The sequence below is a fragment of the Azolla caroliniana genome, unplaced genomic scaffold (assembly GCF_043228905.1).
Source record: "Azolla caroliniana isolate FFs.n. ecotype wild unplaced genomic scaffold, voAzoCaro1.0.p SCAF_4, whole genome shotgun sequence".
NCBI classification, from domain to species: Eukaryota; Viridiplantae; Streptophyta; class Polypodiopsida; order Salviniales; family Salviniaceae; genus Azolla; species Azolla caroliniana.
The window spans coordinates 25,319,990-25,389,579 of record NW_028230439.1 but is presented as its reverse complement, the minus strand read 5'-3'; the positions used below and the strand labels follow the sequence as shown (position 1 = coordinate 25,389,579).

Here is a 69,590-nt window from a genome sequence, read left to right as displayed (position 1 = left end):
ACATGACAAATCACATATGTACATATATGTCTCCTATTACCCAAACATAACATGTTGTGAAGATGGCAGCAATCCTTGGTGTTTTGAAGAATTTAGAGAGCGAGAGAGAGATTTGCAGGTTTCATCCGAATCAGAGATCTGATTCCTTAAGCAAACCCTAATTCGCCCATCTGCTGAGAAACCCTTACGCACACATCTGCTGGATAGCTGTAAATATCTAACATATAAAAGAAAACCTTTAACGCACAGAGAAGAGAGAGACAGTGATGAGCTCAGGAGCAGGTGGCCATTCTCTGGCCTTCAGAGTGATGCGTCTCTGCCGCCCCGCCTTCCAGGTGGACTTACCAACGCGAGTTGATCCCATCGATCTCATGATAGGTGAAGATTTTCTCGATGACCCAAATTCTTCCCAACACTTGAATACCATACTCTCTTCCCATTCCTCTCTGGTCCAACCTGGCAGAGAAGAAGGATTCAGTAAAAGATTCGAGATTGAACAACCCTCCGATGCTATGGGCCTCTCAGGCCTCCTTGTCCTTCCGCAAGCATTTGGGTATGTGATGTTGGGTTTTTATATAATATATCGCCTTTTAGAATCAATCCACAGAAAATTAGGTCAAATTGTTTTGATTTAGGATAATACCATTCATTCAGGAAATTTGTTTTTATTTGGGGTGATGATTTTTTTGAGTCCTGTAGAAGAATATTGGTTATGTATTTGTTAAAAAGTTTATTTTATGCATTTTTTAGTCATCAATATAATTGGGTATGTATTGCGTGATGATTTTGTTTTATTTATGATGAGACAATTTTGAATTTTCCACAAGCATTTGGGGTAAAACTTGTTTGATGGGAACTTATGCCATTTGAATTGTTCACAATGCATTTGAATTGTTGAACTTATTTGATTTAGAATAATTCTTTTCGGAACCATGCACAATTGTATTTGCTCAACAATTTTGTTAGATTAAGATATTTGAATCAAAGATATGTGTGTGTGAGAGATCTTTTTCCAATGCTTTTCAGATCTATATACCTAGGAGAGACATTTTGCAGCTATATCAGCGTTGCAAATCAGACTCGCGGCAATGTTAGAGATGTTGTTATCAAGGCAAGAACAATCATAACCAGTATGTTGTGTTAAAACTTGGTTTCTTGTTGTAATCTCTTCATTAGAGTGAAAGCTTTATTCAGCGATTTGGATATCTAATGTCGTGCCCATTTAATTCTTGAATCCACAAAATATGCCTTTACAAAATCACTTTCCGTAGCCAAAGGGTTTGTTGACAATCAAGTGCAACTCATGTAAACACGTGCTTATGGAGAAAAGCACGATGTGTGAAAAAGAGCGTGAGCTCACTTTATTGTTGTTTGTATGAACTATCTAGTTACATGAAGAACTAGATTGTGACATCTAGTTAGTTGTCAAATGTAAATGTGGTCAAAGAATATTAGCTATTCTTATGATAGAAGCTTACTCAAGCGGATGTTTTATGACTATACTCCACCTACCACATTCAATGTGGTTGTCCCTTAAGGACTTGTATATAAAGCCCACTTGGCCCATTGTGTTCCGTTGATAATTTTTTGTCGATCAATATAGTTTTCTTTTAAGTGGATTAGCTGTTGTCCACCCTCTTGTGTATTTTCTCATTTCTGGTTATTTCTATGATTCCTAATCTTGCTCAAACACCGCTTCCGCACACCCTGAATCTACTACAGTTAGCATTGTTTACATGGTAAAAGAGTGTGAAGGTTGAAGATCCTTCATCAAGCTCTACTATCAAAGTTGGAGATGCCGTTTTGAACCGGCTAACGTTGTTGAGTGCTACTGCATGACAGCAGGTGTAAGTCGTGGAGAGGAGCTTACAAATCAAGCTAAATCCTTAGCTTCCTAGTTGGGCTGCTTAGCCAGTCCATGCAAACCCCATGCAACACTCACATGGATTGTGCTAAGATAGTGTTACGATATGTAAGTGGAACACTTGATCGCAATATCTTCTAGAGGCACGGAGTACCTCTTCGATTTGAAGAGTTCATGGATGCTGATTGGGCAGGCGACACATCTGACAGTAGATCCACATTGGGATTTATGTTTTTGCTCGGCAATCGAGCAATCTCTTGGAGCAGCAAGAAACGACCAACAGTGGCTCTATTGAGCACTGTGGCGGAGTATAGGGGTGCAACTGCAGCTGCATGCGAAGCTGTATCGCATAAAAGACTGCTGACAGACTTCAACAAATCGGTTATTGAGCCAATGCCGATCCATTGCGACAATTTCACCATCATCCAACTCGCAAAGAATCCGGTCTTTCATGCCCAAACTAAGCACATTGAGCTATACTATCATTATATCTGTGAGTGGATATTGGCTGGAGACATCAACCTCCATTACATCGACGCCAATGAGTTGGTGGCCAATATTTTCACAAAGGCACTAGGTCTTGATAATTCTTGGTGGATCTAGGCCTTAGACCACTCTATATGCTAAGCTTGAGGGGGAATACAGGTACAAGGACAAGTACCAAGAAAGACCAAGGAGCACATGAAGAACTAGAACCCAATATAATCAAAAGGTGGAAGAGGGAGACCAGCATTGATAGAGTAAGCCTGACACACCTGTTCTGACTCAACTCAGCAAATTGGATGAAGATTTTTCGAAGCCTGGAATTTTATAGTCCGAGATAAGCCTGATTGTGAATCGGCCCGTGAAGAGATAAGAGGACAAGGGAGATGGGGCAATATCAGCATAGGCTCGGAACCCTGGAACAAAACCCCAGTCGGATGAGCCCAGTGAAAAACTTTGACACCTTGGAATTTTTTATCAACAAATTTTGGATCAACGAGATTGACCTTGCATGATCGAGATCGAGTACATAGGAGCAATGTGAAGGCCATGGCCCAGCAGTTCAAGCAACTTCGGCCGAGTTTTCCAATGAGACAACCAAGCTTAACATGACACACAATTGACCTTGAGGGGGTGTGTTGAGAATGAACCCAAGTCATGTGAACATGTGCTCATGGAGAAAAACACGATGTGTGAAAAAGTGTGAGCACACTTTATTGTAATCCATGTGAACTATCTAGTTACACGAAGAACTAGATTGTGACATCTAGTTAGTTAAGGATATTAGATACTCTTATGACAGAATCGTACTCGAGTGCATGTCTATGACTAGATTCCACCAACCACATTTAATGTGGTTGTCTCTTGAGGACTTGTATAATAAGCCCACTTGGCCTATTTTGTTATGTTGATAAATTTTAGTTGATTAATATAGTTTTCTCCTCGGCATAAGCTGTCAACCCCTCTCCCGTGTGTTTTTCATTTCTGGTTGTTCTATCTGATTCTTTTCCTTGCTAACACACCCACTCTCAGACTCTATGAGAGTTAACATTCTTTAGAAGGTAAAAAATGATGGAATGCCTCGTAAAAGTCTGTGCAAATAAGATACTTTCCGTCACAGACCACATTTCTTGGATACCTAAGGTGTGCTGATGTCAAAAATTATTTCATTCAAATAAATTTTCCATGATGAATCATGATCATTGATCAACTTTATATATTCTTTTAACTCTTTGGGTTTGTATCCGAAAATTGTTTCATTGAACTTCTATTTGCAATTCAGGCAGAAATTCAGACAGAAAGACAAAGGATCATGCTAGTAGACAATTCCAAAGCTCCGATGGATTTCATAAAAGGAAGTGGACGCTATGATTTTATAATTGAGCATGACATCAAAGAACTTGGACCCCACACGTAAAAAACTATTCAGTTTTCACTATTGCTTTGTATGCATATGGGAGCATCTGTATTTATTCTGCCTTTCATATCTGAGGAGGCATGTTTATGACATATTTGAAATAGGATTTGTAATAGAAATGAGGAAGAGTCTTCTCATTCCAATGTTAAGCTATTAAAGGGGAAATGCACATTCATCATCCTAGTCATAGTCGTTTTTGGCAAGAATACAGGCATATTGAAAACAATACTATTTGCATTCCCTCCCCTTCCTCAAAAAGCATTTGCATTTTTGCTCAAAAAGGATTATTTACATTCCCTCCCTTCCTCAAGGCAGTATATCATATTTCTCAACTTACAACTTAGTCTCATTGAGGATGAATAGTTACTTCACATTCTACTTAATATATGATGGTAGACCATAGTTTACTGCTAAATGGAGACAGTCGAAATAAACTAAAAGCCTTTCATCTTGATATGTTCCTGCTATCCCTGTAGTATGCATGCATGACAGGAACATAAGAACAAAGAAATACACGCTATCTGCAATCGAGAAATGACATTCCAGTTTTTTCCTTCATGTGATGGGAGATTCCTTCCTGACATAAAGAATAAGATTTGGAATCATTAAGGATTTGTAAGGTGTATTAAAGATTCATAACATTATGACTACAGATAGAGCATTTTGGTTGAACATATAATTTATCTTTTGAATGAAAAAATGTCATTCATTTACAATTAACCGTTTGTTCCGTTACCCCACGCTAGTATGGAATCCTTAAAGCATGTTACTCTTGATTGCTACTAATACCAGATTAATGTGTATGGCTGTATACACTGACCATGAAGGAGAACGCAAATATCTTCCGCAGTATTTTAAATTTGTAGCAGCAAACCCCCTCTCTGTACGCACGAAGGTAATGTTGATTCTCTACAAAGCTTTTGGATTCTGTTTTGGACATGACAGTTTATTATCTCAAAGGGTTTTATGTCATTTGTGTGGTTTCCAGGTGCGCACGGTCAAGGTAATAAATTTTGTTAATTTTGTTTATAATTTTCATTTTTCATTTTTCATTTTTGTAGCTTTTTATGATTTCTCAATCCCCCTGTTGCTCCCTTCTCCAATAGGACAACACATTTCTTGAAGCTTGCATAGAAAACCACACTAAAGCACATCTATTTATGGATGAAGTACGTTTTGAGCCAGCGGCACCATGGACAGTGACAGTTATTCAAGCTGAACATGACAATCAATCAATTAATTCCTTGGAAAAGTAAGTTCTGTTTCTGTTTCAGCATTTCCCCATTTCAAGTTTGTTCGATACACAATGCTTTCTCCATTTAAATTGAAATGCTTCTTGAGATTTGTAGTTACATGGGTTGGAATGAAGGTTTGAGTGAATTTGACGTGAAAAATAATGATCTCACTGTGATGTTGTGATTAGTTTTAATTTTCTGTGGCTCTTCCTCCAAGCTTCTTTTGGATCTGCAATAACAATTGTTCAAATAATTCCTAATAAATTTTGAGTATTGATGCATCTCTCGTGCTACCCACTACATTCATCAAATGCTTAGAATCATCGATAGGGTAGCTTTCTTACACTGGCTTTAGAGTAGTGGATATCATGAAGGACCATCATTAGGGAGGTTGATGGCGAGCTTATGGATAGAGAAAGGCATATAATAATTTGAAAGTATTTCTAAAAAATAGCACAATAGTAGATTAGTAATTTGCTCAATACTTTATTCTTTAGTGTATTTTTGAAGCAATCACAAGTAATAAGAGCAAATGGTGGGGTCCGCAACTATTTGTACCAGTTGAAGCAACATGTCCATGAACCTGGTTCAATGCGATTTGAGAACAGCAATACATTGGGCAAGCTTGATATTACTTGGCGAACAACACTTGGTGAACCTGGTCGGCTGCAAACTCAACAAATCTTAGGAAGTGTAAGTTTTGGCAAAACTTGACGGTAGGCATTATTTTCAGAAAATTCAAGTTTTCCATCATAGCTAAGAGAAGAAGAATTCATTGGGTAAAAAAAAGAGTGGAAAAAACAAATTAGGAGTAGCAAAACTAAGCAGGGGGGAAAGAAAAATATTTATGACCACAAATCAATTATTTTGTGATTTCTTTGCAGGGTATACCTCAGAAAGAGGTTGATGTTCGAGTAGTCAAAATACCATCCCATGTGGTTATTGAGAGACCTTTCCTGGTAAATTTCAAGTTTTACTCTTGTGTTGTGAACATATCATCATTCCTATTGAGAGACCTTTCTTGGTAAATTTCAAGTTTTACTGTTGTGTTGTGAACATATCATCATTCCTATTTGTTCCTTTTACTGCTGTGTTGCGGAGATGAGGCACTGCATAGTTCCTTAATATTGTCACCACCTAGAGCTCCATCTCTCGTAGCATCATGAAAGCAAAAAACCACGAGCATTATTGAAAAACAATAATTTAAATGTGAAGTTCCTTAAAAATCAGGATATAGAAAGAAAAGTGGGTTAAAATAGAAAGATCTTTTTTTAAAACCTGGAAAAGGAGAGAAATTTTGATGGTTGTGTGCTCTTAAAATCCTCTGAATCTGCATGAAAATCTGTGTTGTGGAAATGTAGAAGCTTCAGAAGAAAAAATATGCCAGATTTTATAACTATATGAAAATGTGTCAAGATAACTATATTTAAAAAAGTTTGAACATAAAAATCTATCAAAATGTACTAGGCTGTGTCTTGTACTCAATGCGTTATGTTCTGATTATATTGGTTCAGCTACATCTAAGTGTGAACAACCGTACCGATCGATATTTAGGGCCGTTGCAAATATCTATAATCCAAGACGAAGTTGAGGGTAAAGGAGGCATTATGATTAATGGTCTTTGGGAAATGGTTAGTGTTTCTCATCTTGTCTTCTCTTATTGTAGTGCAAGTCCTTTTTTTCTTAGAATATATCATGGTAGCGTAACCAGCATTATTATACTGTTCCAGAGTAACTGTGAAAATATATGTGCCCTTTCAGGTTGTTCCGTCGTTGGAACCTTTTATGACGACTGATCTGAATCTTGTAAGTTTAAAGTTTATAGCTTTGGTAAAATGCTGTTGGGTTGATATTACAATCTGCTGATATAAATATTGCTTGGGTGGACTTTTCTAGTCTCTTGTTGCCACAGCCGTGGGTGTCCAAAAGATAGCTGGAATACGAATTACTGATGGGCGTGATGGAAAACCATATGATACATCGTTTGCCACAGAGGTTAGTTATATCATTTTTGCATTTTCCTTGGTTTATGAAAAAGAAATGAAAGCCCCATCATATATCAAAGGAGAAACTATTGCATGTTCTTGCTTCCAAAATAATGCATTACTAGGTTGCAATCCATGACCTCAATAAAGGGGTGGTGAAAAACTTGTGAAGATGTATTTCATTCAAATAATGGACTCATTAGGTTTGAACTCACGATCTCAATTGAGACTAAAAAGTGTGGAGAAAAACTTGTGCAAACATGTGAAAATATGTCCCAACCAAATAATGGTGCTTACAATATGCGAACCTATGATCTCAATCAAGGCTTTAAACACTCTGTCGTTTACCACTTTACGACAGATACTGATTATATTGTTATCATTTCACCTCAAATTTGAGGTTTCCCACTGAAAGTATGACGTATCACAAAAACAAAGAGTGTTTGTATATATGTGAGTCTCTATGTATTTATGTTGTACACATGTTTATATATGTGTATCTATGAGTATGTATGCGTGGATATTTGTATTTATGTACATTGTATACATTTGTGTATTAGTTCAGTGTGAAAATTTCATGTGCTATGCTGCGACAATGTGCCTCAGCATATAATGTCTTTTTACATTCACATCTTGGCATTCATCATTTCACCCACTGATTTTTGGTTTTATTCTTGTGTTAGGTGTTTGTTGAGCCACATTAATTTGCTGCAAAGCTATAGCCAAAGAATACACATTGTTTATGATTGTATGTTTACAAAAACATTCGGAATACATCCTTGATTCTCGTTGTCATCAACATCATCCCAGATAAATATTTTATGCGATCGATTTTTATTCAAGTTGATATGGAGGTCCCATGTCACCCCTCTTGCAGCATTTATTTAGTAGGAAACTGTTCCTTTTATTCAATTCTTTGAATCACACAAGCTCATGTGTGAATTTATATTAACTTGTAATGGTAGCTGGGGGATGGTTGTTGATGTTCAATTGTTTCATTTATTCCTTTCATCAGCAAGTGTATGCTATGCTACCCTAGTTGTGTCAGGGTTCTGAAAGTGTCCCTTGGGCCGTATTTGATATGCGAAGGCTTTTGTTAGGAGACATGAAGTTTGAAGTAAAAATGTGGGTAAAACCCTATTTGTGAACAATCGATACATATTGCTGTAGCAACATCAATCTCCGGTGTTTCAAATGGACTTTTGAAAAATTTAACCAAATCAATTAGGTCATGCCACATTTGCACTTTTCATGAACTTTTTAAACACACGTAATCATTGTTAGGAATTTAAAAGTGTATCAACTTCCTAACAACCCATCCCATTGAGTGATTTTGGTGGAATAATGGTGTAAGAATTGAATGCTTCGTGCAAGAGACAAAACATAGAAATTGGTGTTTGATGACATATCGGCATTTTCTCTCATCCTAGGAACTTCTTCATTGAACCAATGCTTATTTGATGAAATCAAGAGCTATTTGGCCACATTTCTAGAATTTCATTGCACAAGAAGAATGAGGTGAAATTTGGCAAGCTGGGTTAATAGGTATTTTTCTTAGATAACAACTTGGGGACGTGTTTGATGTGAAAGATTGCCATGTTATTTGCTCCTTAGTTAGTAGGTGTCTACATGTAACTCACCAATTCTTAAACAACCATTGTTAGATATTGATGTGACACATAAGGAATACTTGTAGTGACAAATTGCTGAATTGGCACACATCACTCCTAACATACCACATGCACATTTGGCATCCCATTGCTTGTCAATCAATGAGCGCCATTTCGTTGATACCAATGTGCTCAGATACGGAGCGCACCAATCTCGACGAGTGTCCCTATAACACTGTGACCCTAATATATGTCGCGGTGCCTTGTCAAATGGTGATTTGTTGCGGATTATTATGCTATTTTCCGGATGCTTGTCAAACACATAGGCGAAGCGGAGTGGATAAGTTCAACTTGCGAGCGATTCAAATGTTTCTTCTCTAAGCAAATTCCGATGCCGGAAGGATGGAGAAGGGAATAATTGTAGTCTGTAGAGCAGTAAGTGAGAGAACATGTGTAAAAATCACGCGGATGTGCGCGCTACTCATCGATGATGGCTACCACAGGAGCCGCTGTCGTTCCTCTGACAGGTATGTGTCGTGCTCCATCATCATCATCATCATCATCATCATCATCATCATCATCATCCTCATTTTCGATCATAACTCTGCAACTTTCGTCTTCAACGTCATAGCCATCTTCATCTTCACATCCATTCGCCTTATCATACGCAAGACATATGTTCATATTCGGTTTCCTACCACTGCTCATAACCTAGGATTTACTTAGAGTCATATTGTCTCCTTATTATGAAGTGCATGTGTGGAAACATGAATCAGATCGAGAAATCTATGGTGGTATTCGAGTGAAACGTAGTGAAGAAAAAGAGGAGCATGAAAGAGGTAAACTGAAAAGCAGGAGGAAGGGAAAGTATGAAATTCAAGCGTAGAATAGTTCATAATGGTAATGGAGCGTATCAGGTGTTTGCATATGTCTGAGATGCAAGGAGTGCCAACGTTTCATGATGGTAGAGAAGTATGATCAAGATTTAATAAACATAAGCTCCAGAAAGAGGAGCTCTCATGTTAAAGGTCCCAGGGTCTTATGTGAGTGAAGTGTGGTATTGCGTTGATAAACTAAAGAAAGGAAACTGTATTAATCTCTCTAAGAACAGAATGAACTATGAGACTTAACAAGAAATCACTATTGAAACTATTTCCTTGCTTACAAGAGCCATGAGAGAATGAAAGTGTGTGTAATGTGAAGACAAAAAGTAAAAGTGACAATGTACATCGGGAGTTAATGCAAACAGGTCCAAAGGAGTAGCTAATCTTATGCTATCACTTCCATGATCTTATATGAATGAAGCATGCTATTGCATTGCTGAAGTGGAGGGAAAGACAGCGTTACCTTGAAGACACGAAAGTAGCGAAATAGGTTCATACTGGAATGAGATATATGATCAAGAGCGAGTACAGACAGGTTAGAGGAAATCTTTCCTAATGCAACATGTTATCCATCCTATCATACTATGTCAGTGAAACGGGTCTTGTATGCAAGGATTACAGCGACAGAATGAGCCTAATGTATAGGCAAAATAACAGAGTGACACGATGAATATATTTTTAGTTTATTTAGAATTTCTGTCAGAATTAGGCCATGCAGTGAAATGGAAAGGAAGTGAGTGAATAAGAAGATTGAGTAAGAATACAAAATTATTTCTTATGTTGATGGTATATACCTCTAAGAGCTTTCCTCATGCAATCAATCCCATAATTCTCTTGATCCTTTGGTAATCAGGCTGAAATGTTTGCTATATATTTGTAGAGTATACTATTGAGATGCAAACTCAGGGGATTGTTTATTTTGCAGGTCCTTCCTTTTTAAGAACTCCTCAGTTGGGGTTTACCTGCTGTTTTAATTCAAACCTAAATACACACCTGCACAAACGTGTTATTATGGCATTAGCAGCAGAGGAAGGAAAGAAGTCTGTGTGGATGTGGACAAAAAGCAAAGATGTCATGACAGCTTCCATAGAAAGAGGATGGGATACTTTTATATTCACTCCAGAGACTCGACATCTTTGTGAAGAATGGAAATGTAAGTTAATCTACCAACTTCATCCTTCCCCATTTATACTCTTGGAGAGTAAAGTAGTTTTAGCTGCCAAAACATGTGTAATAGTTGTTTTAGAGGCACAATTTCTTTCTATTGATTGGAATGTAACGCCAATATCACCATTTCCTCTTATGTACCCAAAGACGAAATTAGTTACATATGAACCCTCATGTGTACTTATCAAGAGCGTATGAGCATGTTAGAAACAAAATTTGCATACAAGGATGTTATAACACTCTGGCTGAGAATCCATTGACCGTTTCGTGGGCAGTCTAGCTGTGACTGTCTTTCTCAGGGAGAAGCATTATCCTATGAATGTGATGCTAAAACATACACAGGATCTGTCATGAAACCCAATCTTTCTAAAATGTTAATTGATGATTTGGTTCAAAAAACTTCACTTTTCTAACACATGTCTAATACTATAGAGATGATAATGAAGACATCATTGCTTGCAGCAAACAGATGTTAAAATATGGTCCGTGATGTTGGGAATAACATTCATCCAAAGTGTTGACAAAGCATCCAATCTTGAGACTTCAAAAAATATTTATTTCCAAATAGAAATTGTTGTTGTCAATGCATACATGTATGACATGTCATACCACTTATCTTCATGAGGAGCCATTTCTCCTTTCATCAAAAGTACTTCCAAAGAAGAAACAAGAGGCAAAGAAAAAATAATGCTTGTACATAGTGGGTCAATCTAAAGATGCATCTAAACAAGTAATTTACAATGGGACAAATAAAACAAACTACATATGTTTGATAACATAGTTTGAAATTCAGCTATATATTTTGGGACAAAAAAACAATATACTCCTTAATCTCTTTCCAAGAGATGAGAAAGCCTATGAGGTGCTTTAATATATTCCATAAGAGCTCATGTGTATCTACTTAAAACAACATGACAATACAAAAACCCTTGGTTGACGAGCATCTTATCATAGTAGTAAGGATTGGTATGGCAATGTTATTTTAAGATTAGCTGACATGAGGGTAGCTCTCATTGACACTTAAGGTCACACGAAATACCAAATCAGAAATAACGATCATTCTTCTCTTCGCTAAACCCTACATTATGTGATTAATGAGTATGAGTAGCGTTTCTTAACCAGCATATACTTCCGATTTATGTATCATATATTCATATTTTGGTCATTTTCCATTATGATGAAAGAATCCACATTATCCTTTAATAAAGGACATCAAATTTCAATCATTTATCCAATCAGAAGTCATGCATTCTATAAAGACCCATTCAACCTGCGAAAGAGAGAACAAACTTTTTCTTTTCCTTTATCTACCACAAGCCCCACCATGTTCTCCATAGGGGCGACACTATTGAAACAAAACATTACATTTGGAAGAAATACTAATCCTCACTTGATTCATACAAAGGATGCAACCTTAACAAGTGAGGGGGTGTCAAATGCCACAGTGCCAAAAGACCCAGCATTTGGGTTCCTCTTTCAACATTTGAAACCCATTCATGTAAAAGGAAGCAACAACATGAAGAGACCTTTTTCTTTTTGTAAAAGAATTCACCCAATCAACAAGGCTTTGAGGTTTAGATTAGAGCCTCATGGCTTTCTAAGCCACATCCCAAGTTCAAGTTCCATCTTACCGCCCCATTAAAAGCGGAAAAGAGAAACAAATTTTCATCACAAAAGAATTTGTTTACTTATTTGTTTTTACTCAACTTTTTTCTCATCATTGTCATGGAATTGAAGGGACCCATCTTTCATTAGCTTGATACTGAGACTAGTAAACCTCCCTCGTGAATAGTGCCGAGACGCCTTCCTCCAATCTGTGCCCGTTCGCATCATGCTTGCAAATTCTTCGTAGCTGATTTGTCCATCCTGTCATGTCACAATGGAAATATAAATGCAAATTCATGCATCATCACTAGAGAAAAAGATACCCAAAGAAAAATTAATTAAACTTATTCTAAATTTTAAAACACTCATTCATGTGCACCATCACTAATGTCTTTGGCCCAAATAAACATAACATGTACCACAAACACAAAATTGGATGTGAATTAATAAAAATTGACGGAAATTTACCAAAGACCCTCACCTTATCAGTGTCTACTTCATTCATTATATCTTTGATGAGTTCAGTGTCATCCATTTCATCGACTAAAGCTTGTTTCAATTCATCGTAGTCTATGAATCCATTACCATCAATGTCAAAATGTGAGAAGGCCTTTTGTAAATGCTCATCATTGTCCATCCTTTGAAGGTGCACTGTGAGGGCAGCAAATTTTCCGTAATCGAGAGTTCCATCCTTGCCCACATCCACCTAGCACAATATGATGAATCATAAGAAACACAATGAGCTAATTATCATTTATCACAAATAAACAAAAAAAAGAATTCATTAAATAAATTATTGATTGGGATTTTTTAATATGTATCAGTCATTTTCATGAGAAAAATTTCATAAAAATAGTGTTATTTTGTAGAGAGCATATATAATAATAAATACAAATGAAACCATTTTTTCAAACCAATCGAAAAAACCTAATAATCTTGAACTTTGGGACTGTTTTTAAACATGAATCATCTTTTTGTGTGTATGAAGTTCACAAAAATACTTTTTGTAAAGAAATATACAATATTTTTACAAGGGCAAAGTTTCTAAAATGCCAGCTTTTTACATTTTCAGTTGGGTAAAAGGACACATATGAAATCTGTAGCCAATATGAGCTGGGGTTAGGATCTATCATCTTTTGGCTTATGTCGAAGTTTATGCAAACAAAAGATTTAGCCATCTTAACAAAAAAATTCTACAACCCCATCATGGAAATAAATATATGAAAGTTAACCATAAGATTCCTTGGAGAAGCTAAATATGGTGCGTATATCAACAACATATATTTATCATGTTCTTATAGATCAATTGAAACACCAGAACAGATCTTTGAGGTATGATTTCAACAATAGTAATAATCTACTTTTTCACACCAGAACAGATACTTAGAGTATGACCTCAACAGTAAAAATAACTTGCTTTTCCACACAAGAGACAAGTTAAAATAGAAGTCGATGGTGAGTCCAAAACAATACTTGTACCTTTTTCCATGAAGATCAGAAACTGCACGGTAAGGATTTTGAAGTGAGAAATGTACTTACAGCTTCCATTAACTGTTGCACTTCATTTTCAGCTAGTTGAGATCCAAGCTTGTGTAGACCTGTCTTGAGCTCTTCGTAACTGATTGACCCTTTATTCTGAACATCCATTGCATTGAAAATGTTCTTCAGCCCGTCTACCTCCTCACCAGATAAAAGCTCTGCAATTACCTGAAATTGTTTCACAGTTTAAACAAGTATTAATCGTGATAAATGTACAAGTAACTTTCAAAGTAAAAAGGTAGTTCAGAAAACCTGCAAATTTCATAACACACCCGTAAAGCCTTCTTCTTCAGTTTATTCATTGCAGAGAATTGTTTTAGCCTTGATCGAACAGCATCACCAAGGGGAACATCAGGAGCATGCTTGGCATTTTGCAACCATGGATGATCTACAGTATTTTTCCATTTAGGGTTAAACACGTCAAGTTGTATCAATCCATGTGTAATGAAAATAACCTAAAGAGAAGGCAGGATAACAATGAATCTATGCATTCAGGAAAGTGTTCAAGCCACTATGGTACTAGTAGGGACAGCTATGCTAGATAGGGTTCAAACCCATTATCGTATTGTTAGGAACACTTATGCTCATATGGTGTCTTTATGTGAAAGTTTAAAACCTTCATGTGATACTAAAACAATGAGTGGGTTCTAATCTCACTTGTTACCAAGTCTCAATGGCAAGTTATTCACAAATATGCTCAATGTTTATCAGAAACTTCTACAAATCTGTTGCCAGACAATTGGTGGAAGAACAATCTCATGTAAAGCATGATTATTGGTCAATTCTCTTGGTAAAAAAGAAATCCAAATTAAATTGGGTGAGAATGCATTACCCAGGACTTGCTGAGCTGTGAATCGATGCTTTGGATCGGGTTCTAACATTTGCTGTACGAGAGACTTGGCCTTCTCTGAGACCCTTGGCCATGGATCCCTACTGAAATCTATGACACCCCGAAGAATTGCTTGTGCTACTCCTTGCTCAGTCTCTGCAATATGTATGCATCTTCAGTGAAAATTTAGGCACTTAATGAATAACGTAAAAATAGCATTAATAGGATTTAAACAAATAAAAAGACGATACTAAATAGCACAAAAGAGTACACAAATTGACAGTCACCTGCCCAAAAAGGAGGCACTCCACATAATAATATGTATAATATCACTCCAGCGCTCCACACATCGACCTCTGGTCCATAGTTTCTCTTTAGCACTTCTGGAGCCATGTAATAGGGACTCCCCACTATCTCGGTAAATCTCTCTCCTGTAAGGGCATAAACAGATTTCTTAACAAAGTATTGACATGAATGGCAAAGCATGTTTATGAAGTTTTTCTAATACCACAGCATCAAAACAAAATATGCACATGACCACATTTAGTAACAAACTATCAGTATGAATGGCAAGGCAAGTTATGACGAATTTCTTATCCAGCATCATTAAGAGTACCAGGTTTGAAGAAAACCGAAAGCCCAAAATCGATTGCCTTTAAAGATGAATTCTCCCGCTTATTTGCAAACAGAAAATTCTCTGGTTTTAAGTCCCTATGCATAACTCCATTCTTGTGGCAAGCCTACATAACAGAAAACATAAAACAAAAACCTCTTCATATTGATCCAAGCCTTCAAACACTAGGCCTCAACCAGACTGTGATGATGATATCCTAAACAAGATAACATCCCCTTAAGATATGTTATACGAAGTTCTCTTAAGTACTAAGATTAACTTGTTTTCTACATTCGGAAACACTGGTGAATCGATGGTTATAGTTGAGTAGGTAATAAAATTTCAACATGGTTATTGTCGACGTAATGAAGCAAAATCTTGGTATATTATCTACAAAATAGCTAATAAGATACTAGCTATAAAAATACGGCTTCCACATGCCACGGTAATGACGTGATTACCCTGTAATATTTGACTTTGTTGTGAAAAACCTTAGACCGGATTTTCCATATTTGGTATACAAATTAGTGCCAAAATAACCATAGCAGGAAGGGCAAGAATAGCCAACTTTGCTAAACATGTGGAAAAAGACACACTAAGGGGAAATTCAAGATGATCATCACCATGTATGGCTTTGTTTTTACCTAAAAGATCAATTGAATATACAATGGATCATCTCAGTCATTTTCTCGGGACAATGGAATTACTTACCAACTGAGTCTAGATCATTTACCAATTTATTGTCAATGCAAGTTGATACATTACCTGGACAACTTCGACAATAGTTCGAGTCACATTGGCAGCCGCCCGTTCATGATAATGTCCACGTGCAACAATACGATCAAAAAGCTCACCACCTTCGCAAAGCTCCATCACAATGTGAACTGCATTCTCATCTTCATACACACTCTTCAAACCCACAACATTTGGATGTGGAGGCAAATGGTGCATAATCACAACCTCTCTTCTCACATCTTCTATGTCAACAAGTGTCCTTAGCTTACACTTAGAGATAGACTTACACGCTAACTTATCATTTGTTTCTCTATCAGTGCAAAGGTACGTTATGCCAAATTCTCCTCGACCTAATTCATTACCTAAAATATACTTCTCAGTGATATCTTCTCCTTCGCGAACATAAATGCTTCCTGGTAAGTTCTGTAATACATTTCCCTTAGTAGACACCAATACATTGTGAAAATCATTGCTCGACTGTGGATTGGATGACTTGTTTTCTTTCGTGGAAAACTGTGAAGAAGAACAGCAATTTCCCATGTTGGTCTGATTGCATCCACACTGACCTTTCTATATCCTAAGAGATGGAATAGGTAAAACAAGATCTAATGATGATGATCTTCTTTTTCTTCTTCTTCTTTAACTGTATTTACCCATCATGTGTGCTGAAAGGGAAGGATGGAGCTCCAAAATAATAATAAAATGTGGCTGAACTTTAGAGGCGAAAGTTGCTAAAAAAATAAAAACAGAGGAAAATACGAGCACTGAAACCCACTTTCTGCCTTCAGCAAATGTCTTGGAAACGATCAGAATGAAAGAATGTCTACTGCATTTGCCTCCAGTTTTTGGGCAGAGGAGCTGAAAAACAGCAGTAAAACGAAATCGCCCAGGGGGCAAAGCATTGATTTTAAAAATCTGAGGCGATGGATGGAAAGCGTGGGTCTGCGAAAGAAGAGAGAAGGAGAGGCAGATGCACAGTGAAGGAAGCTTGGCTCTGTGTGTGTGTGTGTGTGTGTGTGTGTGTGTGTGTGTCTAGGATTTAAAAGCCATGGCCCAAGAGTAATGGGTTTCTTCTATCCATCCGACTGACTGAGAGAGAAATGGTTCAAATTCAAAGGAGGAGGAGAAGGAGAGGGAGAGCACCGTTGAGCCAAAATACGAACTCCTTTTCTCTGTCCTTTCTCCTTCGGTTCCACCCACCATTAAACCACCCACGCCCATCGCTCTCTCTCTCTCTCTCTCTCTCCCCCCTGTTCTCTCTCTCCTCTGTTCTCTCTCTATCTCTATCTCTATCTCCCTCTCCCCTGTTCTCTCTCTCTCTATCTCTATCTCTATCTCCCTCTCCCCTGTTCTCTCTCTACCCCTGCACCTCCCTCAAACCCTAAATCTCTGCCCCTGCCCCTGCCTCCCTCAAACCCTAAAAACCTCCTTTGCCCACTCTCCTCACACCCTCCTCCTCCACTATTTACCACACAACCCACATTCCTCTCGCGTGCATACGCGCGCACACACACCACCACGCATACGCCTGGTACATACATATACGATTCACATACATACACACACACACACACGTACGGGATAACGCAATACGTGAGTGAGCGAACGTGATGGGCCATATGATATGAGAGCGTCCATCATATGCCTCCTCCCGCCTCTTGTCTCTGCATTCGTGTATCTGCCTTTTACATGTGTTTGTGTTGATATCCGTATTGTCCGCCCCTTTTTTGTGTTTGTGGGAATGCGCTCGTATGCTTTTCTGAGTATGTATGCAAATGTGTATTCGTATGTGTGACTAACCTCTTCTTCATATGTATGTATGTCTTTGCATATGTGTCTCTCCGTGTGTGTTTGTTTGTGCTCGTGTTTATGTGTTTGTTTTCTTCCCCATTTGTATGTGTTTGTTTCTTTGTCTGTCTATGTAGTGTTGTAGGTGTTATTCCTAGGAGTTCTCTCTCCATGTAGGGATTGTTAGAAGAGGTTTGGTCGGCATCTATCCTAATGAATGGCGATGCGAATAAGTACCAGTGTCAAACCCCCCATAAGCTTCTTGGCATTATGTGAAGAGTTACGTGCGGAAGCTCTTAGACACAATTGGCTCAGCTGGATAGCAATAGAAATAGAACAAAGGTTGAATGGAAAGCGAGAGAGAGAGAGAGAGAGAGATTAACGTCTTCTAAGGCCAAAATTAGCCCATGAGATAAATGGTTTACAATAAAAACGGCGTATTTACCCATTCATCAAAAGCAAAAATAATAGTCAACACTCTGTACATCGAATCTGCTCGAAGATCACTTTTATACAAGACCTTAAAAGGATACAGAAGTACTAACAAAGTACTTCAATGCTCGTACTAAGCTATTGACACTAACTCCTAGGAACATAACTCCATAGTAGACTAGGAGCGTAGGCCTCCAACGACCTACCAGTTCGCACATGGGTTCGGTTCCCGAATCCGGCTCACTGATCCGGCTTCTCCGTTCCAGCCCTCGGCTTGTTCAACTGATCCAGCCCACGTTGAGCTTGTTGGCTCAACACATTAGAACTAATCTCTTAAGCAGAGCTTCGTTAAAACAATCTTGCAGTCGCAAATCATCAATACATGTTAAACTTACTTAAACATGCATATTAAATAAAGTTTAAACAAACTAGCAAAGCAACGTCCTCGATTATTACCAACGTGAACAACTTTATAGAAGATATCCAGGTCCTTAATAATAGAGGACTTGGGACTTTGACATTTGGTTTGGGAGGATTGGGCTCAAGGACGAGGATAAGAGATTAAGCTATGGTCCTTATTTTAACACCATACTCGTAACAACTTGTCACGGATCTAGTTGTAGTTCTCAACTCACATGCACATAATGGACACCTTTGCAAACGTGCAATTCCTTGTCAGATATTGTGCCAACCTCCCCAAAGCCTTAGTGAAGAAGAATGTCCCAATATGCTTTTTAATAGTTGAACTTCTCTTTGTGCCCCTTGTTTATTATCAAAGACAAAGGTCATTCTACAACGCCCATTATGTCTTGCTCTCTTATATCTTATGGAATTCAAACACAAGCCCAAAATGTCAAGAAGGCATTCCTCACACCAATGAGCAAAAACCCATTGGAAAGGGAATTTAACTCTCTCATTAAAGAAGCCCACGGTAGACATAAATTTCCAAAAATATCTTATCGCGAAACCGACATTGACGAAGTTCCTTTGAAACTGTGCAAAAGAATAACATTAGAGAAGCAACACTCCTTCGTTACTCATAATATGTTCAACATAACCCTCCAAATAAACATTGAGCATTGAAAGGAAAATGATATTTGAGAGATTAAGAGAGAACAAGGAGAAGTGAGAACATTCTTCCAAGTTGCCAATTGGACATCATTTACATTTTAGTCTCTTTGCCCTTTGACCATTTTCACACAAAGGAACTAGTACAAAGTGTTATTGTTTCCTAACTACTACTAACACCTTGGACATAAGGGAACCAATGTCATTGTTTGGAAGTATGGTTAGCATGCCCCCAAACTAATGGGTGCATGGCTACAAAGAGTTGGATTTTTTTGGGTCAAAATGGAAGTTCTCTGAGGAGAGGATAGAGACGAGTATGTTGGCAAGGGAGGATGGGTTGGAGGGGAGTCAAATGAGTGTTGAGTTTTTAGGGTGGTTGGAATGTGATGGATACGAGGGAACACATACAATTGGCATAGATAGGGATTAGAGTGACAAGGGTGTGGGATAAGGGAGTCGGTGTAGTTAGAGTGCGAGAAGGTGGAAGGATTGGTTGTTGGAGTTGGGAACGAAAGTTTTGTTAGGCAAGGAAAGTTGATGGATGTTTGCACATGGCGCGCGGGGACATGGTTGGGTGACACATCGAAGATGTTTAGAGGAGGCAAGGGGATGCATCTCATGAATTTGGTCCATCTTAAAGTTTTCGCGAGGAAAATGTTGGCAATGCTAAAGTGTGGAGTGTTTGGGAAAATTTGACACATGGTTTTATTTGAATTTGGTTTAGGCTAGGACAAATGTTGTATCAATCATTGTCTCGAAATCTTTGTTATGAACAACCCCCAACAAATGACAACGTTATTTATTTGTATATTGGAAACTGATGCATTCATTGTTGCAACCGATCCATAAATTCCTTAGATTGTGCAAAAAATTGATAAACTTTGTTCAACTAGTACAAAAATATAGTTTTGAAATCAATCAGCCTAACTGCATGAAGTAATCGACGAGTGACAATGTTTTTTTTCCATAAAAAATATGCTCCATTGGTGTTAAAATTAAAAATGCTAGAGGCAGCACACAAATAGTACATAATATTTTCCATCTCCACAAGCTTATATCATCAAAGGAAGGACCAAATATAAGCGATGGTATAAGCAACGAGCGACAATGTTCTTTGCTATTTTGATGGATTTCGAATTGTATGTGATGACACCAATACAAGGTTGTTATTGTTGTAGGGAGGTTAAGAATCTAAAGTTGTTGTAGTAAACCACCAATACAAATCCCTTGTCTCACTTGGGAGTGTGAAAGTAGCCAATTCAATTGTTTGGACTTACCCATTTAAGGTCACTAAATGTGTAATGTTGATTGTATCCATTGAAGTGTCAATATGACCTATTATTCATTCATGATAGAGTAAGTGCTTCTGATCACACATTTCCCTAGCAACAAATAGAAGTGCAAACATTGCATGCACATGACTAATGGAATGTGGTTCATGCGTAATTAACGAAGGGTAATGTTAAATACAACGGAATTCTCTCGTGACTTAAGGGAATAACGCATAAGTCAATTTGTAAAAAGGACCTTGAATTTTGAAGTAGAAATACATGAGTCGTGGATGTATGAATAAATGTTAAAATATTAAAATCACACTCACAAAAACAACAAATGTCACTACAATGAAGGTGGAAAGGTTAATGGAGAGAGAGAGAGAGAGAGAGAGAGAGAGAGATAAAAAGAGAGAGCCGAGATGGATGTAGCTTAATTGGTAAGGTTGCCCAACGGAGACCAAGAGGTCATGGGTTCAACCCCTACATTCCATAGTGACATATTCTAGTGAATTAAAAGAGACATGTATGAAGTATGTAATAGTGAGATGAGATAATTGGGTTTCGAACCATAGTGCTTGTAGTGTAACAACTTACCAGTTGGTAACATTTCACACTTATAAGTGGCATCTAGTGAATTAAAAGAGATATGCATGAAGTATGTAGTAGAGAGGTGAGATAATTGGGTTTTGAACCCAAGGCATAATGCTTGTAGTGTAACAACTTACCACTAGGTTAAGGTACTTACGATAAAAAGAGGGAGAGAGAGAGAGAGAGAGCAATAGGTCACGTGTTCAACCCCCACATTCCACGTTGGCATCTAGTGAATTGAGAGAAATGCATAAAGTATCTAATAAAGAGGTGAGAAAATTGGTATGAACCCAAGACATAGTGCTCATAGTGTAAGAACTTATCACTAGGATAAGGTAATTATGATAAAAAAAATGAGAGAGAGAATTTATTGACATTTGTATAAAAAGAAGAATGGATGATGGTGTGCATATTAAATAGTATTGAGCATGTGGTGGTCCTAAACTTACTCCTCCAATCTGTATGTGGTCATTGGTTTTAGCCTTTCTAGAGTTAGAAGTTTGATATATGCCATGGAGACAAAAGAGTTCAACCTTTGTGGTGGCATGTGGTTAATGACAATATACCATTAAGGTGCTCGACTTTGGCAACGACACATCATTTTGTCACCTCAAGTCAATGCGATTGTGCTTCAGTAATTCATCTCATGAGGGCATCAACCATGGGACAATATGTTTTTCGTAGACCAAAAATAATTGTTGCGAGTGATGGTATACATTTGATATAAACAATAAATTCATCGACGTGTATGCATGGTTGATTAACAAAGGTCTCAAGAAATGGGAATTCTCTCATATTTCTAATGGAAAATGTTATTTTGTATGATGTTAGCATGCTAGGACAAATGGTCACATGTTTATTGGTGGCGGGCCACATCTCCATAGTATGTTATGTGGATGCTCATTTCAACCATATGACTAGACCTCAATGACATTAGTTTCTTAAATCGAGTTTCAATGCACATTTTTGCTCTAATGGAACTTATTTTATTAGAAAGGGACAAACTTGTTTTATTTTTCATATGGGATTTTTTTTTTCTGTACAGTGGTTGACGAAGATGCCAAACATAGATTCATTACATGTATGGTTGCTAAAGCCATTTGGGTGGTTATATCACAAAATTGGGCATTAGTAATAGGAAGGATTTTGTCACCTTTTAAGTGGGTTTTTATTGATGATGATAAAGCTATACCCATGTCATCATACCAAATCATGTTTAATTGCCTTAGGTATTGGGGAATGTGGTTTAATTGGACCATGAGAAATGGGTTCTTGTTTAATGGACTTCATGGGGTAGCACAACAACTCCATAGGATGAAAGAAAATGTTGATTTGGCAATTTTCGTAACTATGTTGGATGGGGACATTGTCCCAAGATGAGGTAGAGTTATGTCATCTAGTATGACAACACTTGAAAGTTGAGAGCGTTTACCATGCCATGTCAAGACTAATGAAATAGTCGAGATAGCAACGGTTGTATTATCGTCTTGTTTTAATAACAAACATACATTTAAAAAAAAAAAAAAACAACAAACTCGTTTTATTTTTCTTTCTTAGGTATATGGGAATTATTCCATAAGTAGGCCCACATGTTTAATACATTCCTTTTTTAAATTGCCCAACATTGGCTCTCTCTATACTTTTGCTATGGCAAACGTCATTGGTAGTGTAGCAACCCTTTGGACATTTGTTAATCAAAGGAGAAGTACGTGGTCGTTGATAGAGCAACAACATACTCGGGCCCCACCCTCCTAATATGACATTTGCCATGGAAGAAGTGTCGGTGAAGTTCGAAGTTTGTGTCATGAATCTATAAATTACTCTGTTTGTATAATACATTGTACTTGGTGAGAGAGAAAGAAAGAAGAAAGATATATTAACGTCTTCTAAGACCAAAATTGGCCCGATTGTCAAGATATTGATCGATTCAGACGACGTGCTCTAGGAAAGTAGGGGCAACCCACATGTTTTCTCACTTACTAGAAGAAATTTGACATTAAGAAGTTTCCGCCCATCATGTAATCATGTATTTATTATTATTATTGCATATATCATGATAATTTTAGATACATAAAACCCTAAAGCAAAGAGAGGAGACTAGAGAGGGCGAGAAGAACAAACGAGTTATGACCCCGCTATATCTCGGGTATACATCACTCAGAGCTAAGAATGATCCTTGGAGTTGTGATGACTCGAAGGTTCCTCTCTGGGGGCCCTCTCAGTTTTTTAGAGTAAGGGTATAATCACTAAGATATTTACTAATCAATCATACATACATACATACATACATACATACAAACAAACATTACATACATACAAACAAACATTACATACATACATTACATACATACATACATACATACAAACAAACATTACATACATACATACATACTATACATACATTGCTATACACACACACACACACACACATGCACAAATACAAACACAAATACAAGGACAAATATACAAATACAACTATACAAATACAAATACACACACATACAATAGATACATACATACTATACATACATTGCTATACACACACACACACACACACACACACACACATATACTATACATACATACATACACAAATACAAGTATACAAATACAAGTATACATGTATACAAATGAGGAAGCAGCAGCAGCAGCAGAAGAAGAAAGCAGGATGAGAAGAAGATGTAATGTGTGTGTACATACCTACCTGCATCAGAGTATCGAATTCTCTTTAGCTCAATCACTGTCACCAGGCTCTGACTTGAACTGATCTTCAAATTCCTTTCTCATCTCTTCTGTTTCGATCTGCTTCTGCTTCTGCTTCTGCTTCTGCAGAGAAAGCAAGCAAAGTAGAAAGAAAGAGAGCGAAGGAAGAAAGAATCCCATGGAGATCTTCTACATCGCCCTCTTCTTGGCGTTTCTGTTTCTTCTGGGAGCGGTGGAGCTGGGGAAGACGACTCGGGATCGAATCCTCACCACAGATGCCTTCTCCGCCTTCAAGACCAACTACCTCCTTGTTTACTGCCTCATGATGGGTAACATTTCCTTCTTCTTCTTCTTCTTCTTCTTCTTCTTCTCCCTTTTCACAATTCCCCCGCTGTTTCAATTCCCTCCTTGTTTTCCTTTATTCTGCATTCCTCCTCACAATTTCTCCCACTTTCCCTGCTCCTTCCCTTCCGTATATTAGCACACTGCATCCTATTTCCTGCAATACTGTTGCGATTATTCGTCTCTTCTCTTTAGATTCCCTGACATATCTGAAAATGCCGAAACTTTGTAGATCTATTTGGAGTCTTATGTGGGGAGAATAGATCTGGATCTACGTCAATAGATCTGTGTAATCCCGATCCATCACATCGTTTCTTCCCTCTACATTTAGCCTTCTTTTCTACGAGTTAGCTTGGAAATCTCTGACGAATTTTTCATTATCGAGTAAAAATCTCTAGCAAAAGAATCAAACTTTGTGATCTCTCTCTCTCTCTCTCTTTGATCTTTGATTATGAGCTCAGATGATAAGAGATCAAATTAGGATTTGAATTTGAAATCAAAATTGTCACTTTGATGTTAAAAGAGAGTGTATGTACAAATACGTATATATTTAATATCAGGCCTCGAAATCTGTGATGAGTATGGCACTAGGGACTGTGTAATGTTATCGAAATGTGTACAAATCCTTTCTTCTGCCAAATTTAAATTCACGTGCAGAACAATGCATGTTGGATAGGATGTTTCCAAAATTTGTCTCAACATCATAACATCGTCAGATCTCTGTTGTCTCTTCCATAACATCATCAGATATATTGTAATCCCCACAATTTAACTCTTCTCTAAACCTAACCTTCTTTTATCTGCCTCTGATCTCTAATAATGACCTCATGTACTGACTATAGAGGTCGTCATTGGGATTGAAAATCTGCAACGAATCCAAATTTTCTAGTAACTTCTTTTGGGTCTTAGCATTGTTGTGCAGAAAGAATGTTATGTATCTGGTATATGCAAAATGTACCAAAGTGCTTATTAACACCTCTTAGAAGATCATATTTGAGACAATATCACAATATCGGATCAACTGTTTGCAGAGTTTCTATAACTACTTGCAAAGGTAAAATGTGTGCACTCCCAGAATGAAGTAGTTATATGTATATAATACAAACTTTGATGGATCCGCTAATACCCTCATTGACCTTGTAAATGAAGACATAAGGAGAAATGAGACTCAATCGGCATTTATATTGAATGATGTGTTGAAGGATTGGGTTTCTCAAGAGACAAGATGATGAAAGATGCAATATGCGCAATGAAAAATTTGTGCGGAATTGTTAATGATGCGGGAAGATCATGATGCCAGACAGACTTTGAAATGTAATTGATGTGAATGAATGTGAGATAAATGACACGTGTATACTCGTAAGCAAAATATATCATGCTTGCTTGAATAAGATTGAGTTTCTTTCTCTTTTTCTGTCTTATTTAATGAACTCATTACTCTAATTGTCTGCCTTCAGGCAATCACTGCATTTTTCACACATCTTCCGTCCAATTGTATATCACTACTCCTAACCTATATGCAACTTTAATGTATCAAACCAATGGCCTTGATCTCCAAATAGTTTTGTCAGCCATTTTAACAATGGATCAATCAATTGGATCTCTCTCTCTCTCTCTCATTTTTAAAAAATTGATGCGAAATTATTATATGGATCACAAAAGGTATTTCCAGATCTCCTTATGGCGAGCTAGATTTTTACAGCTTGATGATTCTTACACACTCTCTTATGTAGTTCTCTTTTTTTTCTCTAATCTAATTGGTTGGATGTCTAGAAAGCAATGAATTTGCTTTCAAGTAGCATTCATATTAGTTATTTATTCTCTTCTATTCAACTATTAGCTGCAAGAAATTATATGGATCATACAATAAATTTTGCAGACCTACTTCTCATGCTATTGCTACAAAATGCTGGTTAGACTCATAAAGTTCATTATTATTCTTATACATGTCTTTCAAATTCTACTTAATGATCTTCCTTATTTTATTTCTCACCTCTAGGCATGTAATTTGGAAAACCATGAAAATCTTTATTCTCAACTATTACTGCAAATGAATTATGTGGAACATGAAGTAATTTGTTTGTCTGCTTGTATTTTTGCCATAAAATGCAAATAAATGAGGTTAAGTCACGTGTACATTACACAGCTGGAGATTGGCTACAAGGACCTTATGTATATTTTCTGTACACAAAATATGGCTTCAGCAAAGGTGATATTGGACGGCTTTTTATTGCTGGATTTGGATCATCCATGATCTTTGGCACGTGTGTAGGATCCCTTGCAGACAAATAGTGAGTATTATGTAACATTATTTGCTATTATTTGTACACATTTCACTTATTATGCATTAACACTTAGGCAAATAGTGAGTTTTATTTCACTACTGTTTTCTGTATCATTCAGCATTCATGCATTTAAAAGCTAGATAAAAAGTGGAGTTATGTAATTTTGCTTGCTTTTATTCCTAGTATTTATGCAATTTGGCATTGTCTTTTAGATAAATAGTGGGTTCATGTGGCTAGATTTGTATTATTCTGCACATTTCCTGCATATCTTAACTATTGTAATTTCATTTAGACTAGTAAGTTTTATGTGATTCCATTTATTATTATTTCCACAAATCTTAAGCAAGTATGCTTTAACAATTTGGTAAATTGCGAGTTCTTGTGATTTTATTTGCCACCATTTCTACATAGTTGTGAAGTACACTAAGATAAATTGCGAGTTCAATGTGATTTCATGTGCTATTATTTCCACACATTTTTGGCAATTATGCATTGACACTTAAATAGATTGGGAATTTTATGCGATTTAATTCGCTATTGTTCTCTACACATTTCACCAGATTGCCTTAACTCTTGCTTTCTTTTCTGTAGTGGACGGAAAAGGGCAAGTATCACCTATTGTATAACATATATTCTGAGTTGCATGACAAAGCATTCGCCTGAGTACAAAGTGTTGATGGTGGGCAGAATCTTGGGAGGAATTGCAACTTCACTTCTATTTTCTGCTTTTGAATCTTGGCTCGTTGCTGAACATTTCAAGGTTTTAAAAGGGATTCTCTTAACTTGATTCAATATATAGCATATCGAGTACAAAAATACACATTCTGAAAGTGTAGATTCTCTGTGCATGATATATCTTCTTCCTTTTTTATTTCATTTTGTAGAGAGGATTTGAAGCACAATGGTTGTCTTTGACGTTCTCAAAAGCAGTGTTTTTGGGAAATGGGCTTATAGCCATTGTTGCTGGGTTGGTTGCAAATTTCTTGGCTGAAACACTGTCATTCGGCCCTGTATCGCCCTTTGATGCAGCTTCTTGTGTGTTAGTATTGGGAATGATCATCATAATCTACACATGGCCAGAGAATTATGGAGATGCCTCTGAAGGAAAAAATCTTTTAACTCAGTTCAAAGCTGCGGCATCTGCTATTGCTTCTGGTAAAACATGTCTTGTCTATTTGGGTCAAATCATGTATGGATAATATAAAAAGTAATGTCATTGGTTCTTACTTAACCTAATTTTTTAAGAATGTTTTAGCCATTGGTCAAATGAATGGTTACCTATTATGCTCAATATCAATGTGCAGATCATGACAAGAAGCATCTAAAACAACCCTAATTATCATGCTATATATCAATGTATGTAGATCTCTATAACACATCTCCAAAAATTAGGTTCACTGTTTATCTAATAACTTTAGCACTTTTATAGCAAGACGACCTCTATTGCTACAAAACATTTAGTGCCTCTTTATGCCTTTACTCATTTTCCGTCCTAGATTTATAATAATTTCACCTAAATTGGTACAAGAAGTGTAATACTTCTTCATTTTTTTTTACCCATTTCCACATGATTTGGTTTTTAACAACGGGTTATATCTGTGGAAGATATTTGAATATTTGGAATTGAAATAATATATTTTTGTTATTTTATCCATTGCAGATGAGAAAATTGCTTTGCTCGGTGCAATTCAGTCACTCTTTGAGGGTTCCATGTACACATTTGTTTTTCTGTGGACACCTGCCTTAAGCCCCCATGATGAAGATATTCCTCATGGATTCATTTTTGCTACTTTCATGCTCTCATCTATGATTGGGAGCTCTTTGGCATCTCGACTTATGGCAAGATCATCTGTTAAGGTGGAGGTTTATATGCAAATAGTCTTTTTGGTCTCTGCTGCTGCACTTCTTTCCCCAGTCATCATTAATGTAAGTAACAAGTGTTTTCTATAGAATAAGCTTTAGTCTTTCTAGTTCATGAAAACATCAAAATTTGGTATTCATTTTCAAGACAAAATTTAGATAAACAATTGATTATTATTATTATTATTAAAGTAAGTAACAAGAATTTCCATAGAATTGAGTGTAAGTCAATCCTCAAGCAAAGCCAACCTATATCATACACATTTTAAACCAAAAATTTAAAGAAAATGATGAACATACCAATCTTTAGTACAAATTTTCAAGACAAATGCTACAGAAAATTGACCATGTTAGATAGAAATCTAGATTAATAAATGTCTAAATCATTTCTTTTCTCTTTAATTCAAGGACAATACTTAAACATAAACGATGCAAAATGAAAAATCTCAATGCGAAGTGAAGTATGTTAAAATTGAGTACTAAATAAAAAATTCTGTTGAATTTCTCATTAATCTTGCAGTAATGATTTTTTAAAGACTAAAAATGAAGAGGATCGTCCTGATGGTAAACCATGGAAGGAATGAAAATTTTAAAGAACATTAAGTGAATTGAGGCTTGAAAAAATAACTGGAAGGGACTCAGATCAAAGCTTCTCATTTAGTAATTAATGGGGAGAATTGCTCTGTGCAACAGATCCTTATGAAGCCAGCAGGTCATAAGGGGGGCAGCATGAAGGCTCCTGGGCGGCTTCTTCTTCTCGGTTTCTGTATTTTTGAAGTTTGTGTTGGTGTCTTCTGGCCTTCAATAATGAAACTTCGATCGCAATATGTCCCTGAAGAGTCGAGAAGCACGATATTGAACTTCTTCCGGATCCCTGTGAATGTTTTTGTTTGTGTTGTCCTCTACAATGTAAGCAAAAAAGCTCAATTGAATGAGAGAATGATTCAGAATATCTGTCAATTATTGGTACCATTACCCTATAGTTTAGTTATTGAGATATACCTTTCACCAAAATACAAGAGTGTTTTTGGTTTGGTTAAAACGCTCTTTAAAAAATGGAATTTTTGTTCTGAAAAACGGCTGTTGCAGGTTAATGCTTTCCCAATGACAGCAATGTTTGGGATGTGCTCCATGTTTCTAGTCTTGGCTGCGTTCCTTCAGAAACGCTTCATGCTTGCTGTAGAGAAGAAGCCTATTAAAGCAAGTAAGTGTGAAAAAAATATGCTCTCCTACTTGCTCTTCGTTTTTTGCTAGCTTTTCTATCCAATGCATTGTTACTAGCATTGCCTCGTTGGGGGAGGCACTCTGTAGTCTTGTTTAAAAGGCTAGTCTTTAGTTCTTGTCAATATTGATAAGCTTATTGGTAACCTTTTTTCTCACTAATTATTTACAAGTTAATGTTAATTTCTTGCTCTAATTTTTTTCTCTTTTGAACTGGTTCCTTTGATAGAAATTATTGGTGAAGAAGGCAGTGATCCAGAGGCAGAATTTCTAAACATATAAGTGGAACATGTTAGAAATTTGTATTTCCAGGTGAAGTTTGCATTGTGTAAGTGCAAGCAAGACCTACAAAGCGAGGCTTAAATGGAAGCCTGTTTTTTTTGTATTCTTTTGTAGAACTATCTAAGAGTTCAAGGTTGATTCATTCAAATGCAAGAGCAAAAAACGAGCTCTGAAGGTGGAGCTGTCTATTTACATTTGTTGAGGAATGCAAGGATTCTTTGGTAAACAGGACTTCAGATATGAGCAGAGTCCATGACTATTCTAGTCAATTTTGTCTTGTTGCATTTGTCTTGAAATTTCAAAATTATATCTGACACGGTAAACTAGCATGTTTCTTTTTCTTCTTTATACCAGCCTGTGAATAAATATATATTTTTCACTATCATCACATGGTTTATGCAGCAAGGGCCTATGTCAACCACATGTTTGGCAATTGACTATTAATATAAGAAGAGTAGAAGAATTGTGCTAGTATGGAGTGTTTTCTGCATGAGCCAATCAATGCTGTATGAATTTGGTGGTTTCCATATCTTGAAGCTTTTACGTGCACATATCTAAGGTCACATTTGTTTGTATTGGACACATATAGTAATTCTAATAGAAGAATAGAAGAATTATGTTAGCATGCAGTGTTTTCTGCATGAACCAACTGTTCTATGTAGTATGAAATTGGTGGTTTCTGTATCTTTAAGCTTTTCCATGCACACACATAAAAGCTACACTTGTTTGTCTTTTACGGTTCCAAAATGATCAAGCATTTTTTACTTTCACAGAAGTCTCCATTATATACCTTTAGGTGTAGATTTTATCAGTCTGACAAAGCTACACTTGTACAATCACACTAGGGTTTGCAAAGAAACTAACATATTGCCCATAAATGTCATTACTATGGTTTCTTTTGATAGAGAGAATGAAAATTGCTTGCATATATTTAAATTCCTATTTTCAAAGCTTACCCATAAATGTTTCAGTATGGCATTTACAATGTAAAATCTCCAAAGCTTCACCATTGATATGAAGGTAGATGAATGTTTTCTCCAAGCTGTGTCTCTCCATTTACTTGAATACCACTTGTTAAGTAACATGTACACATGTAATAAATAGACCTCTCATTATTGCAAAGTTCACGCACTGGAAATCATGAAGGTTCTGAAATTTGTGCGCAATTTATCAATCTCAGAGCATTGCATGGACATGCATGATACTTCAAAGAATGAATGTATCACATATAGTTTCCAAGTAAACAAGCAATGGGTGGAAGAATCTAACCAAACAACCATTGAAAAAATTCACAAGATCAGCTCAGAAGGAGATGATATTTTTATCGATGTAGATTGTAGTTCCTAGCGTACATGACTTCTCAACCATGTCATGGGAATATCTCCCATGTGTGAAAACATATAGAAACATATGAAAGGTCAACAACATTGATCATCAGGATTGTTCTCAGAGCTTTCACGCAGAGTTGGAGCACATTATCTTCAATGAATTTCTCATCAAACCTCCACAACAGCATATCTCACTTCTACATGTGTGGAAAATAAATTTTGACGATCTCAATCATGATTGGCCTTCTCAGTCTTCTTGGCCTATAGTTCTGCCCACAAAAGGTCCTTTAGCTTATAACAAGCTTATGATATGGAGGTCATATGCACAACGAGCATAAGCATGTTTAGATGCCAAAGCTTGATGAAAATCATATCACAACATCAATTTTATCGATACTTACATGGTCAGTCTTTGAGGTACCGAATAGTTGAAGGGCATGTTAATGAAGAGCATAACCCTAGCCCCTGCAATCAATAAATAACATATCATAAATATGCTCTAGAGATTCACTACACTTTTAACAACTTTGTGAGTGATCAAGATGGACATACACACCAGTTGAGCAAGAGAAGATTTCTTTGGCTTTCCGGTGTATTTATTCCCTGTGATTTTGCGCCAATCCTCTGAGAACTCATTGCGTGTTAGGATGATACGAAACTTTGGTAGTTTTAAAGGAGGGGCAGGAGGATCATTATCTACCAAGGGATTTGTTGTTTTCTGTAATAACCTCTTTGAGCATCTGGGTAGAGTTTCCAAGTTATATATAACATCCTTCATACATATATATTTAAAATTGGCATTTTATCTATGTATCTGTATGTGTATGTGCATGTGCATGTGCATGTGTATTGTGTATTGTGCATGTGCATGTGCATGTTTATTGTGTATTGTGTATGTGTATGCGTATGCGTATGCGTATGCGTATGCGTATGCGTATGCGTATGCGTATGCGTATGTATGTGTATGTGTATGTGTATGTGTATGTGTATGTGTAGGTGTAGGTGTATGTGTAGGTGTAAGTGTAAGTGTAAGTGTAAGTGTAAGGGTAAGGGTAAGGGTAAGGGTAAGCGTATGGGTATGTGTATGTGTGTGTGTGTGTGTACATGTATGTGTATTTGTATTTATATAACACATACTTCAAAGTTCATACACATACAGATACACAATATATAAACAAAGTCTTAAAGTGTATGAAACTTGAGACCTTTTTGATGCTTGAAATTCTTGGTCAACAATTCGTAATGGACGTTGCTGTCTCTCACCCTTATTACTGCCACAAATTCCTAGGTCAGTGTTCCGTTGAGTGATGTCATTCGGGGAAACTTTAGCATCACATTTGTTTTGTTGGCTTGCACTCCTTATTGTGAAAGAAATGGGTTCCATGGAGAAAAGGACAATAGAGTTAGTGGGTTCCTTTACTTTGTTTATATAGACTTTTTGCTTATCAGTGGTTTCCTCTTCTCGAGCACGTCCACAGTTTTGTGATCTTATTTTCTCATTGACCACCACTTTAGTGCTAGACTTCATCTCTTGTTGAGGTAAAACAAACATCAAGCCATCCCCGTCTATGGCAGTTGATCCTTCTTCATAGGCTATATATTGCTTTGAGCTTTCTTCATGCCTACAGTGATTCACAATCATATGTAAATGGTTTAAAATCTTTAAAAATCTATGAACTGGAATATCAATACTAGCTCTTGGGATGCATCTTCTCTGCCCAATTACCAATGATAATAGCTTCTAAGAAATTATATCTTCTTCGTTCCCCATTAGAGACTTGATTACCAGTGCATCAAAAGTCAAGGATTTAGCAAATTAAGAAAACACAACAGGGACCCATAGCATGGATGTGGAAAATGGGTTCCATGAAAACTAAATGATAGAAGAAGAAATCAAGTAACTACGCACACTGAATACTAATTCAGTTTATGTGAATAATGGCACACTTGAAAGGTCTATCCTTATATACCATGAAACCTTACATGTATATTTCCAACTATAGCCATCCAGAGAGATGCTCCGGCTATGTAGCCATCTATGAAGAATGTGCACTCAATATTTGGCTTTATTGACTCCATAAGGTTATGGATATGCTCATAACCATGTGTTATACATGTCTTTGAGCACATTCTATGTACTTAGTAAGTAATTTATCTTTCTTGACACTCATTGCTAATAACCCAGAAATTTTCGTAATGGACTAGATTCAAGTATATTTACATTATATGTGTAGTATAAATGTTGTCAGCATATAACTCAATCAACTACCCTGGAGAATGGGTGGCATTGAACTGCATGATAGCAACTCAGCCTAGCAGATCAACTAGCCCCAAAGATGGATAGCACTTAAGCACACAAACTTAAACCCAAGAAGCAACACCATTTGGCTAATGAACAAGGCCTAACCATTTTCCTCTGGGAATGGAGTATCATCCCTCACTCACCAAAAAACCTATCAAATCTTTGAACTTGCTGATTGAAATGTTTATAAAGAGAACAAAACCTGATAGAGATATATAGAATCTCTATTAATTTCCTATATATTTTTGCCATAAGTTATATCACAATTTCCTATATTTATTTTTTTCATGCGAAACTCATTCAAGTGGCAAAGAAGAATTTCCCGAATAATGCATTCAACTATAGTGCGAAAACTTCTGAAACGTTATATTACCTGGTGAACTTTTGTTGCCAGTCTGATGCTCTACTTGCAGTAGTTGTTTGCATCGAAAAACAAGACATCATCCTTTGCCTGGGTGTCTTCTCATAGCCTACATATCCATTGAAGGGGAAAAGCTGAAAAGCCAAATAAAGGGCATGATCCTCTAGGCTCATTAAATTTTTTTTTCTTTTTCTACAAATCAAAATACTTGCAAGTTGAGATAAATCTTTGCTGGAATTTCTGAAAAAAATCAATTTCACATAAAACCTACTCGAATGCAGACAAACTTTACCATAACCATACATCAATTTCTATAAGATCATAATACAACCTACTTAAAATTGATTTTTTCTGGTTTTTTCAAATATAGACTGGTTATTATATTCATAAATTTCATGGAAAATTGTGTGTATATAGCTCTCATAAAAAAAGTGTATATAAATTTTACAAAAAAAATCTAGTTGTTATATATAGAGATGAAATGCCAGATTTTCAGTCTTTCAGGTACTCCCAAATTTCAGTGGACCCCCTTGATCTTCCGCACAAATTAGGGAAAATGGGTGAAAACAAAAAAAGAAAAGAACCATCAAGAAGGAAATAACCAGTGAAATGGCTGATATTAATAAGCTTATTGTTCATTTCGGGGAAATCAAGGAGGGACTAACTTATATAGAGAAGGAAGCAAAAACCTGCTAAACCTTACATGTCAATAGGATTATATTATAAGGACAAATTATGTAAAATCGTCTTGTCAATCCTAATCATGGTTTTCATATATAATTCCTCATTGTATTTGAGACTTTTCTTAGCTTTTGCTGATGCCCAAATCCTCTAATGACTAAAAAACATTAAAATCCTATAAACATTTTAATTGATAAAACTTTGTCTTTTGTAAACATATTCCGTAATCAGAATTCATACAAACATTGTCTTATTGTGAATATTCTCTCTGTGGATCAAGGAATACCATAGAAACTGCAAAACTAATAATAATGGCATAAAAATGTCATTCTTTTTACCTTTTGGGATTTTTTTACCTTTTCTGTTTTTATTTTCCTCTGTGGATCAGGGAACCATAGAAATTCTGACCGGGAAAACAACCAGGAGAAAACAACAACGAAAAAGGACTAAAGAAGTTCATAATGAATAACAGCATAAAGGGGAGGCAAGGTACCTTTTCTGCTGTTTTTTCTTTTTGCTTTTTAATCTTTGCCGATCAGAGAACCATAGAAATTTCTGATTGGGAAAGCAACAAGAAAAGGACAAAACAAATCAATAATAACATGGAGGCTGTTCTCTTTTGTAATGGTGTATAAAATCTGAAGCCTGAGAATGAGATTCAAATTCTGAGGGCTCAATATTGAAAAGAAATTAAAAAATACCCAACCAAAATGATCAAATACAAGATTGTTCTTCAAAGCCATTGGCCAAACAGAGAATCCAACAAGAAAACACAAGATCTTCAATGAAATTTGATCGGAATTTCCATGATCCCTTCACTAGTCCTACATTCTTCTTGAAAGCCTTATGAGAGAAGGTCCGAAATTCCTTGCCATGATACTCGTGGGCGGTCAATTGGGTTTCTGGGTGTGAAAGCGTTCAACACGTGGGCAGGAAGCAGGAGACCACGAGACACGAGTCATGGATCAAGGTCGAATGCATGGCCTTCTTCAAGTCTCTTCTCTCAGACAACCTTGCACCTGAGCTTGCTTCCTTCCCAACACACACCCCATTACACATGGAAAGACGATGGTCGAGAAACACGTGCGAAGCCTAGTTCCGGGACATGTCCTTCCTTGGATTCAAATCGGTGTTCAATTTCGGTTGTTCCATTTGTCGCATATGAAACCTTGGTGTCAAATGGAGATTCCTCTTTTTTCCAAGTCCATAAGACATGGGGGATAGGGTTTTTTTATCTAACATTATACTTTGATTACCCATAGAAATAACTATATCCCAAGTTTTGCAATTGATTTTGTTGTAGAAACCATGAGATTTACGATAGTGTGGGTGAATGTAACTTCTCCACAATAGTTTTGTCAAGACGGAATTACCTTTTAGAGCATATCTCAAAATCCTAGCTCAACTATCCTCTGATACTATTTGCATGAAGTTTGCTATGCTGAACAAACTGTAGATATAGTAATCACAAAACTAGTAAATCGATGTAGCAATTAGATTCAAGCCTAATTTACATGCTAAAAAGTGTCATTAGGAGAATCCCGAACAACTAGTTTCACGTCTCTATTATTTGATTATCCTTATCCTTATTGTGTGCATATGCACATTCGCTTATTTCTCTAGCTATTTCAAGCATTTGTATTCAGAAATGAGCATTTCAAATGTATCCATTTCTAAGATATGCAATATATCAACTTCAACAACTATGCTCATCAAGAATGACATGGAAAGTTAAGTTGATTGGTACACGCTTTTCATGTTGTCCTTATCCTTCTTATGAAATCAGGTAATTCAACTAGAATGAAAAATAATAATATCAAATTTTTGCTCAAATCGATAGTTACTGCTTTCGGGTGCTCCATTTGTGGTTTGACATGGAGCTTTCGTTGTATCGAGAATCTATTACTACATGCACATATATCTCTATGCCAAAGCTCGAAAATATTGAACTTGTGCCACATTTTGCAGTTCCAAAGAAAGATTGATGAACAAAATGTGTAAAGCAAAAAGATGGCGTGGACAACGATTGTTGAGGTCAAATTTCAGTAGTCCGATATAACATGTGCAATATGTAATCATGTTTGAAAATGGAACTCCCACACCCATCAATAAATATTTTCATTAAAAAGTTATTGGATATCCTTCAATGTTGAGAATGAAACTTTATGCAGCACACAAGCCTACCACACATACACAATCGTGGTCTCAGAATCTCTTATCGTAAAAGACATTAGATTATGCTTGTTTTTAAAAGTCATAAAATTGACAGAATCAAAGTTTGATCTTCAGCATGAGCTATGCCTTCTCTCATAGATCGCAATAAGATTCCCATGGATGTTAAAAATATGTTTCTCTCTCTCTCAAAAGTGCAATATTAGGTACTATATAGAGATATTGCTTCTAAATGTTGAATTAAAATGTGGATGCATGTAAGATTGTTCAAATAATGTCAATCTAATATATATTTATCAACTCGCTTAATGAATTTCCGACAATTGAGTCATAACATTACCTTATTAAATTTTGTGTTGCATATATGTGATATGGCATGTTAAATTTCATTCTACATTAATAAGGTTGTATGTACTTGAATTGGTGTTATTGACGATGGAACTCACCTACATTTATTTCTAATGAAGAAAATCTAACCATGTGGAATATTGCTTATCACTCTTGGATAAGCAACAATGAATTACATGTTTAAGGTAGTATTTAGGAAGAAAACTATATTTGAAAATGATCTTTAGGTCATTCTCAAACTTGGTAAATTCAACTATTTCTAAAAGGTACCCTTCTTCAAGCCTGTCAAGGGGCTTATAAGATTGTAGCATTTCATGCCCTATAGGATGCATTATCCATCGGATGACATGTTTAAGCTTGCATACCCTATAGGTCATCTAATTTGTAGAGCTAGGCCATGTATAGAATCGACAACTTACATGGCAAGAGCTGAATCTCTAGCCTAGCTCATAGGGATAATGGTTCCACTACTGCTCTTACCCTCGTCAAGTTATCACAAATGACAATCACACACCTGACTCACATAATCAATTACCATAGTTAAGCAACCACCCACCAATCCACTCAGTTGTACAAATTGCAGAGTTCCCAAAAAGATATATATTTGAACATGCTAAACTTGCCCAAGCCAAAGGGAGGGGGGTCGAAAGTCGTTGTAGGCAAGCTTCTCTCGGAGTTGGTGGTTTGGGAGTGGATCTACAACGTGTTCTTCGTACACAGGAGTTTGGATGATAAGTGCATCTTCCTACGCTCGGTTGCTGCAAAGATGAGAGGCAATCAGGGAGCGGGTTGAAGAGTAAAGAATGAGACAAGATTGACACATATCGTTCCACAGGAGAGAAGGTCAACGACACAACCTCCCATCACGTGTTCGCGCATGCATGGGCAAGGAACCAGTTGTTATAGTCTCTACCCTAGGCTATTCTGGTCTTGGAAGTTCACCATTTTATCTTCTCCAGAGATTCATTCCTCCTTCCCAGGTAACAATCGGCAACGGACAGCGGCTTAACGGTTAAAACGGTTTGGTTTCATATAACGGTTCGGTTCGGTTTTAATAGTTAGAAGGGTTCAAAGAAGGGTTTAATCTCCAATCTACTTCTGCGAAGACATATCTATAAACCTATCTATTTCTCTTTCAAGTCAGTCAGTCAGTCAGGGGTTCAAATCCGAGCAAAACACAGAGACAGAGACAGAGACAGAGACAGGGACAGGGAGAGCTCGAGAGAGATGGGGAAGAAGAGGAAAGCTTCTGCATCATCATCATCAACAACCCAGACAGCAGAGAAAGAGGAAGGAGTCGCCCCTCCTTCCCCTAAACGTACTCTTTTGGGCCCCTCCCCTTCCCCCTCTGTCGCTGCTGCTTCTGAAAGTGAGGGGAAAACACTCCCCCAGATCGAGGCAAAAGCACCCTCTTCGTTGTCCTTCAGGAACAGAGAGAAAGTTTTGGTTCTGTCGTCTCGTCGCATCAGCTTCCGGTATGTTTGATTCTTCTTAAATAAACTCGGAACTGTTATTGCATTTGATGCGTCCGAATCATGATTCTAGTGCTCTATGGATATTAGGTTTTTCTCACGTTCATAAACTTTTTTGTTCTGGAGAATTGTTTTCTCTGGACCTCCTATGTCCAGGCAATCTCAAGATCACATAACTTCCGTCAAATCTTACCTTTACGCCATGGACTCTTTCTGTCACGGAGGGAGACCAGAAGAATCTCTCATATCGCACACCATATAAACCCTACGAAATATTGTGTTGTAATATCATAACTTTTTTGCTTATTCCTTAGCATGCGAAACTAGTGAAGTGATTAATTATATGCTGAAAAATGTGGAATCTCACACTTTATTGAATTTCTTGATTATACAGATATCGGCATTTGATGATGGATTTAGTTGGGCTTCTGCCACACAGCAAAAGGGATGTGAAAGTGCAGTCAAAGGATAACAAGGCTGCAACGCTGAACGAACTTGTCGATCTTAAGGGGTGTACAAGCTGCCTATTTTTTGAGGTTAGCTATGTGGCTGCAACCTCCTCCTTTTGAGTTTGTAATGTCTAATCTTAATACTGTATGCAAAGCCGTTTAATTCTAATGTTGTTTTTCTAATTCAGTCGAGTTATTCTAAGAGTTTTTCATGCATGTTTTTGCAGTGCAGAAAGAAGCAAGATTTGTATTTGTGGATGTCAAAGTGTCCGTCTGGGCCTTCAGTAAAATTTCTTGTGAAGGCTGGTAAGTATTAACAGTCTGATCTCGAACATGATGATGATTTGAGATGGAAAGGATATATTATATGATGAGGATCTGAGTGCATAAAAAATTGTTACGACACTTATGGGATATTTATTTCACATTGAAAACTCACTATAATATTCAGTGCTTGTATCTGTTCCATATGAATAATTGGCATTGGTATTTGGGACTAGGGACTGTTGTGTAATTGTTTTATAATTTCCTTACATGCTATTATCCCACTACCTGTCTTACATGAGAGCATCAAATATCTGTGTGTATGCTCTCAAAGGGATCTACTGGACCATTACCTTGTTTAAGAATTCATCAATAAATCATAAAGGAAATCCCCATCTTGTTATCTTACTTAATCGTTGCTGGAGAGTCACTTAAATATATCATTTGCTTGTGTCAGTTTCCTGTTTGAGCTATGTATCCCATTATGATTTGAGGTGTATCCTTTTACAGTAGTTAGGCTGATACCATGAGAGTTTTTATGTAATGTAGTGCACACTATGGCAGAGCTTAAGCTCACTGGAAACCATCTAAAAGGATCTCGACCATTACTAACGTTTTCTTCCACTTTCGATACTTTTCCTCATTTTCAACTGCTTAAGGAGCTCCTTAAACAGGCAAGGAAATCCCATTTCCAGAAATCTTTTTGATGTAGATGTTCAAAGTTGTATAGTAAGCTTTCATATAATTAAAATTTTTTTCTTGGTGTCTGAAGGTCTTCACTACACCAAAGGATCATCGCAAATGCAAGCCATTTTTTGACCATGTGTTTGCATTTTCAGTAGCAGATAATCACATATGGTTCCGGAATTATCAGGTGCATTCTTCACATTGCTCGTATTATATTATGTCATAATGAGTTTGTATGCTTTTCTGAAAATGATGTAATTAATGTCATAACTTTCATAGATAAGTGTTCCTCATCTGGGCACAGAAAAGATTGTGAAGGGAGGTCTTGACAAAATGACGCTTATTGAGGTATATGAAGCCCTAGATATGATTGGTTTATGTGTAAAATTATTTGCAAAATGATGAAAAATGAACAAATTGGTTTTGTTTTATGGATGTGCAGGTTGGCCCCCGATTTTGTTTGCATCCCATTAAAATCTTCAATGGGAGCTTTGGAGGACAAACAATATATGAGAATCCGTTCTATGTATCACCGAATGTGGTAAATTCCTTTGCTTTTGCCTTTCGTCTTCTCATTTTGTATTCATTGATCAATTCTTCTCATTGTGTTTATATTTGACTTTGCGTTCTATCATCTTTGTACATGGATTTTTAAATAACATCTATGATTTGTTGCTTATGACAGGTTAGATCACAGGAGAAGAAATCAAAAGCGGGCAAGTACGTCAAGAAAGTAAAGGCTAAGCAGAGGAGGAAAACACATGTCATGGCGAATCGAATAGAACCTGATGAACTAGCTGGAGTGTGGAAGGAATAGGTTAAATTTGTGTCATATTGAACATTCTCTTTGGGTGAAGGCTCAAGATGGCCAATCAATTGCTTCAATGTTTTGGATGGTTCATAAATCGGATTGCATTTCAATCACAAATCGAGTAAAATGGTTGTTGTATGACTTATATCTCTCAAATTTTGGGGAAATATGGTGATCTCTATTTAAAATTTTAGTACACAATTTTCATTGTTATGGTATCAAGTTTTATGATATGAAATGTGTGCATTTTTCCTCGCTTTTGGAGAGTCTGTATTGTAATTAAACATGATTTGCTCCAATAAACTAGTCTCTTGACATCTTGAATAACTTGTTAAAAACGTTAAATATAAAATACCATGCATCTCCATTTTAAGTGTAGGATTCCCAGGGTCCATTCTGGCTGTTCTTTGTACAATTGAAGGCATCTTAGGGACAAGAGATTGTACCGATTTGTTCTAGGCTCGAGTTCTATATCTTGGGAGATTTATACCTCCTAGCTTCACAACTCATTTGATGTTTGACTTCTGAGACTTGTACATTTGATAGAAGAATAATGTGTGACATATAGATTGATTTACAGCTGATCATGCTGTAATTCACTTAGAAATAAGCACAATCATCCAGAATTGCACAACAAAATGGACAATAACATACCACTGAGTGGAAATCATCAATAGCAAAACATATATCTCTTGCTCAAAGTTCTATGTGATATGGTCAAAATCTGATTCCTGCTCAATAATTCCACCTTAATGTCAATAGCCAAAAACACAGTATACCTACCAATATTGATGAAACGTTTAAGAGTCATTATCTCTCTTTAAGAAGTACGAAGTAAGAGGGAATATTCAATACAATTCTAACCAAATGTTCTATATATAATGTGCTACCATGCCAAAGGTTAGATGAGGCAATTCAATACTTGCATCTTTTTACCTATTGCAGTAAGGCAATGAAATAGTACATGAAGAAAGAAAAGCTCTACAAGCCACTCTTTGATCAAACTTTTCACAATTCCAAGAACATGAATAATATTTATGAACATAAAACGAATATATTGAAATTTTCTCAGAGCATAGACTATTGATTGCTCCAGTCCGAACAAAAAAACTAATTGCTCACTTTGGAAAGTGTGATATCTATTCTTTAGGTTATGTGCTTGTAGGCCCCAATAAATACACTCTTCTTTCATGTTCAGGAATTGCTTATGGGAGAATCACTGATAGAAAGACCGTCGGACCCATAGTAGCAGCACCACAACTCCAATGACAACTGCCACAGGTGCCCACTTCCGAATCAACGCCTAACAGAAAACACAAATGTAACTGGAGATAAATATGGGTTGAAATCATAACACACATCTAAACAAGAATAATTAGGAAATTAGAAATTCAAAAACTTTCTTATATAATGTCCAATAAATAAATACAAGGGAAGAGAGTATGATACCTGCCGACTTAGATCTTTTGCCTTCTCTGCATAAATGCGAGACTCTGATGTCAAACGACTTGACATTTCGCTAACCTCTGCAAAGAGGGCTCTCTCTCTCTCTCTCTCTCTCTCTCTCTCTCTCTCTCTCTCTATGCATATGGATACACAACTCTCATTCACTCAGTACGATGATATGGCAGCACAAGAACTCTTCAATGCGTTAGAGATTGAGATATGCAGATATGCACACAAAACTATGGAAAAGCGGATCTGCGAATTCAGCCATCAAGGTATGAAATTGGAGCACTATTTTGTATGAAATGAGAGGGGGATGCCAACAAAGCTTTAGCCCACAAGGCAAGGTAATGGAATATTAAAAAGATGATTACAAGAACTCAAGAAAGAATTGTTGATGGACAACATTACTAACACAACAGCTCACCATCAAAGAACAACCACATAAGTTTCTTTGGCTCCATTACTAGTCATTTTATGAGTCAATCAAGGGCTACACATGTACAGTCTTAATAATATCATCATAGCTTTCACGAATTGTACTATAAGCAGAGCATGTAAAAAACAAGCGATCCTCGTCCTTATAATGCAACTTCAATGTAATCAATAGGCCTGCTTGCCCTATATAGAACCCAACATTCAGGATTGATGTTTGCAATGTACTAGCCTATTTTTGTCCCTTTAGCATCTTTCCACTTCTTCCCTAGTGGTTCCATTAATCTCTCCTCAATAACTACATATTTCATGGCATCACTTGAAAGCTCTAAGAGATCTTCCACATCCAATCTTTTGGACCATTTTTTGATGTCAACTACCCAACCAGATGAGAGAATTTTCTCTTGTGATTCTTTTGTACTTTACAACCAACATTCCAAACAAGATGTATCTACATACTCTCTGTAGCGCTAATATCTCTACAGGTCAAACACTTGTTTTCAAGAGCATAAGTTGATAGGAGGTGGTGGATTTAACTCCCAATTGTTTCCTTAAAAACATCTTTTGGACCTTCTCAATCTAACTCCATGCATTAAGATAGTGCCTCCCCACACTTCTACTCCACAAAGCAAAACTTGTGTTACCATAACATTAAATAACATCAGTTTCACTTCCCATCCATGAGTATCACTATTGTTGCATTTATGTTCTGTTCCATAGCTGGAAGGCTAGACTCAAAGCATATGCTCCATTTATTTGTGGCCAGTACATCGATACCACAATACTTAAATCTTTGTACAAATTGTACATATTCTCTCTCCCCTATATGTAAGCATAGGGTATCAATGAGGTTGGATGGTTCACACTACATTATTTTTGTTTTATCCACATTTAAAGGTAATCCATTACTTTGGCAAAATGCTTCTAATGCTCCAAGTAAACGTTGCATACCATCAACATTATATGAAAAGATAACCACATCATCCGAACATAAAACCAACAAGATAACTTGTTGCATAAGTTTTGGGGCATCTAATCCTTCTTCCCTATTCACCACTTCTTCCAATTTATCAATGCATAAACCAAAGAGTGTTGGTGATAATGGACATCCTTGTTTAACCCCTATGTTACTTAAAAAGTATTTTGAGAAGCCATTCTCAATTTTTAGTTGGCCTCTAACCTGCTCATATAATTGTGCAATAGCAACTTGATACTCTAATGGCATACTAGTTTCCACCATTCTATTCCAAAGCTCACTTCATGGCGCTATATCAAATGCTTTTTTAAAATCAACAAAGCAGTAGAGTGGTTTCCTTGTAGGCGACTTTCTTCCATAATCACTCTTAATGTAACCATATGATCTACCATGGAGTGTTTTGGTGTAAAACCTGCTTGCCCAAGTGCTCATTTGTTTTGATTTTCAGCCCATGCACTTACCTTTTGCTCTGTAATAGTGCTATACAATTTAGAAATAGTTGAGCTCACCATGATTGTACGATAATTCGATACTTGATTCTTATCTCCTACTCGTGATACTTTGGCCAAATTTTGCTTCAGCTTCCAAAGCAAAGGGAACAGAGGGAATAAACTCTTATTATAGCACAATGCATGGGCAATGAGACAACAACAATTTCTTCCATGGCTCCACAACTTCATAGACAATGTGCCGAAGAGTTGCCATACAGTGAGCAGAGGAATACGAACAACAGACACCGCAAGTACCAAGATATAAGGCACATGGGCCATACCTTCACCAAATCATGGAGATAAAACTTCCTTTTTTCTCTCTCATAGGTTTGCAAGTAGACGTTAATATATCATTATTTCTTTTTCTTCTCCCATAGGACTACAAGGTGAACACCTCACCTATGCTGCAAGCAATCTAGTCGCTTCCCTTGCACAAATGTTCAATAGGGCTTTACAAGAGGGCTTCCCCAGCACATGGACCATGCACACTATTGTAACTCTCCATAATTGAATAGACCCCCTCCATCAGGAGGATTTGGGACTAAAATGATTGGCTGCACTATAGCCAAACATTTAAGTCGAGATCATAGAGATACAAGCCCTTGGGCAAGCAAGATTTAGGAGAGCCTCCTCTATTACCGACCACATCTTTACTTTGCATTGTATGTTGGACAAAGAAAAGACAAAAAAGATAAGATTGTGTGGATGTTTTGAAGATTTCCGTAAATCTTTTGATGCTGTTCCTCTGACATTGTGGGCCAGGAAAACATAGGTGTCCACAGGGGCTATTAGAGGACTCACAAGCAAGGGTGGCCACCCTCCACTCCCCCCTACCATCTTTGGACTCTACATTGAAAAGGTTGTGGACTAAATCACACATGATTATGTACACCAGTCCTCTTTCTTCTTTATGTTGATCACATAATAATGATCATGCAGGTCTACAACATCACCTCAATGCTATAGATAGTTTTCCTACACATCTACGCTGATTCACTCAACAAGACGTCTTCACTAGGAATGATTAAGTCAGTGATTTTCCAGTTCACTGACTTTCCCCTCTCAGTAGAGAAAGTTGAAGTAGATTCTTATATCTATGTAGGAGTTATATTTACAAGCATGATTGGGTGCTTCTCTATGACCCAAACCACCAGAAACTCGAAGTAACTGTGTCAATACTAGAACGACAATGCCCCTGATCACACTTCAGAGAGTACGGTTATTTGAGATTATAGCCATCCCTGCCTACAGGTACAGGCAGCCATAAGGACTCATGGCCTCCCAATCCCCAAAAGTTGGCCTGCTATAAAGGTTGTCTCATTAAACTCTCACAAGATAGTCATACAAAGTGGAGGTCTACATGCCCCACGGTGCTCACGAAGCAATATAAATCGTACTCAGAGATACATCCTACCAGCTATGATCAATGCAGGAGAAGCACTTCACGTTCCTAAAGCAGAAAGATTTTGAAATTTATGTTATAGAGAGATCAAGAATGAAGAACACTGCATGCAGGAATGCAGCTTACATGCAAATAGATAAGTATGGAACCCTGTGTGGACTTCACAGACAATCAATAGATGATGGAGAATGTTTACCCATGTCACTTTGTTCAAAGATTGCCAAGCTTACACATGAGATACTGCGGCAATTACACATGAATGAACGACATTTTCCACAAACAACAAGTCAAGTGTTGTTCCAATTTACCCAACAAAAATTGAAATGGTATACTCAATTCCTTATCTAGTAACAAGTTGCTACAATTTACTCATGCTCAGCCCTCTTCCTCATATGTCAACAAATGTAAATTCCAAAGAACCTTAATTCTTATGCTCGGACCATTCACGGTATACATAACAATGCATAATAGAAATTCATCCAACATAAGATTGCAGTGCACCAAAATGTTGCTGCTAATCACTGATAACAAAGAAGTTAAATCACAAATTCTGCAACAGATGTGAACCCATTGATGCATTCTATTCACAAAATGGTTTAGGTGACTTTGCATGTATTTAGGTTTTGCAACTACTATGTCTGCAGCTAAGCACGGGTATAAATTTTTTTACTTGCACCTTTCTGAAATAACTAATTAGTGCCCAATTTTTTTACTTGCAGCTAACTGTTCTACACTGGGAATGTTTCTAGAAGCTTCTATCAACCAATTCTGGGACTACCAACAAGTCTTAGGAATGAAAATGTGGTTTTAATGCAATACAAAATAGATACATTCAAATTCCTAACTACCTGTAAAGATTTGTTCACATTTACAAATTCTAATCTACTACATATGTATATTCTCCCACACACTAAATTTTCATCCTTTCTCATTATTTACAACAATTTTCTACTCTTATACTGTTTCCAGTTCAGGAGACGTCTCATGCAACTTCGACATAAAGATATTGTAAACCGTGGTTTAACTACTCCTATTAATCTCAATTTGTACTCATCTAACTACTGTTAATCTCAATTTACACTCATCCAACCAAAGTATTTGCCAAAAATGGAATGACATTATACAAATTTGAACTGTTTACTTACGATCTAGCTTTTCCCCAACGCCCAACACTTCCTGGATGTTTCGAGTCATTATCTGCTGGACTTCATACAGTTCATCATTCAGCTTCGCAAGATTTCTTTGTGTTCGTGTATCCAGATACAATTTTCTTGTCTTCTGTATGAATGTGTCTTCAAAGACATGCAAACACATTAACAAGGCAATTATAAGTAAAGCAATTGCAGTTTAGAATATATAAAGCTGTTGCATATATGGATGAAATAACTCACAACCAGGCTAGTGTTTCAAAGATGCAAGATCAATACCAAATTTGATAAATGCATATGGTCTTGCGACTGTCTCGATCTGAGACCGGTTTACTTTCTCAAACTCTCTCTGGAGATCCTCAAGATACTGAAAGGCAAGCTTTTTGGGATAGGACCGATCACACATTGTGAGATAGCAAACACCACCCTCTATGATGTAGCTGCAAAAAGTAACATTAAATAGCACATCAAGAGAAGAAAACTCTCCATTTCGGTCAAATTGAATCAAGAATAATCTCAGCTCTATCCCTTGTCGTTTCATACAAACGATTGACTTACAATCTTAAAAATGAATACATTCAGGCCAATTCATGCGTTGGATCAAATCCAAACAGGAAAATACAAAAAAGATAGATTTACATACTGAAATACGTTTGGGCCTGATTCGATGGACATGCGGGAGGGTTCATGCTGGCCTTGAGATAGCTTCTTGAACAGATTCTTTGCTTGCTGCTTGTAATACTCTAGATCTTTCTCTACTCTCCCATCATCCAACCCTTCCGCTAAGGGCAAACCATCAGTGACACGAGCGATCATGGTAAGCTTCACCATTGATATTTATTATTTAACCTGCGTTGAACAAAATAAACAAATAACACTAATTCCTGTTCTCTTTCTATCTCTCTAGGTAAGTGTTTGTCTGTTTTCTTTCTTCTTTCTCTCTCCGATATCTGTTCTTGCTCTCTGTCCCTTGACAGCACAGATCTAACCCTAATTTTCTCTGATCTTACCCTATGAGCTCGGACTCATCAAGGGACACAAAACCGAAATGCGTGTGTGCGTGTGTATTCTAATGATCAAAGGAGACACAGAGAGAGAGAGAGAGAGAGATAGAGAGAAGCAACAGCTTCAGACAACAAGCAGAAGCTCAGAAATTCTTTATATATTTTTTGTGCTTTATTATTTATTTATTTAATGATTTTACTTAATTTCCATTTTCCATGTAGTATTATTTCTGTGGATCTAGTACCTGTATTTTTAACTAGACAATTTTAAAATGCAGTTTCTTCTTAGCTACTACTCACAACTATAAGAGGCTCTTATACTTAAATTTAGCAAATGGGCATATATAATCCTCATATTCGAGCAGAGCCCAGCACCTGACACCATCCATAAGCTTGCCGGCCATTTTGGCCATTCATGAAGCGAATGACCCTAGTGGAACTGTAATTGACAAAGAAACCCTACGCCACACATGCTTTGTGTAAATCCTGTTGTAAATGTGAGGTGCATGCACCGTGACAAAGTGTTGGAAAGATTCAATAGGTAGCCCTAAAAGAACTACAAATACAATAGCTAGTGTTGCATGAGGAATTTCTTGACGTTTGGTCGACTTGAGTGACGATAAGAGAATGACAACCATCTTATATTGGGTTGAATCTTCTACTGAACCAATTGCTTTTTCTTCTTCAAAAGATTATGTCACCGAAATTGCTTATGTTTTCCCTTGGTAGTTTAGTTCATACACATATATATAGTTTTTATTCATTCACATATCAATTCAACTTTGATGTATGTTGCAAACTAACTTACATATGTAAATACCACAAAACCCCTCCCTAAACATTGATGACGCATGACAGTGATTAACAAGAAACTCTATCTAAACAACACAAAGTGTATTTTCATCCTAATTCTAGCCATCGATAAAAGCAATTGTGAAATGCATTTTTCATGTTAGTATTGCAATGCAAATCCAATTAGCTAGAATCGTTTGTCCAATGAGGGTGACAGAACCCCATTGCATGAAAGGCAAAGAATTTCTTTACATGTCTGCAATTGATTTGAGTGTAATTTTTGTCACAGAAAATACAAGTGGCCTTCTTAATATTAATGGTCAAGCAATATCTTACCACCAGAGGATAGAAGTATCATATTTTCATACTCTGTGGTTTCAAAATATTTGCACGGTTCAACATATAAACCTACACGCTCAACCATGTACATGAACATACTTATGCATCTCCCATCCGCCCAATATTTTATTAACTCCAGCTACAATAATAACTTATAGATGCTGTTGAACTTTTCATACAAAGCTGATTTCTGCCACTATATTTTGCAAGGTACACAATTACTTCACTGTCTTCCTTGTTGAAAGAAATGCATACTTTAGCATTAAATTTATTAATCAAATACTCAAAACGCCCATTCCATACTAAAACCCTCCAAAAATAAACAATAAACAAAGTCAATTACACCTTTTTAAATCAGAAAGAGTATATCATACAATGGCTTCAATCTAAAACCAGCCAAAATTAAAAAGATATGTGCATTCTTCATTAAGTTCATCCCTACGACAATGTGCATTCTTTTTAAATCATCATATAACACATCAATTGAATATGCTGGTAGTGACAAGTTGAACGAGAAATATGCCCACATAATCACATTAAAACAAGCCCTACATAGGTACCATCATGATTTAGTCTAACAAAGAAATAGTTTGAAAAGACAGATGTCATATCTTTAAATATAAACCAAATATATGTCACTTTAACAAACCCTATATACAATTTATGTGGGTAAAAACAATTCTGAAGAACTTCAAAACAAGAAACCTGGATCAAGAAAACATTTTATTTTAGTTATTTATATTTCAAATTAGACACCGAAACAAACTGCACCAAAATATCGCGACTCTATATACTACAAAAAAGAATCCACATCAAAAGAAAGTTCCTTTTTTACACTACAAGCAGATGCCCTTCATAATTCAATGTTAGAGATAGCTAAAGAAACATATTGTACAACAAATGACACCCATCAAATAGCATGCATCTCGGAAGGCTTGTTATTGCATAGATAGATAGATAGATAGATAGATAGATAGATAGATATGCTCATCAACTGTGTCAAACCCGTGAAGAATCTAACCAACAACCAAGTATCGAGAATACTTGACACCAACTTTCCTCTCTCTACATATACACCTCCAGCATCCATTGTTGTCATCATCAACTACCCTCTTCTCGTGAAACGCACTTCTATACCTCGGGAAAAGACCTCCCCTGTTCTTGCAAATGGTACACGGGGACAAGTGTTCCTTCCCCTACATGATGTATCTATCATCAAACAATAAGAGCTTTCATTTGAATTCTACCTTTCCAGTGTTACCTATCGGATACGATGTCCATTCCTCGGACTGAATTTCACACTAACTATCACATTTCATTCTTGTAACCGTGCTTTTTTTCTCGCGCTTTTCCATTCATCCTGCATGTACAGCATTAACAAAATGGCATCCTGCATCAGTGATCGTAGAAAACTACAGACAAAAAACAAGTGTAAAGAGCATGGTTTTAACCAAAAGGGGATTGGTTACATTATATGAGGTTTACAAGAAAATACATACAGAAAAACAGCTGATTAATTATTTTATTTTCCAATTACCAATGGCACATCATCAGAATCCTTTGATTCTCTAGATTCAGTTGGCGACGCCGCACTACCCTCAGGTGTTGGTTTAACACTTTTGCTTTTTGAGACCCTACCTTTCAGCTGACCAATGGCTTTCTTTGAAGAGGGCTTTGATGACTTTGCCTCCACCTTCAGCACTGCATGACACCAACGAGCTCCATTAACCAAAACCGATAGAAATCATGGAAAAATCAACCAAATAGCCACTGGTTGTTTACAACTTGTTAGTGTAACTTTTCAAAAGCTTACCAGAATATCCTACATGCTATGTACTATGGAATGGTATTCTGGTAATTTTTTATTTGTGGGCAACACAAATCCTCAATTGGATACTTGAATAATACAGAACAGAAAATATGCAAAAGTGCATATATCCACAACATAAAGACTATTGTCAGGAAACACCCCTTTCTGATCCAATCTAACCAATCACATTATTAATTGGTTAGTTGCACACCACACTTTTCCTTATCTTATTCTTGTGAGGGAAGGGTGAGAGAGTACAGCTAATCATAATACTTGCATCACTTTCTTTTAAGTTAATTGAATGTGACTAACAGAGATGATTATCCTTATCTACATCAATCCACCTTGGTTAAAACAATAGCAGGAACCTACTTCAATTATGAGAGAAGAGTAACAATTAGCAGAGATAAGAATTATGAGCATATACATAGCAAACACAAGTCACTACACATACCCTTTGAAGATGGCGTATTTTCCTCATCAGATAACTGTTCTCGGTCTGATGCTTCAACACCATTTGAGTTATGTTCACTTCCTCCTGATTTTGCTTCTACTTCTCCATCTGCTTCTACTTTTGCTTGGCTTGGAGTAGAGTTTTCTCCCCGCTTGGACTTTTTGTAAGATCTGGTAGAGTGAGGTTATCTAAATCAATTTGAATGGTAAAATACAGTCCACTCTGGAATTAAAAACTCATTACAACTACCTCTTAGAAGAGGACAATCCTCCTCTGGACTTTCTTTTCATCTGCGAGCTCGTCATACTCCTCTTTGATTGTCTGTATGTAAAAGATATATAATTCAAAGAGCGTACATTCCAGAGTTTATTGCAGAAGACAATTATTTGGCACGCCCCTGTTTGAGACTTAGGGATCTCTTAACTATCACATGAATCCATAATCTTCTCAGATACAGAGATGAGTGTGCACTTCCATGTCCAACTGACATAGAAAGCTTGTGAATAAGGATAGCAATTTTCAAACCCACAATAAACTGCAACTGAAAATTATCAATAGTTGATATTTTACTTATTCATTGCATATTTATGCAAATAAGACAGAACAGACACTGAAGCAACCAAAATTCAAAGCCCCTTGAGCCATTCAATAATCAGCACATATAAAAACCACCATTTTCCTTTCATCTGGGTTTTTTCAAACGCCAAACAACATTGTATAGATAGTCACAGAAACTACTAGAAACTTTCAAAATGCAAAAGTATACGTAGTGACAGAACCATACATGCCAGGCTCAGAAGATGCAGGTGTTGAAGGGGATCCTAGCTCATCCTGTGAAGAACACAATAAGATTAAGCCAATACAAACAATACTTATCAGTAAAAAATCAGCAAATAGAAAACTCACCTCTGTATCTTGGACTAACTCCCAACGTTCTTTATTGAGCTTCAACCTTTCCACATCCCCATCTTCATAAACCACCTAGGGACAAAGAAAAAAAAAGTATATACAAGTTCTAAGCAACGCAGAAAGAAAACCAACATTTCCATAACAAAAGGCTCCAAGCTACATACCATGTGTTTCTTCAGTTTTTCATCGTAGTCCTGAACTGTTCCATTATAAAACCTGTGATTGAAAGTGGGGCTAATATCAGAGACAGACACAATGCACATGCATGGGACGAAATGAACACTATAACAAACATACTTCTTGTCAAGGGGCCACCACACCCTTATTCTGGATCCCACCAAATCTTTACCTTCAACCTTCGTATTTGATTTAGAATGAGGGGTCTTCAATAACAAATTAGTCAGGACAAATATTAGAAGCTTAAAAATCGTTCAGTTATGAATTTTCTGTTGCAAAAAATCTATAGAATAAGTAAAACCTCCAAGCCAGAAATTCTAATCTTCTTGGCAGATCTTCTAGGTGTTCCACGTGGACTCCTCACAAGCTCAGCCTCCTCCGCTGCCTTACTAATTACATCACCGTGCTGATCGTCCACACTCTAGTTTAACAAAAAAATGCTTGTAATATGACCATATAATGATTCTCCAACTGTCGAGACAAATCACGTTTAGATGGTACCTTCTTCCCACGATGCCTTTTAGCCTCAGTTGAGCCCTCCTTTAATATGGATTTCTTAGGCTCGGCATAAATCTCCTTCTTTGTCTTCAACTTTTTCACCTCAGTAGAACCCTCCTGAGATACTATCTTTATCGTATCAGCCAAACGCTGCCGCTTTGATGCAGGTGTTTTAGCATCAGCCGAAACCTCCCTTTTAGATACAGGTGTTTTCGCATCAGCTGAGCCTTCCTGCTTCGGTGCATGCCTTTTATGCTCAGATCTACTCTCCCTCACTACCTCATTCAATGTCTCCTCAGGTGGTTTTGGACTCTTGATAGAAATCCTTACACGTTTTCTTGCTGATCCATCGATGCCAGGAGTTGTTGAATCAGCACTAGCCATTTCCGACATGGGATGGTCTTCTGCATTGAGTTCTGCATTTACCTCTGCATTGTCTGAGGTCTTACCTATAGCAGGTTTTTGCACAGTTTCTTGATCTTTTGGTGTTCGGCCTCCTCTTCTACTACGCTTAGGGGAGGCAGGGCCTATAGAATCTGGTTTCAGTATGTTTGTCTCATTTTCTGAAGACTTGATTCTCTCTCTGCGGCCTTTTTTTCGTTCTGAGCCCTTGTGATTCTCAATATGTGCAGGAGGCAAAGGATTGGCATCTTGATCTTCATCATATCCAGAAGATTCGTTAACTCTATTCTGCGTATCCGACTCATTTTCCTCATCTACAGACTCTTTGTCAGGGTCATGTTCTTCACCAGTAGATGTATGCTTCTCATTCAGGGATCCTTTACTACCTTTCCTCTGCTTCTTGGAAACCTGTTACACAGTTAATTACACTTAGAAAATAAGTAATCTCCACGGAGAATAAATTGATTTCGGCATTACCATTTCCATGAGGAAAGGCAAGGAAGACTTCATCTGTGAAAAGTTGTCACCCTCCATGAAAATGGCAGGTAAATGAGATCCATCAAGCTGAATGAAATAAAAACTGATAGTTAAGTTGTCAATGTCAAAATCAATTATTAATTGTTCTACTATGTTCTACTATCAACACTAAAACTTGTTCACCTTGTTTTCTTCTTTTGCATTCTCGGAAAGATTGTAGATTGAAACTGGGAGTGGAATTTTATCTTCATCTTTATAGTTTGGTATTTCAGTATCAGCCAAATCTTTTACAATTGCGATGCCAATGTCGCAAAGAATATGAGCATTCTGATGCACAAAAGGAAATTCCAGTGATGAAATGTTTTTTCTGCAAATTCATTTTAGAAGCAAAACAAACTTACCTCTGTCTTTGTGGCATCTATCTTGTCTTCTGCAAGTTTCATCTTACGAAAAATAGAAAGAATCAATGCATATTTGGCCAAATCCTCTTCTTTCTCAGCATCAGGCTCAGTCTCTTCACAGACATTAGTGAGCAAAGCCCAAACATACAAAGAGAGTTGCCTGGAAAGATAAATAATAAAACAATTAGTTCTTAAAATCAAGCTCTTAAACAAATGCATTGTGTGTGCAAAGCTTAAAAGCTATGTGCCTTACCTAAAGAAGGGATTCACAGTTTCAATACTGGGACCACCTTCAGCTAGACTTGGGAAATTAGCTCCCTGGGCTAGTGTATGAACATAATGGAAGAGCACATATTCCGGAGAGTGAATAACTGGAAAGTCATCTGACTGACCCGACACAGTGACATCTCTTAACCGTGCTTGTCTACGTGAAGTTTCGACAAAATTCCCAAGTTCCTGTTTTACCTGCATGTTTAAATTAAAAAATCAGATATGCTTATATGGGCATTTTGTTGCTATATATTGAGTGTGGCCACAAGGTCCAATAGGCTTATATTGGATATTCATTAATCTACAATTCAGTATGGTCTTGACATCCTATAAGCTTATATGGACATTTACTGCTATATTATTCAGTAAGGCCTTGACATCATTATTAGAAGCTCTCATTATTGACACAGAGACCTCTTAAAGTAGAATATATAGAAACTGTTAATACAGAGAAACCGTCTCACGTCAGTCAACAGTTCACCATTGACATTTACTGCTCTATTATTCAGTATGGGCTTGACATCATTGCTAGAAGTTCTAGTTATTGACACTGAGGAATCTTAAAGTAGAAAATAATAGAAACTGTCTCACTTCTGTCAAGAGTTCATCATCGACATCGCCACCATCGCCACCAACACTCAACGCAAGGGCACATACATACTTCTCAGGAACAGCCCGTTCCTTCAAAAGCTTTTTCAGTTTCTTCAAAAACCCATGTTTCACAAAATCACAAGAATCCTGAATACAAAAGGTATAGTTAGCAAGTAGAAAATGTTATAGCACAGACTGAGGTTTGTATTTATCAAAAAGAGTCGGACAAAAAATAGCTCGGTGTAATTGACGTCACCATTGCAAGCAAAACAACAGCATGAAATATTGGGGCTGAAATTTGGGCATCATATCTTTTTGAAAGCTGCAAAAAAGCCTTTCCAGCTGCTAGTCGAAGATGATCCTTATCAGCACGACTGAAAATCGAAAATGAAAGCCACCTTAATAAAACCAATTAGCACTCAAAGAAATGAATGGTTGAGACTATATTGACAAACCTTGACTGTATTTCGTCTGAGACTTCCCCACATTCTAAAAACTTCAGGAGTATCCCAGAAAGCCCTTTGAATCGCTGCACTTGCTGAACATCCTTTTTAGGAAGAAAACTTTTCACCAGTGTTCTGAGACCAAAAATCTGTGAATCAATAAAGTATAGAAATGTTAATGGTACTTCAAATTGCTTTTCTTTTGATCAAGCTTATTGAAAATATCACCATAAGCAATGTCTACCTTATCTTAATCTTTCTTTTCATCATACCAAAACTATTGAGCATTTCAATAAATACTACCAGTTCTACATAGCTAAAAGATATAGTACAAGTCATGCACATTCTATAAATATGAGACTGAGTCAGGATCACACCTTCAGACGAGTCATTTCACTAATGACAGCATGGTCACCACGTTCTTCATCTAGGGCATCCTGCAATGCAACAAAGAAATTGAGGATAGAAAAGCATAGAAATTAATCATATTTATGCACATCTAATAATGCAACAGCACTTACACAGTCTCTTCTGAAGAGATCTTTCGTAAGAAAATTAACAAGAACATCTTCTGATGTTTCAAAGACAGAAACATCATGCTGAGCTATGCACCCGAGGGACTGGAGTACCGTTGAGAGATTCACACCAGAAACTAGAAGATCAAGAAGCTTCTGAAAAAAATAGCAGACCAAATACACAAATAACTTTTATTGCCAGATTAAACTACTATTGCCCACACACCAGAACCATATGCACCCTACCCTGTATAAAGTGGAGAAAATTTTCAAACCAGAGTCGCCACTAATTGCAGCAAGTGCTTTGACTGCATACTTGACTTGTTTGCGAGTTCCCTCAACACATAATTTTTCAAGCAAATCAACTGAGCTGGATGGGGAAGGGTGTGAGGAAATAGATTATTAGCATAAATGGTCCACTTAAAAATAGTAGAAAATACACACTTTTGCTCATTTCTATTTCCTTGAACAAACATAACATTATTAGTGCATTTATACGCTAGAACTTCTGTCTCCTACAGCATCAAATCTGTAAAGGAGATTTCTCAGTGCAACTCCTACATTATTCAGATTACTACGACTTGTCCAAGATCTGACAGTGAAGAATGATATGCCTTTGAAGGCATAACCCTGATGATGGTGCACGTTGAGACAGAGAGGTAGCACCCAAACACGATATGTATCTGATTTAGATTTAGAGGAACTCTTGATTAAATCAAAGTTTCACAAATCCTTTTTTAAAGTCCTTCCTGTGAATACTAAAATCAATCTACAATTGGATTCTAGATCTCACTTGGAATCTTCTGTAACTTGCCCTTGTAATGACCCAAATATCTGCACTGATCCTTCTTTCAGAAAGTCCCTGTCATCCTTTAGTAGCTCCATAATATTTTCCTCCAGACCTTCAAGGAGACTAGGAAAGTACCTTGCAAACACCTTATAAAACCAATTCAGGACTTAGGAACTCTTAAATCATGAGTTCTTTCAGAGAGAGAAAGAGGGAATTCAATTCAATTAAGTACACATACCACAAGTAAACCCATGCTAGCCCTTAGGAACTTCTCATCTCCAAGCTTATTATAATCTTCTATTTGTGTAACTAATGCCTGCATGTGCTCTCTTCCAAAAAGTATAAATGAACATTTTACTGAAAGAACTTTCAGGAATTCATGCCGAGGATGTTTCTCATCTATCCACTCCAGGAGATTTTTCTGGATGAAATATACAGATTGAAGTCAGAAAGATATACAATTTACCATGTTATAAACCTAAGATCTTTGTTTTGATGTTACCTTTAATGATACAGCTTGTGAAAGAGTTGTATTTGGATCCAATAATTCAGACAAAACTTTCAGTAATTTGCCATCCTTCAATTGAATCAATTCTTGAAGCTCAGATTCTGCATTTGCAGGATCCATAAAGGAAGGGCCCATGTTTTTGCAAGATAAGAGAAGTCTCTTTGTATTCTCCTCATCCTTGTATTGTGAAATAATTCATTATCATAAACAGAACTTAGATAAAAGGTACAAGCAGCACAAATAATAGTTCATCCTTGGAAAATTGTATTACCTCCACTTTTGGCTGGAATCGTAAATAGTTTTGCATTTCAATTTGCAACCTACATATATCCAACGCAAAACAACGTTTACAGATATCAATATAGATTCCCTCAAATGTGACGTTCTGTAGACATTTAAATATATCCAAGGTAAAACGAAATTCTAAATATCAGAAACAACTAAAAATTATAACTGCCATCAGCATGTACAGATGATTTTAAATTAAAAACTCTATATACATGTAGTGACCTTTGCTTTTGCTGCAAAATTCTTTCAAGGGCTTTAACATCATTCTCATCGAAGGCACTAAAAAAGGAAATCCAACATTTTGTTCTTTCAATCACAGGAAAATCTGCAGGGAACAACTGCTCAGAGAAAACCACCTCCATAGCCTGAGCTCTGCGTGCACATAAATAAAAAATAGACTATAAAGCTGCAGGAAAAAAAGTTTGAAACAAATCAGAGGAGGTGGTTATCATAGGGAACCAACCTGAGCTCTTTGCATTCTTTGTCAAAACAGCATCTGATCAACTTACTAGGAATCCAATTGAAAGTTTCCATCACAAAAGTCGGATTTGCAAGTCTTTCTGAGCACAATGCTTGATACACTCCTGTCAATCTTTGCAAGGTTTCATGCCTTACATGCACCTGTAGCTAGGAAATATTAAAAACAAAAAAACAATAGATCACAACATAGATCAAAAGCAATAACAAGAAAATAGCCCCAACCTCTGTATCACGCAGGCGTTCAGACACACGTTTCAATATATTGACAGGCAATAGCTGTGGATTTGACATAGCATAGCCACATATTGCAGCGACTACTTGCATTCTTACTCTCTCATCCACATCTTGAATATGCTCACTCAGTGCATCTGTCAAGACACAGGAGCTTTTCAGTACGAACCTTGCAACAAAAGGTGTGATATTTTCTAATAATATAATATAACCAGAACACAGCACATAGAATAATTAATAAACATAAAAATTAAATACGAACCTTGCAACAAAATAAGGTGTGATATTTTCTAATAATATAATATAAACAGAACACAGCACATAGAATAATTAATAAACATAAAAATTAAATATCAATAAAAGAAAGAATAGAGATAAATCATATACTTCTTAAATATTTGCAGAGTCACAATCAGATTTCAACTCACTTAAAAGTTCTTCTGCTACACTGGTAGAGGTGCTAACTGCCAGACATTGTTTGCTGCATTCAACCATGGCCAGTCGAACATCTACAGATTTATCGTTAAACCTCTTCAAACATTCACTGAAAAGTTTATCAAATTTTTCAGATACACCCTTGCGAGAAGCAAAAAGGCGCCCAACTAACTTTACAGCTTTTGTCCGGACATCTACTTTTTCAGACTGCATGACACAAATGGAGGACAGATACTTATCAACACAGAAACTTGGCCCACAAAAAAATAAAAAGATCACGAAAAATACCAGCAGCTCATCTTTAAGCTTGGGAATCAAATGAATAATCAAACTAGGAGCACGGATATAAATCTCGAAAATCAAGTCATGGTAAGTATCCCGCCACTTGCTTTTTGAAGACTTTACTTCTGATAGAATTGATGTAAGAAATGCTTCCACATATTCTTTGATATGATTAGCACACTCTTCAAACACAGCTCCAGCGAGAATATAAGCAGGAGTCGATATCCCCTGAGATTGCACTCAATACTCATTATACTTTATTACAATTTATTAAGAGTTTTAAAAGTAGACTATTTTTTGCAGTTTCAAAGATTTCACCTTTCTTCCATTCAACAAATGAATCAAGAGCACCTCGATCAATGGCTGTGGTATTTCTTCTTCATTCTCTAGCAGGATTAAGCTCATTATTTTCTTCATTGGAGACATCATCTGTATCGGTTTATCCCTACAGGCCAACATATGAGTACATTAGAGTATACTAACCACAAATTCCATACTAAAGCAACTAACCATTGAACTTCACACTATATATTTACAGGATGGATCAATCAAAGAAAGAGCATTACCTCACTGTCGCAAAAAACGTCTGGAACATTTCGTGTATGAGATCATTACATTCTATATTCAGCATTACAATACATGACCTCACTGACGCAACCGTACTTAAAATGTGCAATCTCGTCGCGAAGTAAGGGCTTGAGATATCATTTAGCCCTCTGAATGTTGCTACTATCAATTCGAATATTTCCTGAATTGTTAAAAACCACCAGAGATCAAAACATGTTTTGGATCAATTTGCTGGGAAGTACCGGCAAAAGATGTTACCTCCCATATTTCATCAGTGAAAGGAGCATCAGGAGCAACAATTCGCAGAACTTCGCTAATACATGAGGCAACCAATACTTGTATATCCTTATCCTTATGCTTTAAGAGATTACGTTCCACTAAGGCATCAATTGATGGTTGCAATGCTGACAACACGCCTTGACCAGGTTGTTGCTTTATAATCATAAACAATGCTGAAGCTTCCTGCAGAAGAAGTTACAGAATAATGTATAATGGGAATCATTAAACACCACCAAGTTTTTCCTTCTTTCCCAAAATAATACCATTAAGTTTTTGCTATAACCCTGAAAGCCCTGATCAAGTCAGGACCATATAATTGAAGAATAATATTTAACCAGAAAATATCCTCATTAAACACCAAGTTTTTCCTTATTTCCCCAGATAGTAATACATTTACTTTAAGTGTTTGGTATATCCCCAAAAAACCCTGGTCAATTCAAGACAATCTAATTGCTCCAAGAAGGTACAGCACACACAATTAAGGAGAAGAGGAGGAATCGGCCAAATAATTGCTCGAAAAAGTGGCAAAACTCAAAGTAAAATATATCCTCTTAAACAAAGAAATGCATGTTAAGATTAAAATTTCTGGTACAAAACCAAATCCTCCTGATTTCGACACTTGAGCAAACATGTCAGAGAGCCAAAACATTACTGTCAGATAAACAGATAATACACATGTCTGATAGCTATTTAACACGTGATATGAAGCGCATTGGCATTGAGTTTATAATTTTAAAAAACAGCCCTGAGAGCTCCAAAAACTAAACATAAATCTGACTACAGAAATTCTTAATGAAACATATTCGGCAAGTACTGCATTTTCTTTCAGCAATACTGACTTTATTCATTGCCATAAGTGAATTTTTGTCTAATCTTGGAAGGCCAAAATCCAGGTTCGTCACATGCAGTATCAGTCCAAGGGGTACTAAATGGCACTTCAATTGTAGATATTACCCACTGTAAAAATGTTAGGCACTTCTTCTGACCAATGCAAAGAAACTTTTACACCAAAACTGCAAAGTTCTGAACTGAAACATATGGAGCTTTTCCAACCAAAGAGAGAATTTCTTTGCAGAGAAGAAAGACTTATTTTCCCAAATCAGAGATAATACTAGCCAAAACAAACTAGGATTTCCAACGGAAAAAAAAACCATTTTTTAAAACATATGAAAAGAAAGAAAAAGAATATACCTTCAGTAGATCTGTCAGCACATCTCTGGAACTGGGTAGACGGGAAAACCTCTTCCCTATATCTGAAATTTTAGCCAAATCAAGACCTGCTGCATCTCCTGCTTCATTCTTCTCTCCACGAGCCATGGCTCTCTCTGGTTGAACAAGATATCAATCACTCTTTTTCTCCTTAATTTTTCAAGTTTCCATAGCCCGCATCCTGGTAAACCCTAAAATTTAAAACCTGTGAAATATTAGGCCCTGTAGTTTCTGTTCAGTTTTTTTATAATCCTTCAATCTTTCATATCTTGCATCCTGATAAAGTCTAGAAATTGAAATTCCGACATTAGCCTCTGTTTCACCTCATATACCCTAACCTATTTTCCTATCCATATTCTTTTTCCTTAACCCTAACCATTTAACCTCCAGAGTTTAGGCTCCTCCTCAGCCATCGTTTCACCTGCTTTAAATCGTTTCCCAAACCTTCTTTATCAGAAAAAAATATACATGTTTCCTCTTGAGAGATCTTTCTTACAAGTTTCTCAAGCTCCCATAGCGTCCACAGCCTGCATACTGCTACACCCTAAATAGCGAGCCTACAAAATTTAACCTCTGTTTCACCTATACCACTGTTGGAGACTAATGTATTTTTGAAATTTTCACACAATTTTTTTCCGTGTCAAATTTGGTGTTTCTGAATAAAAAATTCCATGCCAGGAACTGTTCAGCTTCCATAACCTTCGCTAACCACTGGAACAAGCCTGTATTTATTCTGGGAGGGGGGTTGGGTGGGGGAAGATGCGAAGCAAAGAAATCGAACCTTGGTAAGAAATGGGTCGAAGCCCGAAATGGCCAAAAAACGCAGGAGCGGAGATGGGTCGTAGCGGTCTCCGAGTAGATCGAAGAAGAAGAAGAAGAAGAAGAAGATATAAACAGAAAAGAAGTAGAAGAAGCAAACTGGGGAAACCCTAAAAAACTCAGAGAAACACAGGGTTTATGGAAGGTCGCGCTCTGAAAGGTTTCTTCTTCTTCGTCTTTCTCTCTCTCTCTCTCTCTTTCTCACTGTATGCATTTCGCTCTTCCCTCCTGAAACCCAAAAGAAGAAGAGAGAGACAGAGAGAGAGAGAGAGAGAGAGAGAGAGAGAGAAGACAGTAGAAAATCAACATCACTCAAAAATTTTAAGACTAAAAACAATATCTAACTAAAAAAGCAAAAGGAGGCAAAAATGGCAAAAGAAATTCACATGCCCACAGTGGCTTGGGCACCATTTGTCCAAAACCCAACCCAAGTCCACCTGCCTCATGCTCATCTTTGACAACACCCCCCCCCCCCCCCCCGTCCATCCGTCCGTCCAAGCCACATGCCGTCCCGCCCATCCCCCCACGTGATTTTTTGGACTCTTCCTCGTCCCGTCCATCCAATACCCGATTATTGCTTACCCCCTATGCCTCTCCAGGGATCACAATCAGAGGTTGTAAGAGGACACGACACGACTTCTTCCACCTCTCCATCTCGTTGTTGTGGAAGTCACCCACCTGATTCCACCATTCAGGCACACACACACACACCTCCTAATGACCCATGTGCTTCATCTCTTCCCATGACTTCTTTAGATTGTCTAGATTTGTCACCCTCGGGGGCATCAAGACGAGTCTTTACAACCAAATCATGCTTCACCCAAGCCAAGCAAAACCATTGCCTACCAAGAACCTCCCCCCCCACGTGTCTAAATCCTCGTGCTTACCCATGTCTATATACTCACTCTCTATCTTTGGGATTTTGAAAGAATCACAACGAAAGTGCGAGGAATACGAGCATGGAACAAATGAGATGATGTGATTTCTTCCACCATCCATCACGTCACCATTGAAGACACTCGATCCAACCATCAATTGCATCGATACCACATGTGCTTCACCTCTTCCCATGACACCCGAAGATTACCTAGCTTTGTCACCCTTGAGGTTCGTATCACGCCAAGCCTCCCTACACCCTATGCTTAGCCATGTATAAATACTTGTCCTCTAATCATAACGCAGATTAAAGGAATGAGAGTAAGGGACAAATCAAGATAGACATCATGCAAAACGATGGTTGGGCCTCTTTCGAGAGTATATTTATCTATGACAATTCGACTAGGTGGTAAAAATGAATAGGAAATTAGCTTGGAACGAAACAATCTTTGATTATTTTGATCCTCATGCGAGGCCTTTTGGCATGGACGTGCCACCATTTCGAACCCTGTAATCAAATTTGATCTCCTTACTTGCTAGCATACTTATTACTTAATGGAGACAACTCAAAATGTGATCCGAGGAGTGTAAGCATGTCCCCTCGTCTAATAATGTCTCCTTTAAGAAGCACAATCTCACTTGTTGAATACGTCTTTCACAAGGGCTACACAATTATCAATCTCGTGTCAAACGAAGCACTTGCATCTTTATACATAGTTTAAGAGCCCGTGACCTTGAGCCCTCCATGCTACCAATGGACATAGGTTCGTCCTTCAATGTGATGCAAACAATAACTTATGTCTTCATTGTTGTAGGAGACAATGCAACCTTGTTTTCTTTCTAGCTAAAAGTGCATGAGTTTGAGCGTTCTTGATAGTCCATGGGTGGTAGCCGGGCCCTCTCTACGATGTCATGATTAATCAAAGTGCACTTTTGGTTCATGCGTGCATGCATATGTGTAATATATGTGTGCATATACATATTGTATGTGTTAGTCTAGTGTATGTATGAATGTCACCCCCTTGCTTGTAGCCCCTTCGGAAAAGAAGAAGAAGTTTGTGGGTATGTGTCTCAAGGGAGAGGAAGTGCAAAATAGAGTATGTCAATCTAGAGCATAGGCTCAGGTGACTCCAAGCTATGAGCTTGGCGTTTGACTATGTGGGAAGCAACCATCGGTTGCTCCTCTTTTTCTCCCTTTCCACGTTGCTTGTCGATGAGCAACATGCACTCTCATTGATCCTCCCCTGCATGGATTAAAGTTTCCATAGACCTATGTGGTAATTGAATACACCAAGGTTTCAAGGATTTGTGGATTTTTTTTCACAAAGTTGTGAGCTTTGTCGTGTCATTGTCTTGCCTAATTATGGGTGTCACCCAATCTAAAGGGTATTGGAGGTGTAGGCATATCAAAATTTCACGTAATTTCCTCTCTAGTACTAAAAAATTTGAGTCCAAATTTTTGTTGCAATTCTCATGAGAGTGGCTCAACAATGAAGTGTCGTCCAAATGTTGCCTCTACCAAATATAGATATTTTGTGCGTAATTTTTCACCTAACGCACAAAAATTTGACCTGAAAATTAGCCATGTTCTTTAATTAGGATCAGGAGCAACATGATTTATAATTACGTCAAACCACATAAACATTAAAATATTTAGGCAATTATAATTTCCGCATATTATTATTATTTACATAATTCAATATTGTATTTATATTTTCTGCATAATTCATTTTTGTCTCTTGTGCATTATAGATTGTCTTTTTCTAACCATCAAGTGGTTAGCTCTTACCCTTTGAGTTATCTTTTGTTGTTGTTTTCAAATATTTATCTCCTCAATCATGACCTCTTCATCCAAAATCATCACCTATTGTCAAAGTTGACATTAGGACACTTTTCTCCCTTTGCACACACCACATCACAACAACAGGGCAATATGTTTGCACGTGGTCATGCTCCTAAACTTTTCCCTTTGCACACACTGCATCATAACAACAGGGAGTTTAGCAATATGTTAGCACGTGGTCATGCTCATAATCTTTTCCTTATGAGTTGGGATGGTGCACATGTAAATGTACATTCTATTTGGGTGATATTATATTGTACATGTGCACCTCTACGTGTGATGTGAGGGATAAGCTTAAGTTTTTATGTGTGTACATCCCTATGTGTAATAAGTATATTTTTAGTATCTTTCAATTGTAAAAGAAAATATGTGTGTATGAGTGCATGTGCAATGTGTGTAATAAAGTGAAGGGGATTGTGTGTGTTTAGCTTAATAAATGTGTGTGAATTGTGTAATATTGGCTATATGTGCACATGGATGTATGTATATTTAAGCGAAAGTGTTGTTTCAAGTAGATGCATGTTTGTGTTCTATATGCTTTTATGTGTTTAGGAATAGATAAATACAAGTGTGTCTCTTTGTGTAGCGAGTAATATTATTGTCTTTTGTGAATGTGTGCTTGTATGTATTGTATATATTTTTTACATGTATGTTATTTGGTTTTTGATGCTTAAGGGGGGTGTTGTAGAGTTTAGGCATTTATATAGTTTATTGAAATTCAGGGGTATTTTGGCTTCTCAATTACGGCATTTTGGCAATGTGGATGGCGTTAAAGATAAATGATGTGATCTTCTTTAGGAGAATATGCATCGATAGCCACTGTCATCAAGCAATGGAAAAGGATACGCATTCTTCTTCAATTAGGATCATGCTCAAGGAGGGAGAAGCACCATGCCACGTGGTTTCCACCTTGTTAGGCAATTGGGTTGTGCTAAAATATAAAGCCCTTCTAAATATATATATATATATATATACAAAGCCCTTCTAAGCAATTGAGCGTGGAATTTAGCCATGATGAGAAATTTGGACGAGGTGATCAAGTTAGTTGAATGGCTTGATCAAAGTGGCTGATGAAGTTCTAGAATATGTTGAGGAATGTTCTAGTTTATGAGGAATGATCACTAACATTGGGGGATATCAAAGAGTTTAAAGCATCCTCATATTGTTATAGAACCCAATGGATTTTAATGTCCCATCTAATGATGATGCTCAAGTTATGAAGAAGAGCTTGTTTATTGAAAAACACCCTAATGGTTAGGTCAACATTAACATCCATTAAACAAATTAGTTTGGGTGACAATTGCAATGATCCTTGATGTTTAAGTATGATATGGCATTTTGCCATTTAGAAGTGACATTCCAAATCACTTGGGTAGACTATTGCAAAGAAGGCAACCACTAAGGACTTGATAACCTTGGAAGTGCAACACTCAATGTATGAGTTGTGTTGGCCCCTCTGGGAAAACTTGATCTAGAGAGCGAAACGGAGTTGATTTAAAAGAATTGGATGTGAGAATTGGTACCATGTAAAGAGTACTTTACCATGTAAATGGAACTATATATATGTAAAGAATCGGGTATGATTCTCGTGTAGCAGAAGAGATGTGTGTTATGTGTCTGTGTGAAAAGAATTAGAGGAGAGAAGAGAGAACACAAGATAGATAGAAAAAGGAATACTCAAGAAGAAGGTGTATATTGACAAGTAGAATAGCAAATACAAAACGTAGCATTATAAGGAGTCACAACCAACTTAGTATGAAGTATGAGGAGGGTGCTTTATATATAATCACCCTCTCTCTTCATTAACTAACTACAATAACCACTCTCTCTCTCGGGGAATGTGAAGACTCCTAGTCATGGGGAATAGTTAATATGTAGAGAGTAGTGGTGTGACTCTTGACCTTTGAGTAATCATAGATTCTCAAAAGGTGTGTTCACACGTTGCACTATGTTGAGCTTGATTCTCAACACGCCCCCTCAAGCTCAACTTGGGTCGGTTCCTTTCGGTTGATGTCCGCTTCGGTTGGTATCCGGTTCAGACGATCTTTGGTGTGCGCTTCGGCTCGTACCCGATTCAGACGATATCCGGTTCTCGCATGTACTCCCCCTCAAGTTTGGCAAGTCAGGGATTGTCAATCTAAGGTCTGACATGAATTGCTGAAGCTTGTCGGCTCCTAGGGCCTTGTTGAAGATGTCAGTTGTCTAAAGATTTGTGTTGATGTGTAGAAGATTGACATCTCCAACCTAAACATGCTCTCGAATGAAGTGGTAGTGCACTTTGATATGCTTTGTGCGTGCGTGGAACACCGAGTTCTGAGCTAGATATATTCTGCTCATGTTGTCGCTGTAAATGGGAGTCAGATCCTTGATGGAAACGCCCAGATCCTTCAAATTCCTCTTTAGCCATACGACTTCGCATGCAGCTACGACTACGCCCATGTGTTTGACCTCCGTACTCGAAAGTGCGACGATAGGTTGCTTCTTACTACTCCAAGATATTGCTCCGCTACCGAGCGAGAAGAAAAATATGGAGGTCGATTGTCAATCAATTATGTAGCCGGCCCAATCGGCATCTGTGTACCCTTCAAGTCGAATTGGTGTGGCCGATGTGTAAAGGATGTCGTAATCCAGTGTGCCACTCACGTATCGTAATACTCGCTTAGCGCAATCAAAATGGATATCTCACGGAGTTTGCATGAATTGGCTAAGGAGGCTGACCGGATAGTTGAGGTCGGGTCGCGTAATTGTGAGATAGATGAGGCTCCCGATTAGTTGTCGATATTGAGTCGACTTGCACTCGACTGTGCCGGAGTCGGCATCTAGTTTGAGGTTTCGATCGAGAGGGGTTGACACAGATTTGCACTCTGTCATCCCGAACTTGTATAATAAGCTGAGAATGTAGTGTCGTTGAGAGATCATAATGCCGATCGGAATCCGAATTACATCGATGCCTAGGAAGTAATGAAGTTCCTTCATATCCGTCATCTCGAATTTGTTGGAGAGGAGGGATTTCACCTTGTTGATGTCGACTAAACTTTCTTCTCCAATGACCAGATCATCCATGTATAGGATGATGACAATCAAGCTTCTAAAGTCGTTTCGTATGTAGAGGGAGTTGTCAGATTTCGACATTCAATCCAATTTGATGAAGATATTGTTGGGATTACGGTCCCTCCGGATGGGATGGTCGGATGTCCGGGAATCGGGAATGAAGACCCCGGTTACAGACCCGAATGATGAAGACCCCGACTACGGAGCCGGATGATGAAGACCCCGGCTACGGAGCTGGATGATGAAGATCCCGGCTACGGAGCCGGATGATGAAGACCCCGGTTACGGAGCCGGATGATGAAGACCTCGGCTACGGAGCCGGATGACGAATGTACCCGGAGAGAGATCCGGATGCGGGGACATATTTGTGAATATGTTTGCCAAGGGCCCTTGAGGCTATATTTGTAAATAGCTCGAAAGTCATATGTGTATAAATATGACTTAGGGCAAACAATTTTAGGTTGTTGCTCATATTTTTCTGTTTTCACTTAGAGGGAGTGAAGAGAGCAGCCGAGAGAGAGAGAGAGGGAGAGAGACGAAGAGGTCGTTGCCTCTGTGCATTACCGCCGACTGAGGCGAAGACAGTGAGCTCAAGGTTGTTGCCTTGTAGCTTCACCATTGTACATCTCTGTTTATAGTGATAGTTGGAGTGTGAGGACTCCCGTGGTTTTTCCCATTTAGGGTTTTCCACGTAAAACATCCTGTGTACCCTTCTCTCTATTGTCTTCGTGCACTTTGTTTTCTGTGAGTTGATCCTATTCCTCGGTTGTGGCCGAGCACTGTGTTTAACAAGTGGTATCAGAGCGACGGTAACACAGAAAATGGAAGGCGGCAGCAGCGGGCAACCGGGGATGATGGTGCTGAATGCGCAGAACTACGCCGACTGGAAGATAAAGATGGAGGATCTGCTCATTGTTCGGGACCTGTATGAACCGATCGACAGGTCGGAAATACCCAAGGGGGTACTTGAGACGGAATGGAGGCTTCTGAACTGGAAAGCCGTTGCAACCATTCGGCAATACGTCGACGTGAGCGTTCTACAACACGTGGCGAACGACACCAACGCATATGAGAGGAAGCTGTCGGGCCTCTACGAGAGGAAGAATGCGCTGAACCGGACCTCCCTGATGAGGAAGATAGTGAACCTCAAGTACCGGGACGGCGAGAGTATGGTGGAACACGTAAGCACGTTCATGGGATTCGTGAACCAGCTTGCGACGATCAAGTTCCCGTTGGAGGATGCAATGCAAGCCATCATCCTGATGTGTACATTGCCGGAAAGCTGGGAGAACTTGGTGGTGACTCTCAGCACCTCCTGCACCAAAGATAACTTGTCCCTACAAACGGTAAAGACAAGTATTTTGAACGAAGAAGCGCGTCGGAGAGATAAAGAACCGGCCTCCGACTCGAAGGCGCTGCTTACCGAATCAGAACGGGGAAGACAACGGAACCGGAGTCCGCAAAGACGAGAGAAGTCGGGGACCCGGTCGCAGTCAAGAGGAAGGCCCACATGCTTCCACTGTGGGAAGCCGGGGCACTTCCGGAAGAATTGTCGGCATTACCGAAAAGACAACGGAGCCGACGACACCGATTCGAAGAAGTCACCGGAGCGAAACGGTGCATACCGGGGAGCCACGGACCGGAGAGGTCCGGATCGGCGAGGGCAGGACCGGAAAGGAACGACGGCACTCGCGGCAAGTGAAGAAGAGATAATGCTCATTACCGAAGAGAGGGAGCTGAACCTTGCCGGTGAAGAGATGACCTGGGTGGTCGATTCCGGAGCGTCGTTCCACCTGACCCCGGAGAAGAAATACTTCTCATCCTACACAGCCGGTGAGCATGACTGTGTCCGGATGGGAAATGAAGGTACATGCCGGATTGCCGGCATAGGAGACGTGTGGCTGATGACATCAACCGAATGCAAGATGCTGCTAAAGGATGTTCGACACGTTCCGGAGGTTCGATTGAACCTGATTTCGGCCGGGAGGCTAGACGATGAAGGCTACACGGGTAGCATCCGGAACGGTGTCATGAAGTTCAGCAAAGGGAGCCTGATAGTGGCTCGGGCCCGGAAGGTCAACACACTGTACCTGATGAATTCCTGGCTATGTCCGGAGGAGCTGAACGTGGCAGCTGACACTGCCGGTGAGCTGTGGCACAAGAGACTGTGCCACATGAGCGAGAAGGGGATGAAGAGGCTTGCAGAAGACAACCTTATTCCAGTGAAGCATGTGCATCTGGAGAAGTGCACCGATTGCCTGGCCGGTA

General features: G+C 37.7%; 7 protein-coding genes across 15 annotated transcripts; 3 read left to right on the top strand and 4 right to left on the bottom strand.

Annotated features, from left to right (window-relative positions):
- The first annotated feature begins 77 nt into the window (after positions 1-77).
- LOC147865640 (trafficking protein particle complex subunit-like protein) lies at positions 78-8,009 on the top strand. Of its 2 annotated transcripts, XM_087318509.1 has the most exons (12): positions 78-553; positions 1,027-1,111; positions 3,630-3,760; positions 4,557-4,659; positions 4,753-4,767; positions 4,871-5,016; positions 5,497-5,692; positions 5,884-5,958; positions 6,514-6,630; positions 6,761-6,805; positions 6,896-6,994; positions 7,668-8,009. In XM_087318509.1, exons 1-12 carry the CDS (start codon positions 267-269, stop codon positions 7,686-7,688), a joined length of 1,320 nt encoding a protein of 439 aa, XP_087174635.1. In that variant the 5' UTR covers positions 78-266; the 3' UTR covers positions 7,689-8,009. The 2 variants fall into 2 exon arrangements, 1 of the variants encoding a protein (XP_087174635.1); XR_015529673.1 differs by lacking the exon at positions 7,668-8,009 and having other exon boundaries at positions 6,554-6,630; positions 6,896-6,990.
- Positions 8,010-12,019: 4,010 nt separating this feature from the next.
- Positions 12,020-16,650, bottom strand: LOC147865639 (calcium-dependent protein kinase 13-like). Its single transcript, XM_087318508.1, has 8 exons — positions 15,997-16,650; positions 15,235-15,358; positions 14,906-15,049; positions 14,622-14,774; positions 14,062-14,177; positions 13,790-13,957; positions 12,732-12,956; positions 12,020-12,511 (listed from the first exon to the last, which is right to left on the bottom strand). The coding sequence occupies exons 1-8, from the start codon at positions 16,504-16,506 to the stop codon at positions 12,344-12,346; spliced, it is 1,608 nt and encodes a 535-aa protein (XP_087174634.1). The 5' UTR covers positions 16,507-16,650; the 3' UTR covers positions 12,020-12,343.
- A 7,184-nt stretch (positions 16,651-23,834) lies between these two features.
- On the top strand, positions 23,835-30,210 carry LOC147865638 (uncharacterized). Its single transcript, XM_087318507.1, has 8 exons — positions 23,835-24,148; positions 26,308-26,452; positions 27,038-27,206; positions 27,331-27,601; positions 28,107-28,372; positions 29,000-29,215; positions 29,396-29,510; positions 29,757-30,210. The coding sequence occupies exons 1-8, from the start codon at positions 23,998-24,000 to the stop codon at positions 29,807-29,809; spliced, it is 1,386 nt and encodes a 461-aa protein (XP_087174633.1). The 5' UTR covers positions 23,835-23,997; the 3' UTR covers positions 29,810-30,210.
- Positions 30,211-31,054: 844 nt separating this feature from the next.
- Positions 31,055-35,256, bottom strand: LOC147865637 (uncharacterized). 7 transcript variants are annotated; one of them, XM_087318502.1, is made up of 6 exons: positions 34,403-34,761; positions 33,813-33,909; positions 32,343-32,759; positions 31,694-31,877; positions 31,539-31,602; positions 31,057-31,406 (listed from the first exon to the last, which is right to left on the bottom strand). In XM_087318502.1, exons 1-5 carry the CDS (start codon positions 34,437-34,439, stop codon positions 31,543-31,545), a joined length of 795 nt encoding a protein of 264 aa, XP_087174628.1. In that variant the 5' UTR covers positions 34,440-34,761; the 3' UTR covers positions 31,057-31,406; positions 31,539-31,542. The 7 variants fall into 7 exon arrangements, with proteins under 7 accessions (XP_087174627.1, XP_087174628.1, XP_087174629.1 ...); XM_087318503.1 differs by lacking the exon at positions 34,403-34,761 and adding an exon at positions 34,072-34,126; XM_087318506.1 differs by lacking the exon at positions 34,403-34,761 and adding an exon at positions 34,975-35,256 and having other exon boundaries at positions 31,060-31,406.
- Positions 35,257-38,180: 2,924 nt separating this feature from the next.
- Positions 38,181-40,943, top strand: LOC147865636 (ribosome biogenesis protein BRX1 homolog 2-like). Its single transcript, XM_087318498.1, has 8 exons — positions 38,181-38,476; positions 38,868-39,009; positions 39,150-39,228; positions 39,736-39,860; positions 39,959-40,060; positions 40,153-40,221; positions 40,316-40,414; positions 40,559-40,943. Exons 1-8 carry the CDS (start codon positions 38,229-38,231, stop codon positions 40,688-40,690), a joined length of 996 nt encoding a protein of 331 aa, XP_087174624.1. The 5' UTR covers positions 38,181-38,228; the 3' UTR covers positions 40,691-40,943.
- Positions 40,944-41,718: 775 nt separating this feature from the next.
- On the bottom strand, positions 41,719-47,662 carry SEC22 (Synaptobrevin family protein). The gene is made up of 5 exons (XM_087318497.1): positions 47,226-47,662; positions 46,862-47,022; positions 46,580-46,726; positions 42,134-42,210; positions 41,719-41,987 (listed from the first exon to the last, which is right to left on the bottom strand). Exons 1-5 carry the CDS (start codon positions 47,411-47,413, stop codon positions 41,901-41,903), a joined length of 660 nt encoding a protein of 219 aa, XP_087174623.1. The 5' UTR covers positions 47,414-47,662; the 3' UTR covers positions 41,719-41,900.
- A 1,821-nt stretch (positions 47,663-49,483) lies between these two features.
- On the bottom strand, positions 49,484-61,752 carry LOC147865634 (sister chromatid cohesion protein PDS5 homolog A-like). Of its 2 annotated transcripts, none has more exons than XM_087318495.1 (34): positions 61,515-61,752; positions 60,716-60,924; positions 59,504-59,707; positions 59,245-59,426; positions 58,997-59,123; positions 58,685-58,906; positions 58,390-58,603; positions 57,953-58,098; positions 57,714-57,871; positions 57,473-57,622; positions 57,234-57,282; positions 56,957-57,139; positions 56,693-56,875; positions 56,458-56,600; positions 55,911-56,034; positions 55,671-55,820; positions 55,527-55,586; positions 55,162-55,298; positions 54,963-55,080; positions 54,707-54,853; positions 54,099-54,310; positions 53,846-54,005; positions 53,628-53,771; positions 53,445-53,531; positions 52,569-53,375; positions 52,369-52,488; positions 52,188-52,273; positions 52,055-52,106; positions 51,888-51,962; positions 51,766-51,812; positions 51,231-51,302; positions 50,982-51,151; positions 50,255-50,418; positions 49,484-50,077 (listed from the first exon to the last, which is right to left on the bottom strand). In XM_087318495.1, the coding sequence occupies exons 2-34, from the start codon at positions 60,839-60,841 to the stop codon at positions 50,033-50,035; spliced, it is 5,064 nt and encodes a 1,687-aa protein (XP_087174621.1). In that variant the 5' UTR covers positions 60,842-60,924; positions 61,515-61,752; the 3' UTR covers positions 49,484-50,032. The 2 variants fall into 2 exon arrangements, with proteins under 2 accessions (XP_087174621.1, XP_087174622.1); XM_087318496.1 differs by having other exon boundaries at positions 60,716-60,914.
- Positions 61,753-69,590: the final 7,838 nt, after the last annotated feature.

What these genes read in the sequence shown, in the direction of transcription:
- LOC147865639 (XM_087318508.1), bottom strand. Translation starts at nt 16,506, where the DNA reads ATGGGAAATTGCTGTTCTTCTTCACAGTTTTCCACGAAAGAAAACAAG. An exon ending in TTCGGTTTTCTTCAAACCTG is followed by an intron (nt 15,050 to 15,234) that starts GTACTCTTAATG and finishes ATGCCCTTACAG; the next exon opens with GAGAGAGATTTACCGAGATA. An exon ending in CACAGCTCAGCAAGTCCTGG is followed by an intron (nt 14,178 to 14,621) that starts GTAATGCATTCT and finishes AAAATACTGTAG; the next exon opens with ATCATCCATGGTTGCAAAAT.
- LOC147865640 (XM_087318509.1), top strand. Translation starts at nt 267, where the DNA reads ATGAGCTCAGGAGCAGGTGGCCATTCTCTGGCCTTCAGAGTGATGCGT. An exon ending in AAAGAACTTGGACCCCACAC is followed by an intron (nt 3,761 to 4,556) that starts GTAAAAAACTAT and finishes TACTAATACCAG; the next exon opens with ATTAATGTGTATGGCTGTAT. An exon ending in ATACATCGTTTGCCACAGAG is followed by an intron (nt 6,995 to 7,667) that starts GTTAGTTATATC and finishes TTCTTGTGTTAG; the next exon opens with GTGTTTGTTGAGCCACATTA.
- LOC147865636 (XM_087318498.1), top strand. Translation starts at nt 38,229, where the DNA reads ATGGGGAAGAAGAGGAAAGCTTCTGCATCATCATCATCAACAACCCAG. An exon ending in AAAATTTCTTGTGAAGGCTG is followed by an intron (nt 39,229 to 39,735) that starts GTAAGTATTAAC and finishes TATGTAATGTAG; the next exon opens with TGCACACTATGGCAGAGCTT. An exon ending in TCTATGTATCACCGAATGTG is followed by an intron (nt 40,415 to 40,558) that starts GTAAATTCCTTT and finishes TGCTTATGACAG; the next exon opens with GTTAGATCACAGGAGAAGAA.
- LOC147865638 (XM_087318507.1), top strand. Translation starts at nt 23,998, where the DNA reads ATGGAGATCTTCTACATCGCCCTCTTCTTGGCGTTTCTGTTTCTTCTG. An exon ending in TGTTTACTGCCTCATGATGG is followed by an intron (nt 24,149 to 26,307) that starts GTAACATTTCCT and finishes TACATTACACAG; the next exon opens with CTGGAGATTGGCTACAAGGA. An exon ending in TTTCCCCAGTCATCATTAAT is followed by an intron (nt 28,373 to 28,999) that starts GTAAGTAACAAG and finishes TCTGTGCAACAG; the next exon opens with ATCCTTATGAAGCCAGCAGG.
- LOC147865634 (XM_087318495.1), bottom strand. Translation starts at nt 60,841, where the DNA reads ATGGCTCGTGGAGAGAAGAATGAAGCAGGAGATGCAGCAGGTCTTGAT. An exon ending in GATTCCAGCCAAAAGTGGAG is followed by an intron (nt 57,140 to 57,233) that starts GTAATACAATTT and finishes TCACAATACAAG; the next exon opens with GATGAGGAGAATACAAAGAG. An exon ending in TTTTCTCCACTTTATACAGG is followed by an intron (nt 55,821 to 55,910) that starts GTAGGGTGCATA and finishes TATTTTTTTCAG; the next exon opens with AAGCTTCTTGATCTTCTAGT.
- LOC147865637 (XM_087318501.1), bottom strand. Translation starts at nt 33,973, where the DNA reads ATGAGCCTAGAGGATCATGCCCTTTATTTGGCTTTTCAGCTTTTCCCC. An exon ending in TGGCAACAAAAGTTCACCAG is followed by an intron (nt 32,760 to 33,812) that starts GTAATATAACGT and finishes GAATCACTGTAG; the next exon opens with GCATGAAGAAAGCTCAAAGC. An exon ending in GAATTTCAAGCATCAAAAAG is followed by an intron (nt 31,878 to 32,342) that starts GTCTCAAGTTTC and finishes AACTCTACCCAG; the next exon opens with ATGCTCAAAGAGGTTATTAC.
- SEC22 (XM_087318497.1), bottom strand. Translation starts at nt 47,413, where the DNA reads ATGGTGAAGCTTACCATGATCGCTCGTGTCACTGATGGTTTGCCCTTA. An exon ending in CGTTGGGGAAAAGCTAGATC is followed by an intron (nt 42,211 to 46,579) that starts GTAAGTAAACAG and finishes CCCTCTTTGCAG; the next exon opens with AGGTTAGCGAAATGTCAAGT. An exon ending in CAAAAGATCTAAGTCGGCAG is followed by an intron (nt 41,988 to 42,133) that starts GTATCATACTCT and finishes GTTTTCTGTTAG; the next exon opens with GCGTTGATTCGGAAGTGGGC.